Below are 69,536 nucleotides of genomic sequence, written 5' to 3' on the forward strand. Positions count from 1 at the left end.
TCTCTCTCTCTCTCTCTCTCTCTCTCCCCCCCCCTCTCTCTCTCTCTCTGTCCACTACCACTATAGAAACACTTCTATTCTACTTTGACTCTTTCTGACATCAGTAATGGAAAAAAATCTCAAAACTATGAGTTGTGAGTTGTTTTTCTCAGGCATCATTTTGTGTCAGCCCTGAAAAGTCTGGCAGAATGACTGAAAACAGTGAGAGGAGTTCACCATGGAAGGTTCTTGTGCAGCAAGTGAACATTATCACCTACAAGTATATTGTCTAAACTGGATGCTCTGAATCCTAAAGTAACCATCAAAATTATAATGTAGGCAGGTATAGTTTATGAGCCAACTAAGGAGATCCATTGGAATTATTTTGAAAAGAAATAAGAAAAGTTCCACCAAGCCAGAACAATAGAGTAAAAGTCACGGGGGATACATAAACATAGATGAAACAGAAGAGAGCCTAATAGAAAGCTGGATGATGCAAGACAGGCTACACTGATAATCACATTATGTGTCACTAAAAATCAGGCACTGGGCTGGACAAAGGCATCAGCAGTGAAGAGTTATGTGTGGGTCCTGCAAAGGTGCATAGTTTAGTTCCCATTCCATACACGGGCAATGCACCACCCGCTGAAACTCCAGTTCCAAGGGGTGTGATGCCCCTATGGGCCCTGGCACATGTACACACACACATAAATTTTTTAAAATCTTGTTTAAAAGTGAAGAATGTTATATTTGATTAAAAAAATAACATTGGTACAGAGTAAGCCTCCTGTCAAAAAACCATCATAAATATGAATAAATGAATATAATAAAATTAAGGGGCTATTTTTAAAAGATACATCATAAAGTACTACCAAAGAGTGGATGGCAAAACTAACATCAAATCATGTACATCCAAGAACAAAGAGTCTCAGCAACAGCTAGGAAGGCATTTCATGATGATGAAGGAGTCAGTTCTTTAAAGAAACTTATTCCTAAACAGTAAGGGGTCTAAAATCCAATATCTCAAATACAAGAAGAACAATTCTTGTGAAAAGGCATAATCCCCCCTCTGCCACCCGAGATTCCAGTCAGGGATGTTAATATCTCATTTCTCAATAACCCAACTGATAAAACAGAGGGAAAATTAGGGCCATATAAATGGCATTTGTTCCTTTCTATCTCTTCAAGATTGTTCTAGAGTTTTAAGTCAAAACAACACGGAAGGAAAAGACAGACAAAGCACCAATCAGAAAGAAGTGAAAGTGTTCACTTATTTACATGATCATCCATGTAGAAATCCTCAAGTGGGATCCTCACAAAGCTACAAGAACATGGTAGTAAAACTTCATGATCTCGGTACAAAGAGTGCCCCAAGGATATGTAGTGTGTTCTGTTTATTGTATGTTAAAAGTACCTCGATACTTCTGTTTTAAAAATATATAAAAATGATACAGAGTGGACAAGATAGACTGGTGGCTAAGAACATTGACTGGCCTTACAGAATACTCAGGTTTGATTCCCAGAACCCACCCTGCAGCTCACAACCAGAGCATCCAATGCCGTCTTCTGACTTTTGTGGGCACCAGACACATACATTATTCACGGACATATATGCATGCAAAGCAGCCATACACATAAAAATGAGAAGTAAATAAATGTTTAAAAAAAAACATCAAAGTGAGATAAAGAGTAAAAACCAAAATTATCGAAAGGGAAGGCAGATAGAATTGTCTAGTTTTTAGGGTTTTGTAACTATAAAAACAAAGTATGACAAGAACTCCATTGAAGTTTAATTAATGCAAAAGAGTTGGCAATAATTGAAGTTCAAGTATGCATACAGCACTTCTGAGTAATAAAATGAGACTCCTACTCAATGAGCATTACAAATGAAGAAAAAGCTCATGAATATCTAGTAAATAGTAATTGTCTCTGTTCTGTTGCTATGAGGAGACAACATGACCAAGGCAACTCTCAGGAAAGAAAGCATTTCACTGGAACTTGCTCACTGTTTGAGAGTTTAGTCCATTATCATCATGGTGGGGAGTATGGAGGCATAAGGCAGACACTGTAACACTAACTGAGAGCTATATCCTGTTCCACAGGCAAAGACAGCCTTGCCCTGGCATGGACTGTTGAAATCTCAAAGCCTACCCTTCAGTGACATACTTCCTCCAACAAGGCCACACCTACTCCAACAAGGCCACACCTCTTAATTCTTCTAATCCTTTTAAATAATGGTAACCTTTGGTAACTAAGCATTCAAATATATAAATCTAGGGAGATCATCTTATTCAAACCACCACAGTAATTAAAAGCAAAACCACAAATAATCATAGGAGAATAAGAAGGGTTTTGTTCCAAAAAGAAAGAATGTAAGGTCAAGATGAAAACAACCTACTTGATTATAAATACTTGACCAGTGCTTAGCACATTTCTAGAAATGATGCATGCCTATTACATTAGTGTCCAACTGTGATGGATCACTTTGAGTGTCAAGTGGATCTGGAATCCACTGAGACAAGAGTGAGATCTGTGAGGGTCCTTCTAGGAGGATAAACCAAGGGAGGCAGAACCCTCTCCCAGGACAGATGCACTTTCCAGAGATGGCCTAGACATAAAGACATCATAGAAAAGCAGTCCTGATGACTGCCTGCCATTCTTTCTAACTGTTGAGTGCATCCATCCAGTTACCATCACTCCTGCCATCCTTTGCTGCTATCACAACACAGTTTTTCCTGCTTTCAAAGCAAAGTGGAGATCATACACTCTCCAGGAATTCCACAGACCCCCAGTGCCAAACTGGAACTTCAGTGGCACCCAGCATAGTGGACTGAACAGCAATTGGGTTCCCAGGTTCTCCAGTGTGCAGATAGCCATTGTTAGAATGCCCAGTGAGTATAGTATAAGCCAACCTAATGCTTTACTTCTATATGTTCACTCTATCAGTTATCTTCCTCTTGAAAACCTTAATCTACTACCTATGGTTTCTGATCTATGTCTTGTGCTTTACCTGTCAGCATCATTTTCTATAAATAGAATCTAGCTGGAAATTTGGGGTGACTTTCTTCATGGTTTATGTGTCTGGGCTGATGGCCTGACAGACTGCCACTTCATGTGCTCTCCCCATGGTCCCTTATCCCACCCCACAGGAGTCACCATGAACAACTCAGCAAGCAACTTGTGTGAAATAAGGTTTTGAAATATCAAATGTCAGTTTTCTTTGAGATACTAGCATCTAACAACATCACTTAAGGAGATTTCAAGGTATGTTAGTTCTTAGCATACTGCAAACTGGACAGCTTTAGACAGCAGAATTTTCAGTCAAGTTGGTGACAGGTTGAGATCATCCCACTGATTCTCAGGGAGTATCCTTTCTGGAATCTTCTAGCTTCCTTTGCATAGCATGCAACAGTACCACCCTACCTCTTTTTTCTACCCTAAGGTTCGCTGTATACATCTATATTTCTCCCCTAATCTTCTAAGACTACTAATCTCATTGGTTAGGAGAGGCCATAATTAAGCACAACATTTTAACTTATTTCTATATATGGAGTCTCTCTTCCCCAATAAGGTCACATTTGAGTATATCATTTGAGAGACAGAGTTCAAAGCATAGTTCTAGATGTTGGGGTATGATGTGGGAAATTGTATCTCTGTTCTTCCTCACCTACCTAAAGCATTCTCTGATTGGCTTTAATAAAAAAATCTGATGGCCAATTAACTGACCAGGAAGTGGGAGGTGGGACTTCCTGGAAGGAAGAGAGCAACTCTGGGAAGAAGAAGGAAAGCCTTCTCACCAGGAGACATGGGAGGAGATAATCACAGGATTTGAAGGTATAGCTAGCCACATAACTGGATTGGACGAGGTGGTTGGTTTAACCTAGATGAGGTACCTGAGAGTCTGTCCAGCTAAGGCCTAAGCTTTGAAATAATAAAAGGTCTCTGTGTGGTTACTTGGGAAAAAAACTAGTTAAGGAATAATTGCCACCATATTAATTTCCAGCATTAATTAATATCTACAGAATTTTAATAATCATTTAATCCACAACTAGGAAACACTATGGCTTTTAAGCAAAAGAGAGTTATTGGTTCTTCCCTTTCTACCTGTCCACAGGCATGTAGCAACAACAGATCCAAGATAGATAAAGCAAGACTGAGATGATGCTTAAAGGCTCTATCAAGCCTCATCTGGTGCTGGGGTCCATCTGGAGGAAGGTGAGATGAACAACTTGCGTGGCTTAGCCTTGCAGGTCTTATTTTTTGTTTTTTTTGTTTTTATTTTTTGGTTTTGTTTTTTTTTTTTGAGAGAGAGAGAGAGAGATCTTACTTGGTCTCTCAAGTTTACCCCAGTACCTGGTTTCTTGGATGGAGAGCTATGGGGACAGGAGGTTCTTGAAGTAGAAGCTTAAGTTGTATGATCTTGTACCTTAAGTTGGGAAGCCAAGCCAGTCCCCCAGTGCTGCTGCACGTTCACCTCCAGACAACCTCTACTTTACTCTCTCCCTTGGATACAGCTTAGAATGTTCATTTCAGTTCCCCAAAGCAATAGTATGGCTGAGGGATCTGTTGATACAGAGACATTTGCCAGCGTTAACACAAAATAGTAAGTTATACAACGTGACTTAACTCAGCTTAGTTGCCTATTTCATGACACAAAACAGGCTCAACAACAAAGTATCTTATAGGACACACATATTGTCCTTGCATTGCAAACCACATTGTCTCTCTTAGGTCTGCCAAATTCTTTATCCACACAGTGATGTAATTTGGAGATATGACCTTGCGCACTAAGTGAAAGTGGAGCCTTCGTGTGTAGGGATGTCTTTTCCATTTGAGTAAGTAGTAAGAAGTCAAGTGTCTGAAAGTCAGAACGGGGCAGTTATCAGCAACCAAATCTGCACCCTGACTCTGGACTTCCCAGGCTTGAGACTTTGAGAAGGATGTTGTTCTATCTTCCAGAGGATGCTTATCATTAGGTTTTTTTTGGTTTTGTTTTGTTTTATTCTGTGGGATTTTAGCAGGGTACATGTCTCCCTGACCTGGGGGGGGGGGGTTATGATAATGAGTTGCCCATGACAGAAAAGAGGAGAAAAGTCTTGTGCAATGGTAATGTTCCCTTGGCTTATTGGCTTTGGGGGGGATTCCACAGAGATCCAAAACCCTAAGCCTTCCCTAAGACTTAAGAACTGGCAGCCACCCTGTGGCTTTTAAGTGGCTGATGCATTACCAGGTTATTTGCTTTTGTTTTATGGAGAAGTTAGAGAGTCTTTGCCAAGACCTGTTAAGGGCTGTTGGGTTTTAGACAGAGGCTAAAGGGACCTTCGACCAACACCAGAGAGTAGCTCTAGGCAGAAGACCTCAATTGTCCCTTTAGCTTGTCTAAATTCACAGGATGGCACTGACTGAAAGCACAGCAGGCAAAGGACAGATTGTCTCTAAAGTTAGGAGGGTAAGCGCTCACTTTCCAGTAATATCAGCTTGTAGTATGTCACTGCTATTGCCCCACTTTAGGCACCAGTTGCCAAACTGTATACCAGCAGCTATCTGTGGAGATCTGCAGGGACTCTGGCCAGTGGGAGCAGTCAAGCTAAGGGGAGAGGGGGAGGGAGGAGGGAGTCATTGCTCTCTTCTGAGGTGGGCTAGATGATTTGATGGGAGCAGGGAGGGCCGCCACTGCTCAAACTGGGAGGGGAAGCTCAGCCACCACTGTTGCTCCAGAGTCAGAGTCAGCAGAGATGCTGCACAGAGCATGCAGAAGCTCAGCTAGCAGGCAAGGGATGATGGCTAGGTCGGGGCCGCTGGGCAGGAGATGACCAAGGTGGGGTCTGTGCAGCTTCTAGTGGAGAAAGCTGAGGAAAAACTCTCTTCCCCAGGAAGTGTTACAGCTCTTATATGACAGAAGCTCTCAGATGATCCGTGATGGAGTAGTTCTATTGCCTTATTCCTACTGGATAGGGTCTTATACACATTTTGGGGTGCATTGGAGTCTGACAGCAGATGTTTTCTATGAGTTTGGTCTGAGGTGTTAGGGATGTCTCATCTGCACATGGAGGGGCTTGGGGTGCTGCCCCTACAGAACTGACTGTCACGATCCTCTCCATGGGGTGCTGTGTCACATGACAAGGACCTGGTCGGGGGCAGGTGAAGCACCTACCATCCTAATATATATTCAACCTCACCAACTTTCCTGGCACTGTCCACTGCCCCACACATGAGCCCGACTAGCTCAGCAAAATGCTTGATTTTTTACCTTTAGCAACAGTCTGGGTACAGAGACATTTATCTTTGGGGCGACAATGAGATTTTTGTGCTCAAAGACTCCTTCCCAGATCTGGTTGGATTATAATCAAGTTCAGGGAAAGGCGGAAGCTTCACTTGCTCTCTGTTCTAGTCCCCAGTCTCGAATCTTCGGAAAGCGTGCTCATAGTGCAGGTGAGTAGAGGAGGCTCCCCTGTCCTCTTAAATGTTTGTACCAAGGGGGAAGGATGGAATGGTTTTAAGAGTTCGGATCCCTAAAATCAAATATACATGTTGTCTTTTGATTTTCTACATGACTTCCTTCCATTCATTTAATTCCTTGAGTCTCACCACATTCGTTTGTGCAACTTGCCTTTAAATACACCTTTCAAGACTTTATATTTATGGTGAAGGTGCTGCCTTTGATGTTGATCTTCTCTCCATCTCTAGGTGGACATCACTCAGGGTTCAGTTCACCACTGCAACATCATATGCAGCTGGGAATTTAATTGTACAGATTAAAATTAAGTACACCTGGCAAGGGCTTTGTATGGCCTCCTTGTGTGCTTTCGCCTGGGAAGCTGACTGTCTTGGCCCTTCTTTACTGTTGAGACATGAGCAATGACCAGACTTGCATGCAGGAAAACAGTGGAAAGCCACAGATGATGAGTAAGGATACCTTAAGGCATGTATGAGTAACTTCTGTTCATAATTATTACAGATTAACACTTGACGTCCACTGAAGGTGGGCCACAAAGCTTGCCGCACACAGGGATGGACTGGCAGAGACGCCCATAGTAGAAAGGACCTTGTCCTGTGGAAAGAATTATGTTGGTGACAAGAAGAGCTGGTGTTGTGGAAAGCTCTCCACTTAAAGCACCTACATATTTGGAGCTCTAGTTCACCCTGTATCTTCACACTGGGCAACTCTTTCCTAGGCCTGGTCCTCTCTGAACCTTGGCTACTTTAAAGAAAAGGTTAAGGAATTGGACTTGTTTAGTAGTTTTCACACACATCTTAGCTTGTATAGCAAAGTACTTTACACTGTAATATATAAGTAAGAATAATTTCTAACAATTCCCAAGGCTGGAAAGACTGCCTTCAAGATATCAATAGATTCCATGTTTGGGGAATGTCTTTACTACTTTGAGGGCGGCTCTCCTTTCAGATCCTTACATAGAGCTCCCTTCAACCTCTTTCATAAAAGAACTAATTCATTTATGAGGGTAAAAATCATGCCTTAATCCCGCCCCTAAAGACCACACCCCTTAATATGACTTTTCAAAGAGCACAACACTCACTAAAGTAAAACATTCAGTTTTCAACTTCCTGAGTCTATATTAAAACTCGACACAGAACGTTGGTCCAAGAAGTCTTTTTTGATTGCAGCAAGGCAGACGTGTTCATGGTAACTCTCTGCCTTCTCCTAAGAGATACTCAATTCTAGCACCACTCCCGAGTCAAAAGAGCTCTGTTTCCTCTTGCTGATAGCAGGAAGGGTTCCTGTTCCATCCTGACATAGCACTAAGCCCTTGAAGCACCTTAACTCAGTCCTCTCTCAAGATACCTTTGGTCCTTATAAAATTAAAGTGACTTCCCAAGTCATAGCTAATATGAAAGCAGGGATGCAAAGCATGGGCTTGCCATCATCCATGCCTCCACCCTTAGTTCTTTGTATTGCAGGTGTTTTTTTTTTTTTTTTTTTCTGTCCAGTGGGGTGAATCATACATCCGTAGGTGTTATATATCCAAAGGTGTTAGAATAAAAGCTTTCTACTGGCCAAATCTTCAGATATGAGGTGTGTGTGGAAGAGGGAGGGCATCTTGCTGAGCCTAAGTTTCCATAGAGGTAGAAACTCATTTTAGAGGTAGAAACTCTGGCCCAGAGTGTGTGCCAGAGACACACTCAGCATCCCCAGCAGCTACATATGCAACAATTTGATGCAATACAATTCAAACCGGCATTCACTGGGCAAAAGGCCCATTTCTGCTTAATCACAGGCAGTGAGAGAGCAGCAAAATTGGATCAGCCTATGTGTAGCCCTGCAAGTGCCTCTAGGCTGTCTTCTAATGACAGGAATCTTAGCATCCTGAGATGGGGAGAAAACTTAGCAGCTAATGTCACGTGGCATAAGTTACATATCCAGAAGCAGTTATTTAGTGACTGCGTCCTTCTGGTGTTGTCAGACTTCGGGCCAGTGCTGGCCAGGCGCTGAGGATATAGGGGTGATGCTTTCCGATTAAGTTAGAAAAACTGGTCCTCTTGTCTTGACAGTCTCTGTTTTAGCCATGCCCTCCCATATCTTCTTATAAGTGCATCTTTGGTAGGACACTGGAGAGTCTGTTCTACAACCCGAAGACATTGTGGCAACTCAATTAAGTGTCTTAATACTTCACACAGGGTTACATCTGCATATTTCTGCTATTTCTCTTATCATCTCACCTAATATTTTCCTTCCAAGAATACTTTCCTTCCTTCCCTCCCAGATTACCTTGTGAAAGAACTGATCAAGTAGGATCCCAGCACAGAAAGTGTATGTCCATGAATCCCATATGCACCCCCTCCACTGACTCCTCCCCCCCATTTTCTCTCTTGTTCCATCTGTTGGCTCTCTATGATGTGAAGAAAAGACAGAGGTGTTTATGGGGTATCTTGGATTAGGTGTGATCCCTTCTGGGCTATCATTCTGTTCTGATCAAGGCAGTCAATAGATGATTACCTAGAAACCTTATCTAGCCTTGGAAATCCATGCATCTCAGAGAGAAGGGTATGGGCCGATATCAGTTGATGGGAATTGGGTCCTCTCAGATATTTGAAAAGGTGTGGTTTTCCCCAGACAATCACAAGGAAGAAGGTATTAAGTTGTAGAGTAACCCAGATAATTCTGGTGTGGCTGTTGCACTCTCTGATGGAGTGAATGTATCTCCCTCATCCTTAGGAGCTTCTGTCTTTGTCTCTTTTATACAGGACTCGTGTCAAGCTGGAGAATTTGGAAGATGCTTACATCACAGGCAGTCAAAAGGCTCAAGATTAAATAGATGTATGGCCCAGCAGTCATACAGCTAACACCTGTGGACTGTTTCATCATTGACAAGATCGTTACTTACTTGTCTGAGGAAACAAACAACTATAAGTAGAAAATTATTTATCCTTTCTAGGAGTGAGCTGCCACACCTAGATTGGCCAGTATGTGTCCCAGTTCAGAGAGGTTGCTAGATGGGATCAATGCTGGTTTGACTGGAAAGAGTTCATATTATGGATTTCTTACCTGGCAATGTGATGGTCACAAAGACACTGGCAGAAAAATCATTTTTGAGACCCCAAACTTTTAGTTAAATACGCACAATTTTATTGATTGAAGAGATTAGGACAAAAACATTAAACCAAATACAGGACAAAGCACCAGAGGCCATTAGTCCCCATCATGCATGTTTCCAATCTTTCCTCCCACCCAGGACTTTAAAAACAGGGGAGAGGGAAGATAAAAGGTCCTTCTTGCCACAGCACCATCTTCTGAGTGTAAAACCCTCTCTCTGTATCTTCCATTATCAAAATAGAATCAAGGGTAAATCCATGGCAGCTCGGTCTCCTGATTATCAATGGGGAAGCTGCCCTCCTGGGGACAGGGGCTCCAGTGGAGTAGGCGTGAAGCATCCAAGAGTCCGCACACACATGCCACATACTAGAGTGAAGCACAGATTCAAGTAACATTTACACACTAGAGTCCACGTGTCACCTACCCAAAAACAGGACCATTTCACAAAACAGATGCAGGCAGGAAAACCCAAACGACTGAGGTACTGGGAACACAAATATTTATGCCAAAAGAGTTCTGTATCATACAGCAATAGAAAAGCCAGAGTACAAAAGGAAAAACATTTTGCCACTCAAAATCAAATAAGGCTATCTAGAGAAAGCCAAATAAAAGGTTATTCCAGGGACAGAAATATTCAAAACAGGGGAACAAAATTATAAATGTTAAACTACAGCATGTAACATGTCATCCCGTTGACCCGTAATTGAAGTACTGGCTTAATACATCACAATGTGACATTTTCCTTAATAAATACAAGGTGCGTATTGGGACAGAGAGCTGTTTGTATGTATATCATCCTGGCTTTTGGCTTATTGCCCGTTCACTCTTTCTGTTCAAACCAGAGGGCCTTTCTAAGCCCAAAGGATCATTCTTAGCAAAGAAAAGGAAATAGCTGCCCTGTATTTTATACACATGGGACAACCTGTCTCGTTTTACTAGTTTCCCATAAAGCAAAAACAAAACGTTGAGATCAGCATCATCAAAAAGATCTGACTCCAGGAGGCGCCTGCCCTCTGGGAGCCCCTCACTGAATTTGGAGCAGAGAGCAATGTCTACAATGTGAACCCTCTTCCTTCAAAAGAACAAAAACCAGAAAGGAGTTGGATTTTTCTTCTTTTCCTTTCTTCTTCCCCTGAACTGTGATAATACATCTGGAAGTTTGACTTCTGATAGTTTCCTGCTACAAAAACCAGCTGATACAAAACAGAAATGTCTGTGAAGGAACAGACTCCCCCTCCCCCTTCAGGGAGCAAAGCGTTTAACATGTTACTTCCTAACCAGAATAGGAAATCGTTTATTTAGAAGAAATGAATTGGAAAGTGAGAATGAGAGACGACAACTGGAACTTTTGTTTTCTTTTAGTTTAGCACCCAGGTTTCAGGTCAGTCTGTGTGCACCGAATTATTATTATTTTTAGGTGAACCCTATTAATTATTACATAGGTGGTTGGTCTGTTCAAAAAAAAAAAAAATCTTCGATCAATTGTCCCTTCCCTGAATGGTAACAAGAAGTTAAATGCTAACAGTGCAATGCCAAGGTATGTGTTTGAGGCAGAAGAGTTTGGATTCTATCGAGATCTGCAACTATTTCTGAACAAAATGAAAAGTGGGGTAGAATAGCCCTACTGGTAAGGGGGACTCTCAGGCTACCCCAGGGAAGAGAAGCTTAGGGGAGGGGCTCCCGTCCATCTGAACCCAAACCCCATCCCACACGTCTTGTTCCCACGCTACGTGTTCTGTCAGCTCCTAGAACATATTCCTTCTCTGAACCAAGAAATGTGTAAATATGAATATCCGTCTTGCTTCTCAGCCAGGCCACCTGTGTCCCAGAACTCCTTTCTGGGGCTCTCTCTTACTCCTGGTACCTGCTATGTGTCCCTGGGCTTTGAGCTCAGTTAAAGAAAGGGTCCAAGTTCTCCTCCATGTTGACGTCTGGCACCAGCTGGTCACACGCCTCTTTAGCACCAAATCCCGAATTTGAGACACTAAAATCTGTAGAAAACCAAGGATGGTCCAGAATTTCCTGCGAGGTCAGCCGCTCTGACGGCTCCCGTCGCAGGATGCTTCGGATGAGGCACTTGGCCTTGGGAGACAGAGTTTCTGGAATGTTGAACTGGCCCCTGCGGATCTTACTGAAGAGAGAACTAGGCTCAATGTCATGGAAAGGGTAACGCCCCACCAACATGGTGTACAGCATTACCCCCAGGCTCCACACGTCCGCTGCCTTGCCCGAATAACTGCCGCTGGTGTTCAAGATCTCTGGGCTGACATACGCTGGGCAGCCATGCTTGTCAGAGAGTGAGTCATCATCACCCCGGAGAATGTAAGCATCTTCCAAACTCTCCAGTTTGACACGAGTCCTGTAGGAAAGAGACAAAGACAGAGGCTCCTAAGGATGAGGGAGATACATCCATTGACCCATCCATTCCATCGGTATATCGGGGTTGCTGATGTTTGTGCATCCATCCATCCATCCATCCATCCATCCATCCATCCATCCATCCCTGTAACAAGTTGGATGTTACACTCATAGTAGTCTATGCTATGAGTAGTCACTCATAGCATAGACTACTGAAGCTGGGGATTTGAGTATCTTCTTGAAGCCTTCTAGCTGGGAAGTGGACAAGAATTCCTTACTTTGCCTTCGGGTTCTTTAGCTGTACCCACCACTTTTCTTAGGACACAGGAAGAAAGGCAGGGAGAGTTTCAGCTCAAGTGGTCTCCACGACCTACTCATCTAAGCCTAGCATCCAAATATCAAGTCCATCTTCATTTCCAGATTTTCACCTGCCCTGGCCCGCCTGTCATATCCCCAAAGCCTTGGGTCCTTGACCTGGCACCTATCACTAATTACAGGTGCAAGATTCGCATGTGACTGTGTGTCTGGGTAGATGGGTGTGACAATAGCAGTGTGATGCCAAGAGTCTTCTCAAACTATTTATCCCACCTCCCAATCCACCGACTCTTCAAGAACTCAGCAACTTATCTATACAAATATGCAAGCCCTAGATGTGCTAGAAGGAGTGGAGAAATACATGTGAATTTCTGGCCCTAACACCTAGCTTACATCACCTATATGACACACAAACACACATACACACACACACACACCCCACGCTTCATCATTGAGTGTGAAATAAAGAGATACACTATGAAAATGGAAAAATCTAGAAACTAAGATGACTTCTTAGATCAATCATATTAGTGCAAAACAAACTGCTGCCAGGCGTGGTGGTACACACCTGTAATCACAGCACTTGGAAGGCAGAGGCAAAGATCAGCAGTTCAAGATTAACCTACACAGCAAATTGGAAGCCAGCCTGGGCTTCGTGAGACTGGTAAACATACTCCTTCCCAGTGTTTGAAATGAAAACCCTTTTCTCTTAGGCAGAGCAGAGCACAACCCTTTGAGTAGGTGGTTCTTACCACACTCCTGGAATCCTGCTAAGATGGTAGCTAAGGACAGTTGGAGCTGGAATTGGGCCTCTGGGGTACTTAAAAGACCCATAAATTCACATCACTTATCTTTGTCTCTCAGTGCATACATCCAGGCCTTCATCCTGCTTGAGTGCACAAGCTAAAGGGTTCAAATTAGCAACAGAAAGTGTCTGGACAAACAACAACGGGGTCACCTTGGTCATCACTCACAGCGTGTGGCCCAAGACCATCTTCCTCTCATCTTCTCCCTTTTTTACTCTCTGTACCTACAGATCTCAGTCTCTCAAGGTAGTCTGAAAAGTCACCGATGGCAACTAGTTAAGGAGAGCTGCTGGGAGCTCTATAGTAGAGGAGATGACAAAAGATGGGTTGCTTCTAGGACCTTCTATGAACATGTTCCAAAAATCAAGCACTGATTGCTTTCCTAGACAGTGTGGTCTTTAGGGGTGTAGACTCCCAGTCAGGTGTATCTCTCACCAACTGTGTAGCTTCAGCTAAGTCACTCAAGCTCCCTTTAAAGAGGAATACTGCAGAAGGCTGTGTTGTGTGTGTGTGTGTCTGTCTGTCTGTCTGTCTGTCTGTCTCTGTCTCTGTCCCTGTCTCTCTCTCTCTGTATGGTTTATTTTGGGGGTGCTGTTTTTTTCTTTTAATACAATAAATTTTACATTAAATGATTCACCATCATAACCATTTTTGAGCATCCATTCAGTTCACTCATGATATCCACTAATCACCATGCATCCACCCGCACAAGGCTGTCTCTGTGCCAGATCTAACATTCCACAATACACAGCAACATGTAATTTCCTCTGGCATTCCCTGAGCCATCTTCTACAACACCCCTACCCCATGCCTGTTTTCGAATGCTCCTGTAGCTAATGGCCTACGAAACTAAGGAGGCTCTAGCTGTGTTAATCTGGAATTGAACTGATTAAAAACAAATCTTTCTCCAGCTTATTTCTCTTAATAGGAGGTGGCAGGTGGCGATGACCCACCCACCAGCCTCACCAGATGTTCCAAACTGCCCAGAGAGGAGACTATGAAGCCACAGGGAGGGAGGGAAGGAGGGAAGGAGGGAGGGAAGAAGAGAGGGAGGGAGGGAGGGAAGAAGGGAGGGAAGGAAGGAGGGGATTCTGAGTCGCATATACCAGGGCTCCTCTCAACAGCTCCTTCCACCTCTAGCTTCCTTGATTCGGCAGCAGAGCAGTTGATGTAGCTATAAACTGTAACCTTGGAAGTAATTCCTACCTCTGTGTGAATGGCTACCAGTTCAGGAGGAAAAGTTGGAGACAGGGGGTTCAAGTTGGGGCAGGATTCTCATTACAAACCCCTAGTGTCCTAGGTCATCCACATAGAGGCCAGTGTCCTTGTCATGTCTGCTGATTGATTCCATGTCTGTGTCCCTACCCTCTAAGCCTAATCTGTCTGTGTTACACACTCTTCTGATTGCCTCAAAGGCAATGTCTCGCTCAGTCCCTCTAAGGACTCATAATGTCCCCTGCTTAGAATGTTCTTCTGCTGAGGTACAATTCACTGTGAGTTGGCCTCTGTTTAAATGAGTGACATGATGTAGGTCTCACCTGTGTGCCCTACACAAAGCTGCCCTGCCGCTCTGATCAGCCTTGGCAATGCTGCTCGTGTCTATCAACACAGTTTGTTATTCATAACTCCTAAATCACTAGGTGGTCATCTTGGATGAACCCTGGCTTCCTCGCCTCCAGGAGCTTGTGGAAGCAAAACAGAGTGACTTTGGATACAGAGGGAGAGACCTGCTATCTGTTGCTGCTGTGGCTTACAAGCCTGGGCCCACTGCTGGCACCAACTGGCTTATATGAATGGTACAGACAAGCAGATGCTGACTATGGGGGGTTTCAGCTCTGCTGTAAAGAAACAGTAGCAGTAGCCCCTGTTCTACTATCTAGCTAGAATTATGTAGAAATCAGGACAGGTCTATTAACCAGGCCTGTGATGGGGAAGGAGAGACAACAGAAATGAAATCCTCCTTCCACCTTCTCGGGAGGAACGCCACAGAATTTATGCTATGCCAAATCTTTAAACCTGTAGTGTGGTCCCTGTTTATCTCTTGCACATCATAACTGTACATTCTGATTATTTTTTACTCCTACCCCCATATTTAAAGTTCCCTGACCCCTCATCATGGAGACCCATGTGTGGCCCCATGATTAGGGCTTTGGACTGTAGCCAGGACCACCACCTTGTCCATTAACACTCCCCCAAGTGAAGTTCCCCTCTCTCTCCCGTACCGCAAGACAAGAACTCAGAAACTATGCAGATGCTTAACGCAACAGAATAAGGATACTAAAACCACTAGCCTACAACTGAGGCTGGGCTGCTCCTGGCCAATCTACAGGGGACTTCAACCTCCTTCCCTTTAGCCATTCTCAACCTGTGAATCGAAACCTCAGTGGCAAACCTTTATCCTTCCAAATAGTTACATTACAATTCGTAACAGTAGCAAAGTTACAGTTATGAAGTAGCAGTGAAGATAATTTTATGGTTGGGGGTCACCACAACAGGAGGAACTGCATTAAAGGTTGTAGCATTGGGAAGGTTGAGAACCACTGTTTTCAGAGTTCCATAAGGCAAGGTCTGAGGATGCAGTGAGGAGCAGCTGGATCGTTCTGACTCTGGATCATGTGCTGAAGCCAGTGAGCTGTCCTAGGAACCAGGGCAACTCAGATAACAAAGCACATACCGAAGTCAGCTTCAAGCTCAAGTTCACTCTTTAAAAAGTACTAAGTACAAAGGTCAAATGCCATCTACATGCCTAATGCAATCCATGTGTTTATGTATCTGTTTCCTTTACATTATGACATAAGTAGAGTATATGATGTATGTGTGTGTGTGTGTGTGTGTGTGTGTGTGTGTGTGTGTGTGTGTACCAGGAGCCCTAGGCACAGAGGCCAAGTCAGTCATATCCAGACTGGGTGCTCAGTTATCCCATGGAGCCCGTTCAGCCACTGATACTCAGAAGGCTCCATTCAGGTCGGTACAGCCAGCTTCTACTTCCTTCCACAGCATCAGCATCCAAGTCAGGACAGAGGAGAGGGGAAGAGCAGCCTGGAGACAGGGTGGAAAAGAAATGCAGCCCCAGAGGCTTTCCCTGACCTTGCTCCTCCCTAGAACATCCTCGGCTTGTTTATATCACTCCTAACAAGGGTCGAGGCAAGTGGTCTGGATTCTATCTTTAAACACTGATCTTCCGGGATGTTCTCCATGTGCTGGGACAGAGGGAAGTGCGACAGGAGACTTGGGCTTCAAGCCCCAGTGCCTGAGGTCCTATTGTGCAACTACAGGAGCTACCCAGCGCCTCCAAGCCTGACCCTTTATCTCCTCTCAGGAACGGAGCTGTCTCTGCTTCTTTTTCCAGAACTGAGTTCAGGGAAGGGACCTTTGCAAACAGATTTCAGAGTAGACATGAATGAATAGACTTCTCCTGAAGTCTCCTAAACAGTCTGGGGGGTGATGGATTTCCCAGGCAAAGGAGTTGATTTCCATAAAAACTAACAAGAGCATCTGTGAACCTGGTGATTCAAATAGCCCACTAATCATTCAGGCATTTAAAAGACATTCAGGAGCACTTACTCTGATAGAACTCCCAAACTAGGCACTAGGGATGTGTCCATGAGAAGTAAGGCCACAACCATCCTCTCTGTTTTGCTGAGGATTAAAGTAACTCAAGACAGGATATCCCAAAGAGCCCAGTGTAACAGAGCTGCCTATAGCATGGTGGTAACTACAGATCCAAATGTTAAACTGAGATTCCTGCTCTCAACCCCAGAGCTGAGTGGTGCAGGCAGAGGAGCAAGTATAAATGCAAGGCTGGGCAGATGGGACCAGAGAAGATGCTGTGCCCACATTTTTAATTGGGGCTTCTGTACTTGTTCACCCTTGCTTGAGATTTCGCTTGCCTAGTATGTGGGTTAGCTCAGCCTTTCTCTCAGATAATCAGGCTATCCATTATTGTGTTGGAGGAGATAGGGATGAGTTATGAAGAAAACATTTATGAAAGTGACATGGTGGTAGGAGGGGGAGACAAGAACAATGGCGACTGAATAACTATAAACTCCAAGGAAGGCAGAAGCCTAGAACAGACCACATTGGACCAGGGAAGCTAGATCTCCCTGGGCCCACTTCTGTCTGTCTCTGGCATGAGAAGGTAACAGGATGAGTTGCTTTAGACGTCACAGATAGACGAGGCTCACAAGAAGGTAACCTGTGTACTCAAAGATAGGCAACCGAGTGCCAGGCCTGGGCCGAGTCATAGCCCAGGGCCGAGTGGGGAAGCCAGGACTAGCAGAATTCCATTCCCCTCCCAGCACCTGTGGGGCAGCAAGATCCCCCCTCAAAAACCAGGTCCCCTCACCTATCTCCAGCACAGGCCCCAAAGATCCTCCAACTACCAAATCCATTTCGCAAAGTAACCCAGGCTCTTTCAATTGTTTCTCTCCCATGAAATATGATCTAATAAGTACTATGAAAAGGGCTCTTCCAGCTTCTATATTCCTAATCATTCTGCAGCTGTCAGGCTGCTATGCTTCCTATAGGACACCCTTACAATCACAATGCGATGGTCTGAAAAGCAGCAGTACCCATGTAGCACAGACAAGAATCGCCAAACGCTGGGATTCAACAGCCTGCCTTTTTGTGTCTCATAAAAAAAATGAAAGATGGGGCTTAGGCTATGCATGATTCCTATCAAATAAGGAAACAGAGGCGGGGAGAATTAAACACCCCAAGGCACAGCCAAGCTAACTGAATCAGAAGCTCACTCTGAATTCATGTCAGAAAGATTCGGGTGTCACTGTCCCCTCCCAGTACATCATGGTACCATGATCAAAAACTAAAGGTGCTGAAGATGTTTGCAAAGACATGGTGCTAAGTAGACGGAGACAGGGCTCTTTCAGTTCCAGATTTATCCAGTCCTGGATTTATTGACATGCAAAGCCATCCTATGAGTTAACTCAGTGCCATATATAGTACATGGTGTAGATAGAGATGTAGAGATGGAAAGACCCATATACTTTCTGGTTGAAAAAGGCTAAGCTATCAAAAGCTGAGGAGACTTGCTATCTGGCAAGTAAAAGCAGAGCTGGTATTCAAAAAAAATTTTTTTTACCCTCTAACATAGTGCCCTACCTATGACAATAAAAAGAAAGAACAAAAGGAGAGAGAGAGAGAGAAACCAACCCCCAACAACAAACCATGTTTTGCTTTCAAACCCTTAAGCCTCACCCTGAGCTCCTGGCAGGAAGAAGAGAGGACAGGGTGGAACAGGGTGGAGCTCAGCCAGGAGTTCAGCAAAGTGGGCCTGACAGGGACAGGAAATCCGGTCGCAGATCATTCAGAGCTGCAGACGAGGTCAGCCTCAGGGTCCAGGGCAGACTAAGAGCCAAGAAGAAAAGATGGGCTACTGCCAGGCTGGCCTTACTCTGTTCCTGAAAGTGTACCCTCCATAATCAGGCCAACTGTGCAAGAAAAATCCCCACTGTAGTGAATCACAGAAGGTGCCCAGGAAAGAACCATCCAGCACTGTGGGTAGCATGGCTCAGACTCTGCAGCCCTACCAGACCTGGCCAGGCTGCTACAGGGCACAAAAGAGTCCTTCATTTAATCTTGTTTTAGGTATGTACAGATTTTCCCAGTAATCAACTGTGAGCCATTTCTGCTCCAGGGCCAGTATCAGTGATTCTCCTGTCTGGAAGAGCTCACGATGGATGGCAGCTGGCACACAGTCAAGAAAACCCTCCATGGTGCAAGACAGATGTCAAAAGGAAGGCGAATGCCAGGGAAGCTAAGCCACAGTATCTTGTACCAGCACACAACCCAGGACTGGTTGTTTGCACATATTGGATGCTCAAGACAATTGGAAAGACCCCGGCAGCTGAGAAAGGTAAAGGACCTGTCAAGACATAGCTAGGATGAGGAAGCCACTTGAGTAACACACCCACTGCAATGGAGCCTCCGGCATTGTGGGCACACCTCTGACTCACTCACCGAGGCCACCGGATACACAAGGGAAGCCATTCCACCTGGAGTGTCATTCTACTGCTTGGAAGATTCCACAGAAACCACAGCTTGCAGCCCTCAGGGCTTCCTGACTCTTGTCACCATGGAAACAGACAGGGAAACCCGAGCTGGAACACAAAGCCACACTGATTTCCCCATTCACCACTTGCTTCCTGCACTTAGAAGTGGCTCCTGAAGGATCTGTCCTACCCCAGAGCAATCGATTGATTCACATCTCGGAAAAGCTTCTCCAGGATCAGTGCTTGTGAGCGAGTGTGCCCTTTGGTTTTGACATTGTACCGCTCAGGCTGGGTATCTACCTGAAAATTCCTCTCTAAGCCTTGGGCATTCCCTGGGCCAGAAGAAGATGCTTCACCTGGCAGGCAGCCTAAAAACTAGGGATCCCTACAGATGGCTTAAATAACAAGTTCAGGGAACCAAAAAGTCTGGCCATGTTTTAGTATTGACGTGTTTCAGATGTAGAGTATAGCTTCCAGTCTCACTTTCCCTGGTTGTCTTCCTTGTATTCTCCCCACCTTTCGAATATGGTTCCAGCAATTGGTCTAGAGAGTCTATCCGTGGGCTTCAGGTCAAGGACAAGATCAGGGAATGTATCCAAGGCCCTAGCCACCTGTCATTCTCATTACTGGTTCTCTAGATGAGCCCCACCCCACAACAGCTCTTCTGCCCCCTCTATCCCCAGGTGCCTCTTTGTTCCACACTCCAGCTGCTGAAATAGTGAACTACCTGTCCCATTGTCTTTCCCACTCTGGGCTTTCTTTTACTGATGCTTGCCCCACCAACATCTAGCACTGCAAGCAGACAAAATAAATACTTAATAAACATTTGCAAGGACAGATGATTTCAGGATCTAAGCCCCTCTTCCTCCAACCCTAATATTCATATCTAGGATTCTTAAAGGATAATTAAGAGCTATGTCTGGAGCCCAGAGAAACTTCAAACAGATTGGACTTTTCCATTGGCTAGAGAAAACCCCACAAGGACTGGAAAAAGCACATTTGGAAAATGTTTCTATCCACTGCCTTCTATATCTGTTCAACACAGATAGAGATTTTTCTTATAATATGCATCTTCTTGGGTGTGAGGGACTATTGATACATCTATTTCACCAACTGTCACTCATTATATAATTAAAATGCTAAGTCCATATCATACAGTGCTGTGAAAGAAACAGAAGCCACCCATGGAGTAACAAGACTGCCTGTGGTTTTGGTTAATTGGTGGTACCATCCATAAATGTCAAAACTGCTTGGAAATCTGAGCTTCAGGTAGACACTGGGTGCTGGCTCCACTAAGTGTTCACCTGTCTATGTCACAAGAGTCTTTCTAGGGAGTTGGGTTCAAGAGGCAGTATCTTACACATATGACTTAAAGGACAGAACCTGAAGCTGCCCTTATGTTTCACAGGGAAGACTTTACAGCTAGCTTCCCTGCCTTCAAAGCTTGTAGAAACCTGGCTGGAAAACAATGGGCCTCAACTTCCTTACCTGCAAAGATACAAAGTCTCTACTATAGATGGCTTTAAGTTTCATTAATTCACACATCGACAGTATGAGCCAACAAGATGGTTCAGTGGTTAAAGGCACTTTCTGCCAAGTCTAATGAATTGAGTTCAATCCCAAGAACCTGCATGGTGTTAGGAGAGCACTGACTCCTACAAACTGTCCTCTGACTTCCATGCATGTGCCTCATTATCCATGTGCCTGAATGCATACATGTGCACACCTGCATGCATGCACACACACACACACTCTCAGTAAATAAACAAACAAACAAACAAACAAATAAAAGAGTAACTAAATAGAAGTGAGTTGATTTAAGCATGGTAGTTAGGATAGAGTCAGTCTGATCCATGTGGATCCTATAAAAAACAAGACACCGGCTTCATTGGCATAATAGTCTCTAGCATCTAGAAGTGCCTAGCACATAACTGGTGCTTAACAAGTATTCCTTGAATGAACAAATGAGTCTGCAAGTTTCAGATTTATAAAATGCAATCCCATTAGACAGTGGCTGGAAGCAGGGATGGCATTGGCATCTTTCAGATCAGCCAGTGCAATAGGCTCAGTCCTGGGGGCTTTCCATACACCATCCCTAATTAATTACAGAGAAGACTAAGGAGACAGAGGCATAAAGATCATTGCAGATTGCAGGCAAGCCAAGGTTACATAGCAAAACCCTTTTGGGGATGGGGGATGTTCAAAGTGCAGGAAAGATGGTTCAAAACTTAAGAGCACTAACTATTTTTGCAGAGAACCCATTTCAGTTTCTAGAACTCACTTGGGTTGCTCACAACCACCTGTAACTCTAGCTCCACTGGATCCAGTGTCCTCTCCTGGTCTCGGTGGATACACAAACACGTGTGGCAAAAACACATACACACACACATATACACACAGAAACAGACACTGGCACAGATGACATAGGCACACACACACACACACACACACACACACACACACACACTGGCACAGACATAGGCATATACATACAAATAAAAATAAAAACAAGACTTACGAAAAATGAGAGAGGAAGCTGAGATCATAGGACAAAGTGGAAGAATTAAGTTTCTCACCACTGCACCAACTTCCTACTTTCCTAGGGCCTCAGACACTCCCATCAGTTGAAGGACTAAGTCTAACACAGCAATACATTCTACCAAGCATAGCTAGAAGCCAGGCTGCTTCTAGGGCAAGAGCCCTGGGAAGAAGGGCCAATTCTCACTGGGATGAATAAAGCCCTTCCTAAATGAAATTACAGTCTGCTGAAAACAAGGACTTAAATAAGCCTTCCTTAGGCATAAATCAATAAACCAAGACAGCAGCAATGGGTTAATTTCTCACTCAATGTGCAACTTTGAAAATAGCTCTCTTTGAAAGGTGTCTCCATGGGGATCCATAAGTTTTCTAGGCTCCCATTCTAGGCAACGACCTACATTTCACTGATTTCTATTTATCCCTGTCTCTCTCATCCTGCCATTTGAATTCAATCTGAGCTGTTCCTACCCAAAAAAGGAGATTCTCACTTATTCAACAAATAGCAATGCCTACCATGTTCTGGAAGCCATGAATGAGATCCCACTTCTGTCTCTAGGAAACTCACCAGTCCAGCAGGAGCGATGGCAGAGCAACAAGAGGAGAGCTTAGTAAGGGGTATTGAGGTCGGACCATGAAAATAGAGTAGGGAGGACCGGGAGATAGGTCAGTCCTTAAAGTGTTTGCTGAGCAAGCCTGAGAATCTGAGTTCTAAAAACCTCAGTGTGGAGTGTACTTCTAATTCCAATTCTGGGCAGGTAGAGGCAGTCGGAGATCCCTGGGATAACTGCCAATCAACCTAGCCTACTTAACAAGCCTGAGGTCTCAGTGAGAGACCCTCTCTCAGAAAACAAGGTGGACAGCTCCTGGCTTCTGGCTCCCGAAAAGCAGCAGCCAAAGTCCCTTTGTCCTTCACAGGCATCCTGGAGAGCTTGTTAAGAGTATAATAGAAAGACAACTTTGCCCAAGAGTTGCCATAGGCACAAGGACATATAATTGGTCTACGGAAATATGAACATTTCCTGAAAGCTTTGTCTCATCAAAGCTGAAAGAGAGGGGAAGAGAGAGACAGACAGACAGAGGCAGAGACAGAGACAGAGAGACAGACTGAGAGACAGAGAGGGAAAACGTCCCTAAACTATATATAGATATTAGTGAACGAAAAGCTGTGCCTGTCCTCTGGGGCTCTGATGCCTGCCCTGAATTCTTTATTAGATATAGCAACCTCAGTGAAGGAGGGAGCAACTTGAAGATCTAAAGAGCCAATAGACAGCAGCACCCCAGAAAGATGGCCTTGACTTCTGCTGTGGGGGGAGGCAGGAAGGCTTTCCCCAACAAAGGGGTGCAAGCTGCACTTCTTACACCAAACCCACCCACCCACCCACCCCCACCCCCAGCCACAGAGTGCCTACAGGAGGTCTCAGAGCCCAGAAAGAAGATCAGCTTCCTCACAGCAGCTGAAAAGAAAGCAACCACCTTAAGAGATAAAGATCTCTGGAGCAGAGCAGCAGCATGTAAAAAGGCAAGTTTCTGAGTTCACATGGGACATTTCAATGCTGAGAGATGTAAACACTGATCTGAGGCTAGGGGGTGGAGACTGGAGATGGCAAGAAGACGTGTCCCAGAAGAAGCATCCAGCAGGACAAAACGGAGCAAAGGTCACTGACAGAGCAATGTTGCACCACTTTCCTTAGCAGCCTGTGGGTGCAAAGAAACAAAAGGGCAGGGGAAAGCAGCTGTGGAAGAAGCCAAGGTCAACATTAATCACCTTCCTTCTGTAAAGGAGAGTATTCCCAGTCCATTTTATAGTGGAGGCTTTCTGAGTGTACAGGTTAGGTGTTCTGTCAAAGTGAAATTTCTTAATAAGTGCAACAGCAGGGGCTGGAATCTAGACAGCCACTCTGGCTCACTTCTGAGCTCAGGCCTTTCTTCAAGGCCCACTAGAAATATACAGGGTCTCTAGCAATATGGTCCTGTGATCAAGCAGGTCCCACAGGGAAAAAAAGGCCAGGAGGTATGGGAGAGAACCTGTGTCATTATGGGTAAATGTGCTGCCTTCTTTCAGATCTGGAGGAAGTCACACAGGCTTCTGCAGGGTTGAGTGTGCAAAAGGTTCATTGAAATTTGCCCCAGGTAAGTTCAATGAAGGCTTAGGATTCATCTCTTCAAAATAAGGTACAGTGATAGTGGGTTGTCACAGTGAACACAGAAGAGGGAGTCTGCCCTGAAGAACACCGCCCCCTCCCCAGTCTGGGTGGAATCAACTTTACACTAGAAGGAACTACTGTGACTGCTAAAGAGAATGACTTCGTCACTCACGAACCCACTAAGGCTTCTGGACTATGCATGCATAAAGACACTGTTTTGTTTTCTCCCAATGATTTCAAGTACAGCTCTGCATGCAGATCACACCATCAACTTGCAGAATGCTAATCACCTTCCAGGGAAGCAACCATTCTGTCAGTCTTAAGGAGGCTACAGCTTATAAACCTTTGGAGAAATTCAAGACCAGGACCTGAATCTAGAACCTAAATCAAAGCCAAAGGGAATCAGATGAAGCCAAGTCATTGATGGTCCCAATACGACCATCGTAGGTATCCTGGCCTTGAGTTTGCACATGACCTTGGGTGACATCTAAATGGCATAGTATGTGTAGAGCATGGACAGCTCCACTAAGAATCTTCATAGATAACTCTGGGTTCAGTCAACAGAACACAAGTAGGGCTCAGCCAATTCTGCCACAGGACGGCTTTACCTTCCATTACTTGCTAGATCAGGAAACAGAAGGTTGAGTCAGGGGTGGAGCCCATGCTTGCATACTTAGGTGGTTGAAGCAGGAGGATACTAAATTGCAAAGTAGCACATCAATATTGAAAAACTGTCTCAGAGGGAGAATGGGCTGGGGGGGGGAGTGAGAGAGAGAGTAAGAGAGAGAGAGAGAGAGAGAGAGAGAGAGAGAGAGAGAGAGAGAGAGAGAGAGAAAGAAAGACTGGTGTTTGAATAAGTAAACAAGGACTCCACCAAAGTAGTCTTTTGCAGTTAGTTGTTTCAGAGTTTTGTCCATCAGACCAAGGAGGAAAGTTAGAAATCAGACAAAAACTGCCTTCGGGTCATGCTCTAATGTTCTGTCACATGACGATATCTACATTCCTTTGGCTCACTTCAGAAATGTTTATTTGCCATGGGTCTGACCTTGGGATGTGCCACCCTGATACTCACTGATGCCTGACTAGGTCTCTAAAGTAACCTTTAATCCCACAGAGCCTGTGAGATACGGCTACAGCATTAGAGGAGCCATGTGCTCTGGCAGGAGAAAGGAGTCCTTGATAGTTGAGTTGACTTCCTAGAGAAGCTCATCTACCTACTGCATTTTCTCGGTGTTAATTCTGAGACCTTAACATTCCTGCTTTCAGAGGCACTGACTACAAAATGTACATGGGCTGGGAGATAGCTCAGTGGTGGAGTGCCAGCCACAAATGCACAAAGAGAGTTTGCTCTGCTGCAACACACACACACACACACATACACACAATTAAGCAGGTTGACCTATGACTGTATTGCAGGAGGTCAGTAAACACTGCCTCTTACTTTTGTAGGTATTTTTGTAGGTAAAGAAGGTAAAGCGAATATCTTTGACCAATCCATATTCATCTTCCAAATGAGAACATTCAAAGAGGAGATATATATGTGAAAACGAGTGAAGAGCGTTCATGGTAAAGTCATAAGGTTGAGAGATGGCGGCAGCCCAAGGTCATAACAATTATTAAGGACAAAAGCATAAGGACCACATCCCTGTGTCTAAGTTCTGAGGGCTGGAGTATCTGAGCTGGAGAAGGAAAAGATACAAATTGCCCACATTCTTATCTTCGAAGAGCCTGCTTCTTCACTTTGTTTTTAAAAATGAAGTCATCTAATCAAAGACCAGCACAGGAGCTGCCAGAGTAGCTAGTGACCCCACCCCCATGGGTATAATATGCAAAAGAAGCAACCTTTATAGGCACAGGAAGTCCAGAAGCTTTCTGCATGCTGTATACATAGCAGGATTATAAACACCCATGAAATTATTCCATTTGACTTAAGTAACAACAGGCCCTTTTCCTTTGCTAAGCCCCAAGTGCTTGCCAGACATTAAGTCTCCAATTAGTTCAAACCATGCAGGAAAAAAAAATATGTAGACAGATAGATGGAAACAAAGAAAGAGAGGTAGGAGGAGGAGAGAGAGATGAGAGAGAGAGAGAGAGAAGACAAAAGCATACAATCCACTAATGCCAGTTCATGGGGGAAGGGGACAATGGGTTTCTGTAAACAATAGTGTGAAAATATCACAGCCCACTGAGCTGGGTGTCAAAGGCAATAGAAAGCAGAAAGGTTTGCTCCGCAAGGTCTGTGTGATTTTCAGAAAGTGCCAAAGAAATGTCAGCAGGGTGAGGGATTGAAGGAAGTGGAGCAGACTGACATCAGATGGTCCTAGCTGACAGCCTTGAGGCTTTCCTGCCCTCTTTTCCAGTCCAGAATGACCAAGGACTCCATGGACTCAGGTGTGTGGAGTCTCTTAACCAATCCCTGGAGCACTAGTCTGGGGCTTTTGATTTGTGGGTCATTCCAATAGGGCACAAGGAACACGTAGGTGATACTGACTGAAGACATTGCCTGTGTCCCTCTAAGAAACTACATTCTTAAAAGGAAGCTTTACAAGTGAAGAGAAAGCTGGACTCTGGCCAGGTTGGCTAAATGGAACCTGATGAGTTAATGGTGTATCCATGAATGAAATCCAGATGCCTGTGTCTTCAACAGATGTTTCTTGAGATAACCAGGCATCCTTGGTGACTGGTCTCACACCATCAACTCCTCACCTGACAAGCCAGCCTCTCCCAGGCTACCATGTTTCTCTCTCCTTGAAGCCTTTCTTGGTTACTCAAGATCTAGTGAGAACCAGCAATCCCCATCCCCCTCTACATCACATGGGACCCAGGACTCACCTCTAGCTTTTGACAGGTCTGGGGTCTATCTATTTCTGAGGCTTACTTGCAAGCCTGTGGTTCACACCTACTATGTGCATAGGAAAGAGCTATTGAGGGCGTGAAAGGACTATAAACAAAGTCCTCCATTGGGGGCCCTGTATTCCTTCCTATAGATGACTGTGAGCATCCACTTCTGAATTTGCCAGGCACTGGCATAGCCTCACAGGAGACAGCTATATCAGGGTCCTTTCAGAAAAAAGCTTCCTGGCATATACAGACACATATGTGTCTGTGTTTGGTGGCTGATTATGGGATGGACCCCCGGGTGGGGCAGTCGCTGGATGGTCTATACTTTCGTCTTAGCTCCAAACTTTGTCTCTGCAACTTCTTCCATGGGTATTTTGTTCCTTATTCTAGGGAGCTAGAGAAAGTACCCAAGGAGCTGAAGGGGTCTGCAATCCTATAGGTGGGACAACAATATGAACTAANAGAAAGAGAGAGAGACTGGTGTTTGAATAAGTAAACAAGGACTCCACCAAAGTAGTCTTTTGCAGTTAGTTGTTTCAGAGTTTTGTCCATCAGACCAAGGAGGAAAGTTAGAAATCAGACAAAAACTGCCTTCGGGTCATGCTCTAATGTTCTGTCACATGACGATATCTACATTCCTTTGGCTCACTTCAGAAATGTTTATTTGCCATGGGTCTGACCTTGGGATGTGCCACCCTGATACTCACTGATGCCTGACTAGGTCTCTAAAGTAACCTTTAATCCCACAGAGCCTGTGAGATACGGCTACAGCATTAGAGGAGCCATGTGCTCTGGCAGGAGAAAGGAGTCCTTGATAGTTGAGTTGACTTCCTAGAGAAGCTCATCTACCTACTGCATTTTCTCGGTGTTAATTCTGAGACCTTAACATTCCTGCTTTCAGAGGCACTGACTACAAAATGTACATGGGCTGGGAGATAGCTCAGTGGTGGAGTGCCAGCCACAAATGCACAAAGAGAGTTTGCTCTGCTGCAACACACACACACACACACATACACACAATTAAGCAGGTTGACCTATGACTGTATTGCAGGAGGTCAGTAAACACTGCCTCTTACTTTTGTAGGTATTTTTGTAGGTAAAGAAGGTAAAGCGAATATCTTTGACCAATCCATATTCATCTTCCAAATGAGAACATTCAAAGAGGAGATATATATGTGAAAACGAGTGAAGAGCGTTCATGGTAAAGTCATAAGGTTGAGAGATGGCGGCAGCCCAAGGTCATAACAATTATTAAGGACAAAAGCATAAGGACCACATCCCTGTGTCTAAGTTCTGAGGGCTGGAGTATCTGAGCTGGAGAAGGAAAAGATACAAATTGCCCACATTCTTATCTTCGAAGAGCCTGCTTCTTCACTTTGTTTTTAAAAATGAAGTCATCTAATCAAAGACCAGCACAGGAGCTGCCAGAGTAGCTAGTGACCCCACCCCCATGGGTATAATATGCAAAAGAAGCAACCTTTATAGGCACAGGAAGTCCAGAAGCTTTCTGCATGCTGTATACATAGCAGGATTATAAACACCCATGAAATTATTCCATTTGACTTAAGTAACAACAGGCCCTTTTCCTTTGCTAAGCCCCAAGTGCTTGCCAGACATTAAGTCTCCAATTAGTTCAAACCATGCAGGAAAAAAAAATATGTAGACAGATAGATGGAAACAAAGAAAGAGAGGTAGGAGGAGGAGAGAGAGATGAGAGAGAGAGAGAGAGAAGACAAAAGCATACAATCCACTAATGCCAGTTCATGGGGGAAGGGGACAATGGGTTTCTGTAAACAATAGTGTGAAAATATCACAGCCCACTGAGCTGGGTGTCAAAGGCAATAGAAAGCAGAAAGGTTTGCTCCGCAAGGTCTGTGTGATTTTCAGAAAGTGCCAAAGAAATGTCAGCAGGGTGAGGGATTGAAGGAAGTGGAGCAGACTGACATCAGATGGTCCTAGCTGACAGCCTTGAGGCTTTCCTGCCCTCTTTTCCAGTCCAGAATGACCAAGGACTCCATGGACTCAGGTGTGTGGAGTCTCTTAACCAATCCCTGGAGCACTAGTCTGGGGCTTTTGATTTGTGGGTCATTCCAATAGGGCACAAGGAACACGTAGGTGATACTGACTGAAGACATTGCCTGTGTCCCTCTAAGAAACTACATTCTTAAAAGGAAGCTTTACAAGTGAAGAGAAAGCTGGACTCTGGCCAGGTTGGCTAAATGGAACCTGATGAGTTAATGGTGTATCCATGAATGAAATCCAGATGCCTGTGTCTTCAACAGATGTTTCTTGAGATAACCAGGCATCCTTGGTGACTGGTCTCACACCATCAACTCCTCACCTGACAAGCCAGCCTCTCCCAGGCTACCATGTTTCTCTCTCCTTGAAGCCTTTCTTGGTTACTCAAGATCTAGTGAGAACCAGCAATCCCCATCCCCCTCTACATCACATGGGACCCAGGACTCACCTCTAGCTTTTGACAGGTCTGGGGTCTATCTATTTCTGAGGCTTACTTGCAAGCCTGTGGTTCACACCTACTATGTGCATAGGAAAGAGCTATTGAGGGCGTGAAAGGACTATAAACAAAGTCCTCCATTGGGGGCCCTGTATTCCTTCCTATAGATGACTGTGAGCATCCACTTCTGAATTTGCCAGGCACTGGCATAGCCTCACAGGAGACAGCTATATCAGGGTCCTTTCAGAAAAAAGCTTCCTGGCATATACAGACACATATGTGTCTGTGTTTGGTGGCTGATTATGGGATGGACCCCCGGGTGGGGCAGTCGCTGGATGGTCTATACTTTCGTCTTAGCTCCAAACTTTGTCTCTGCAACTTCTTCCATGGGTATTTTGTTCCTTATTCTAGGGAGCTAGAGAAAGTACCCAAGGAGCTGAAGGGGTCTGCAATCCTATAGGTGGGACAACAATATGAACTAATCAGTACTCCCAGAGTTCGTATCTCTAGCTGCATATGTAGCAGAAGATGGCCTAGTCGGCCATCATTGGGAAGAGAGGCCCCTTGGTCTTGCAAACTTTATATGCCCCACTACAGGGGAACACCAGGGCCAAGAAGTGAAAGTGGGTAGGTAGAAGAGCAGGGTGGGAGAGGGTATAGGGGACTTTTGGGATAGCATTTGAAACGTAAATGAAGAAAATATCTAATAAAAAATAAACAAAGTCCTCTAGGTACTCAGTGTTCTGACAACATGAAGCCTTCATAAACCTGTCTTTGTTGACTTTGAAACTGCCACACTAGTTTGCAGCCTTCTTCAGAATTCTTCATAAAAACCACAGGCATTCAGCAGGTCACAGACTATTCTATCTGCCTCCTGGCCTTTGAATGTTTCATGACCGGGAGTAATGGCTCCTTGTTTGGCAAGGGCATTGGGACACCACAAAGCAATCTCTTTGTTCTTCTTGCCTTAACCCTCACCTGGGCAACAGGCATCAGCACAAGCTCCCTGCCGATGCAGATAGCCTATCACAGATAGCCTATCGCGCGCAGGTGCGCGCGCGCACACACACACACACACACACACACCTGCATGGGCTGAGCCCCACTTACCTCTCTTCATCCTTGAAGATAAATTTCCGCAGCTTGAGGTCACGCAGCACCAGGCCTCCATCGTGGCAGTGGGCCACAGCTGAGGCAATCTGGTAGAACAGTCGGGCTGCCTCCTCCTCCCTCAGCTTCTTACAAGTGCGGACAAAGGAATGCATGTCTCCATAGCTTCGCTCAAAGAACACATAGGCTTTGGTCTCTCCCAGGAGGATTTCCGTGATTTGGTTGATGTTGCTATGGGCAGACAGGCAGAAGCAGGGGGCCAGGGACTCCTGGTAGCAGCTGATCTCAAACACCTAGGACAGAATTGACAAGACCCCAGTCAGAGGTACCTCCTATGACCCAAACTGCAGAAAGCTGAATCCTCCCACAGGCTCCTGCTTTGACGTGGCATAAAGAGTATGAAACTTACAACCCACACACCAGTTCTGTCTGCTACCAGCTGTGTAATGTAGTTCAGGGAAAAAAAAACAAAAACAAACAAACAAACAAACAAACCATGTCTTGTCTCCTCTGAACCTCCAAATCTTAAATGGCATAACATGGATAAATGAAACTTGATTACATGTTGAGAGAAGTCTAGGAAAAATAGTAAAATGCTAAGTTTTACTATTCAGTGTGTGTGTGTGTGTGTGTGTGTGTGTTTGTGTGTGTGTATCCATGTGTATATCTCTGTATCTATGTAGAGGTCCGAGGTCAATCTCAGGTACAGCTCTTCAGGAAACTATCCACCTTGTTTTTTGAGACAGGGTCTCTCATTGGCCTTGAACCTACCAACTTGGTGAGCCTAGCTGACTAGGGAGCCCTGGAATCCTCCTGTCCTTGTCTTGACAGAGCAGATATCACACGCATCACACACAGCTTTTTAAATGTGGGTGTTGGGTATCCAATTCAGATCTTTACGGTTGTATGGCAAGCATTTTACTGTCTGGGCTATCATCTAAGCCCAAATACTATTATTCTTCCCTATAGTTTCTATAGTTACATATTTATAGAAGAAATGGATGGAGAAAAATACTAATAGAAGGAAAAAACTAAGTGACCCCAGGAAAAATACAAACAACTCTTTACTTTTTAAAAATGCATGGAAGACATACATGAATGAACAATTAAATTCATTTACTCTCACGGCTTTCTTTCATGGCTTTCTATGTGTGATAAATTAATTTTACAGCTGTGCAAACTGAGGCACAGAAAACAAGCCTAAACTCTCATCGCTGTTGTCCTCACTCCCACTCGCCATGGTGGCTCTAGGATTAGCACAGGGGCCTTCTCTGTAGAGAGCCAGGCTGGCTTCCCTCTTCCCTCCACAGATATCTAAGTCAATGAATCAATTATGCAATGATTTTCTATGAATCAGAGCTAGCCTGTGAAATGCCACCTCACTGTTGCTTAAGAAGAAAATGCACCATCACTACCTTCTGAACAGACCGAAGAAACGAACGCAGCAAAACAAAGACCTTAAGGGTGGAAAGGGAGCGTCTCATTCACTTCAAAGCCTGTAGTTACTCAGCTAGAGCAGCACCTAGGGCTGGAATGGGGTTTCCCTTGCTCAGGGGGAGAATGTGCAGGGAGGGGAGGGGCTGTTGGAAAATGGTATGGGGTGAATAAGGGGGTGGGGGAGGTTCATTTAAAAGAAGGCCTAGCAGAAATGGTCTAGCCACCCTCTGTGGCAGTGAGCTCTTCGTCATCAGTATTAGCAGTGCAGTAGGAGAGAAGCAGGAAAAAACCCTACCTGGGGGTGCTTACCGCTCTCACTAGGCTACCATTCACACGAACAGGATAGATAAAGTGCACAAAAGAACTTCCCTTTTGTATAATGAATACCCTGACTTAGGCATCACAACCTTTTGTGGGGTCTGATCCCACCCAGGAACCTCTGTCTCCCTTCGCTTTCTTAACAAGGCCCAGTCCGGAATGCACGTGTTACCCTAAAATCCTTCTGAGGGAATTCCTGGGCCTTCTGTAGCCCATTCAAGGAACACAGGCTGCAATATAAAATTCCAAGAGTTAAGTAACTGAGCATTTAAAAAAAAAAAAAAAACCTGTGAGTCAAACAGGGACAATAAGCACCTCACTGAGGCTGGTGCTAACTGGGGCTGAGGAAGCAAAGTCAACAGTCAGCTGTGAATGAGGCATAATGAGGTACCTCAGGAAAGTGGCACAGCTGTTGCCACTACACCCTTGAATTTAAGAATGAATGCTTCAGCCTCCCCGGAGACCACAAATCACACCCTGATACTGTCAAATGATGACCTCAGAGCAGTGACCTCAGTGGCCCACTCAATTAGGAATCTGAAATGCTCGAGTCAACCTTAGCTTACAGGCTGCAGGCCACAGAACCGGGGAAGCCTCAGCAATTTCATCAAGGAACACACTCATACACATACACACACACACACTCACACACTCACACACACACACACACACACACACACTCACACACACACTCACACAATACACTCACACACACTCACTCACACACACTCACACACACACACTCACACACCATAGTGGCTAATGTCAACAAGCTGCATTATGTAAGTGGAATGATTTGTTCTGAAGCACCAGGCTGTGGCTTCTGTCACCGGGGCCTACCGGTCTGATTATTTATAATATACTTCCTGTTTCCAGTTGCCTTTCAAAAACTAAAATAAAATAGCCTTTTGCTCAGCATGGTCAGCCTGTGCTCTCTCCCACAGCACCGCTGAAAAGCTGAATGAACAGAGAATTAAATGAAAGGAGCAAACAAATTCGTGGCAGCCTCCCAATGTGGCCGTACCCTTTGTAGGAGAATGCAAAATGGTGGACAGAAAAGGAAAAACTAAAAGAATTGCTTACATTTTCCTAAACAGGAAGGAGTCAAACTTTTATTAGTGGCTATAACAGGCATTTATAGGCTTGGGCTGCTATTTAAACCATCACCCTCAAGTGCAAAAATCAAGCCCTGAGCCTGGGTGCCAGCTCCTTTTAAATGTTTAATTGGGAGTCTTGGTTATATAATGTGACAGTTCAGATAAGGCCCTAAGATCAGGCCACATTCATCATGTCTGAAAAGAAAAAAAAAAAAAAGAAAAAGTGCCCATTCTGCCAAGATAGTAATTATGTTATTCTGCACAGTAGCTACAAGGATTTGTGTAAAAACAGCTAAAGGCCCCCTAAAGATCCTTTCCTACTTTGGCTAACTAAAGTAGGCTTGTGGAGGTGATAATCAGGCTAGGGAATTTTGCTTATGCCCCTGGAAGCCCTTCCCCCCTGCCCGCCTCCTCCCCACCACAAAGAGTGTCCTACAGAATACTCTAATGAATCCCCACAATAAATAAAACCTCTCTGGTTTTGTACTTTTTTTTTTTTTTTTTGCATGAGCATGATGCTAGGAAACAGGAACCCCATGTTAAGACACCAAAAGGAGATAGGTTCAAATGTGGAGGTTTTTTGAATCCAAGCTAAAGAGCCCACAGTGTGTATATTGGGGCAGTTCATAGCATCACCTTAATAAAACTCTCCTGGAGAGGGTTGCACACAGCTGTGCTTGTAGAAGTCACCCACATCACCCCAGGGGAAAAAGACAGGAGAACAGAAGCTGTGGAGTCGTAAAGGGATGACCTCTGTCAAACAGAACAATGATACCACACTTAAATCCACTTGCAGCCACACTGTAATTGGTGAGGAGCTGATTCAATCTTTGAAATAACTAAACCAACAGATTAAGTACAGTTTGGGGCCAGGGAGCAAGTCGGCAAATGACACTGTAAGGTCAGCCTAGAGTGAAATATGTCTCGAAGGATCAGAAAGGAGAAACGAACAGAGACCAGAGATAGCCCTAGTTTTAAACAAAGAAAGAATAGCAAGATGCTCTTGCAGAATTTGGCCACAGACAGTTCTTACGTAAAATCGTCTCTAGCCTTTGGAAGAGAAATGTATTAAAGTGCTGGACTGAGGTTGAGCCAAAGGAGGGGGAGGTGCTCCCTGCCGATGATGGTGCATATTTCATAGGAGAATGACAGCTCAGTGGAATTCATTCATTTCAAAGGATGACTGTCCTATTGTGCAGTGTGCAGGGCTCCAATCAGGCTCTGAGTTGCCTACTAAATTTAATGCTTTAGCTGGGCATAGTTGCTCTTGATTACAGTAACTTGGAGAAGATGCAAAATCCCCAACACTTAGTACATGCAAACAGCAGTATTTAAAGAGTCTCTGGTTTCCTCTAAAAATCGGAAATAAATAATCTCAGAACTGCCTTCTGAGATCTTCACCCACCCGGTTTTTGCAAGGAAGCGCTCCAAGTCAGCATGAAATAAGGTGATTTCACAAAGCAGCCAGTGATTAATTGAGGAAAAGTGTAATACAGTATTTGTAGCACAGCTGTGCACAGTACCCATTTTAAAGACAGCACGGTCGCACTTCCGCCTCGATAGATAGATAGATAGATAAATAAATAAATAAATAAATAAATAAATAAATAAGTAAAATGAGAAGAACCTAAATTTAAGTGGTAATGCTTGATCTACATCTGGGGAAGTCCTGTTCTCCACTGCAGTAGGAAACTGACTGTAGTCAAATACTTTGTTATTATCCTTCCTTGGTCCTCTTGTCTGGACTCGGTGAGCACACACAAAGACACACAGACACATAGAGACACAAACCAGTTACTGTTCAGGGTCAAAGACAAAAAGGAAATTGAAGTGTCCTTCTTAGTACTAGCCCAGGGGGCTCCAAAGGGCAGTCTCTAAACAGGCAAAGGTGGCCTTGTGGGTGCAGGGGAGTAGCAATGGGGGTGTGCAGTCAGGGAGTCTGAAGACGCGAAGAAACCTAGACAAAAAGACCCAAAGGATTCGTTGTTCACCCAAAGGTGCGCAAGGGGCGAATTTCCACCCCAACCTTCCTTTCCAGGCTTCAAGCAGAAGAAAGAGCTTTAAAACTCCTCTTTTTCCCCCGCTAGAGCCTTGGGCTCAGCCAGAGGGGACACTTTTTGTGTCTCTTTTAAAAGGCAACCTTTGGAACAAAGGTTTAACACCTGCAGGCTGCTAAGAACAATGGCTACAAAAGAAACCGGAGGAGCAGCGTTTGAAAACCAACCGGGGATTCCCTAGTCCTTGCAGAGAGGGGAGGGGAATCAACTCAGAGAGAGAAATGCCCGGCAAGGGGAATCAGCCCGGTGCACCGGAGCTCTACGAACCTCCTAAGGGGCACGCGTGTCCGTGCCCCGGTTCAGATTCGCCGCCCTCCCTTCCCGGATCTCCCCAAAACGCCCCCGCTGCAGCCCGCCTCATTGTCTGAAACGGTCTGAAAACTTCGCAACTTGTCGAACGTGGACAGACACACAAATAAACCCTTTTAACGAGGCCATGCATAATGATCCCAGGAGTCTTTCGCCCCTGGACTAGAGAGCTTTGCGACCTCCCGCACCGTCCCCGGCCCCTGGCAAAAGACCCAGGATGATTTTTTTTTTTAATTTTTTTAATTTTTTTTTTTAAAGCAAAAGACAAAACGCAAAAGCAAAGCTGGGCTGGTTACCTTGCAAACCAGCTCCTCTCCGCTGTGCAGATGCACAGCGCGGAAAACGTGGTCTCCCTCCAGAGGCTCCAACAGTAAGTATTTCCCGATGCAGGAAACGCAATGCGACAAGTTCGGAGTCTCGGGCGGGCTCGGAGAGCCAAGGTTCGGGCTGAAACTCTGGCTGGGCTCAGCGGGCCTTATAGACGACAGCTCTTCGAAATCCTGGGTTTTGTTCCGCGATCTCCCATATCTCGCTATTGTGATAGGGGTAGACCTGTGTATGTTCATGAGTGTGAGGATCGCACACGACAAAACAAACAAACAAACCAAAAAAACCCCTCTGGAGAGATGGATGAGCCGCGCGGGTGCAGGCGCCTCGGTGCTACCGACTTAAAAGGATCAAGAAGGGAGGGGACCCGTCTGGGGCTCCGTGGAGGAAGAGTTAAGAACTAGTCCCCAGATGGGCGCTGCAGAGCTGGTCCCCGGCTGCGAGTCCCGCTCCCGGGGGTGCTCGCTCTGCGGACAACTCGGGTCCTTTTGTTACCCAGAAGCCGCCAGCGCGGTGCAGAACCGCACGCTGGAGTCAGTGGGTCTCTGTTCGCAGCGTGGATCTGGACGAGTGAGCGTGCCTCTGGGGTGAGGAGCTGCAGCGCCGGGCTCCTCAGCGATCCCCAGCTGAGGATCCGCAGACCGGGCAGAGAAGCCCTGCGTGGAGTTTGTGCAGTCTTCAGGGAGCGCGCGGCGCCGGCTCGCCCTCCACGCGTTAGAAACCAAACAAAAAGAAAAAGGAAATAAGCACGGGTCTACCGGCTCACGCCGCGCGGCAGCCAGAATACGCGCTGCACCCCCCTTTTTTGGTGGAAAGGGTGGGGGGCGTGTAAGGGGGGTGCTAGAGAGGGCAGTTACCTAAGTCTTAACTGTAGATGGCGTCTGAGGCTTTTCCAAAAAATCGCAGTGCTCTCTGTCTCTCTCTCAAGAAAAAAAAAAAAAGACAGAAAAAAAAAAAAAAAATAGCAAAGGCGCTTTTAACTTGGGGCGGTCAGCAGTGGCAACAAAAGATTGCAAAAGCTTAGTAGGGAGTGCGCGGAGTAAGGCAGGCACAGGTACCGCGACAAAGCCCAAGACAGAGCCCGCGCGGTCAGCACTAGCTCTTGCTGTCGCTGCTCACGTCCCAGATCCTCCTCCGATGAAGCAAGAAGTGCGGGCGGTGACCTGGAGGGGACCAGCAGCAGGAGCTTTCCTGGGGTCCTGCAGGAGCTGCCAGCAGATGCTCCCCGGACTCCGTCAACCCGCGGCGTTCCTTTTCCGCTGCACAACTGGGTCTTGAGCCTTGAAACAATTTGCAAACCACTCTTGTCTCCCGATGCCTTGCGACCAAATAGCACGGCGGGGTTTGTTCTGCAGGAAAAATAAAAATCGACGGCTTGTCTTCTTTTCTTATAATTTTTTTTTCTTGCCACCCAGAAGTAGGAGAGGACCGTGTATTTAAAAATTAAAGGGGATGGCCACGGCGCCCTAGGCCAATCCCGGCGCTCAAGCACGCCCGCATCCCCGGGCGAGGCGGTATTAATAGTTACTTACGTGGCCGGGGATCTCGGAGCGAGCCCGGCTGTGTGTGCGCGTATGTGTGCGCGCGCGCCTCGCTTGCTCGCGCTCGGTCTCCCCATTCAATGTCACCGACACATTTCCACAGAGCCCCCGCCCTCTTCGCCGGCCCCGCCCTACCCACGCCCCGGCCCCTGTCATTGAGCCCGGAGCCCATCAATCAGCGGCGCCGCTGCCAGTGCGCGCGCGGCTCCCCTGCGCCCGCCGGCGGCTAGGGCTGCTGCCGCCACTCCTGCAGTGCCCCCACTGGGGGCGCCAGCCTCGCCCCCGATGGCTCGGCCAGGCGCGAGGTAAACAGTGCTGTATATCCTTCCGCAGTCCAAGGGCTCTGGGCTCTCCTGGCCTGCTGTTCGCGCTGCAGAGACAGGGATGCTGGACTGTGTATCTGCCACCGTCGCCACGCAACACCAGCAGGCTCAGGTCAACTTTGAGACTTAGATCCTCTTCCCCGGGATTTTCCGCAGAAAGCCTCGCATCTTCTGGGTACATGGCACCCCTCTGCTGCGATGTTATCTTGAACAAGCAGTTCCCCGCGGTTTTTAAAAAATGAAGGATTCTTGCAGCCCACAGTCTCTAGAATTAGTTTTATTCTTTCTCTCCGGTTGCTTATCATTTCAACAGAAGTCCATTGTGAGCTTGTAGTTAGTGTCACCACCCCTCCCCCACTTCTCAGTTATAGGATTGGGGATACTTTCAGAGTCTTGACTTCAGGACAAGGTCTTTGGGGAGAGCTCAGGTGCACCCACACCTCCAGCAAAGGATGTTGGCTCCTAGCCAAGGAGTCAGGCTTCTCCAGTCCCATCATCTCAGTATTTAGGCCAAGAACACATTCAATACCAGGTTCAACAAAAGGCTACACTTTGACCCTTGCTTATTCTTAACTTCCTGGGAAGGTTCTGGACCATTGGCTTGAACAGACCTGGGGAAAGTTCAGACCACAGCTTAAGCCTCTTGACTTTACCTAATGCATCCTGGTAAGAGTAGCAATGTAGCAGGGGAAAACAGAAAGAGAATCAACCAAGTTCTGGGGCAAGGCTGCTGGGCTTACTCTTAAGTTTTTACCCACATAAGGCACCTCTTTCCATGAGGGAGGTCACTCTGTAACAATCTTCTGCACTACCACTTTTGAACAAAAATAGAGAACTATTTATAATTATACTTAACGGGGACAATAGTGGCTCTAATGATCAGGAGTTCCCTGAGGGTTGTTTCAGAATAATGAATGGACCTTGCTTGTCCAGCTGGCCACCCTAGAGGACAGATTTTGAGAAGAAACTAAAATGCCCCATGTCTTCTCATAGAACTCCCATCCTTCTCCCCACTCATCTGCCTTGAACTCAGTCTCCGATCCCTAAACTGTCCCTTAAGGGGATAACAGCTTGAGGATGTCACCATGACTACAGAGTAGTGTGCCATGCAGTCACTGCCCAGTTAAAGAACAGGTCCTAGACAAACAATCTCTACAGAGGATCCATTGAGAAAGCTTCCCTGGGGCCTCTGTTGGGTGACTGTCACCAAGCTTTCTTGTAAAAGAAGTTTGAGAAACTTGTGTTCAGCATCAGTTTTCAGATTCAGAAGGAAACTGAATTCGTATGGGCGTTTTTGGTTTGGTTTGGTTTTTGTTTTTGCTTCTTTTTCTTCCCAGGATCTCTAGTTTTCATCTGTTAAATAACAGCCCTGCTTACCTCATGTGATCCCTAGAACTGCAGTTGCAGTTCTGGGAAATAATATATGAAGAATTATGATAGTGTTTCTCAGCCTGTGAGTTGTGACCCCTTTGGGGTGAACAACCCTTTCACAGGGGTCACATATCACATATTTACATTCTATTCATAACAAAAGCAAAATTACTGTCATGAAGTAGCAGCGAAATAATTTTATGTTTGGAGATCGCCACAACAAGAGGAAGTGTATTAAAGGACAGTAGCTTCCTGGAGTCCTGGAAAAGTACGTGTTTCCTTGGGCCATCATATTGTAATGACTACATTGCTTCTCTCTCTCTCTCTCTCTCTCTCTCTCTCTCGTGTGTGTGTGTGTGTGTGTGTGTGTGTTTCTTAGTCCTTCTCTGGGGCTAGATTGAGCTCTAGGTTTAGAGACCAAATCTTCCTGATACTTGGATATCATCACAGGGGTAAGCCTGTCATAAGCCAGTGGTTCTTTGTGGACATTGAGACAGTCCGGTGAGTCATAAAATAATACACATAAGAGATCATTGTTGGCCATTTAGGCAGAGAAAAAAGAATGTATGAGAGAGAAGGAGTAGGAAGACCTAGCTTTCTCCTAACTTGAATGCTCAGTGCCATCAACTGGGCTGCCCAGCCAGGTAAGTGGTGAAGCAGGTTATATAATTCACTGGGAATGGCTGGCCATGGTGCAGCTGAAGACCACTGTATTCTTGTAGAGAAATAGACTCGACTCCAAGTTGACTTTCAATCAGGAAGTGTATTGAGGTATCAATAAGACCACACTGGTGCTCATTATGGAGTTCCTGTCAGTGTGCGTCAGAGAGAAGAGAAAGCATTGAAGCCTTAACATGGTGGTTCTCAAACGTGGGTCATAATCCCTTGGAGTTCTCATATCAGATATCTTGCATATCAGATATTTACATACAATTCAGAACAGTAATACAGTTACAGCTGTGAAGTAGCAACAAAGATAATTTTATGGCTGGAGGTCACCATATATATATATATATATATATATACATATATATATATATATATACAATATAAACCAGTTCCTGTTATTATTAACAACATTTGTTAGAATGGCTGAATACAGCCATGGAAAACAACTAAACATACAACATTTAATATAAATAATAAGTAAAAGGTTTACAGTATCAATAAGACATGAGCGTTATTAAGTGTAATTATAGAAATAGGTAGATAAGGATTATATATGTAGAATGATATAACTTTTTCCTCTGTCCATGTTGAAGTAAGTCTGTCAAATGCTGTCGCCATTCCAGGTTGTAGGCTCCATGTTATCAGGAATATTCTCTTATCCTGAAATTCATTTACTTCTTCCTTCTCTTCATAGCTCATTAGTTTTATTTATTCAGCAAATGAGTAGTGGCTGCCAACAGAGTGTGTGACACTCTCTCTAAGCAAGTTCTGTGTTTATTAAATGAATAAGTATATTTTGAAAAGTACTTATTTGAATGATACATCAATTTGACCATAGGTGTTCTATAGAGGAACTGTGTATGTGTGTATGTGTGCATTATGCTGCCACCAAAGGCATGGCCCATATTTAAGGTGGATCTCCTTACCTTAAAAGATCTGGATTTAGTGTTGGTCTCCTCACTTCCAATGATTTAGTTAAGAAATGGCCCTCACTTGACTTGACTTTTAGTTAATTCTACTGTAGTCAAGTTGACAACCAAGAGCCATCATGATAAGTGACAACAGTTCTCTCTTAATTCTTACATGACAAGCCTAAGCCTAAGAAGAAGCCTTTCTCTGTAACTACAGGCACGGGAGAGACATTCAGCAAGGTTCACAGAGGAGCTATGTTTACACACAGTGGGGAGGTTGGGGTGGATTTGGAGCAGTGATGAGGCCTAGGACATACTTCTAGGCTTTGGCACATATCAATTCTATTAGCCCTGCATAAAATGCTCCATTACATAGAAAGTCTTCTTTAGCACTCACGTCAGTGCTTGTAAGTCTTTTATTGCACTCTTAGAGCTCTAACCCAGCCCTGTCTTTCTCCTTGGCTCTTAGAGAAAACTCCAAATTATTGCCCCACTTTATAGATCGAAGCACTAAGACTCAGAAAGACTAATTTATTCTATGATAGCCCACTACTCAGTGGCCTTAGAGGTTTCTCTCTCTCTCTCTCTCTCTCTCTCTCTCTCTCTCTCTCTCTCTCTCTCTGTGTTCTGTGCTAGGAGGAGTAAGGCAAGGAAATAAATTTGTTCTGAAACTATGTTTTTTTCACTACACCATATTGCATGTCATCATACTTTCTAGAGTTGAGTAAGCCTTAGTTTAAACGGGCCACTTAAAATCTTCCCACAAGTGAGAAAGGTGATTTCCTTTCTCACTGTATTTTTTTTAAATATGGTTCATATTCTGGGAAGCCACTTCTTATTTACAAGGTGATTCCTAGTATGACTGTTAAAAGGTGACTTTCTGATTAAATATTTGTTGTACCAAGGCTAACTGGGAGACGTTTTCTTTTCCCATTTTCTCATTGGATAAATGATCTACTAGGAAAGTACAATGTATAAATACAGAAAAGAAAAGAAAAAATAAATAAAAAGGACTTACAAGGACTGTTTTCCTGACCTGCCTCCTCCCCACCCAACCCCACCTTGCTTTTGTAGCTTCTTCTCTTATGGGAATAATAATTGTTGTGTGTCCTGTACAGAAATGAGATACAGTTAGAGGGTGGGAAACTCAGTATGTGATAGGTTTCTACATATTGCAAAGTGCCTACTATCCATTTGAAAATCATTGAGCAGACAATAGGGAAAAGCAAAACCATGCAGAAAGGACCTCTTGAAGAACTACTGAAAGTTACAGACTAGCTGCAGAGTTAGGTTCCCGGCCAAGGAGTCAATTTGCAGGGTGTTCTGGTAAACCTACCATGTACTTCCAAGCTTGGCTCCAAAACAGACCTTGCTGGGTGGGGCAGCAGCTCCAGGGCCAGGACATCTATATTTCAAAAGCCACTTGGAATTGCTCGACCTTCCTCTTAGATGGAACAGAATAATAATGCCACACTAACAAAGACGAGAGGAGAAATGAAATGGTCATTAAGGATTCCTTTCAGATTTTATACTGTAGTCTTCAATACGGTCAAACTGGCCATAGCACATGTAGACCAGTGTGAACAAGGATGAATTGAGTTTTCCTGTAATTCCTGCTCCAGGCAATTAGCATGTTGGCTTTATCTTGGCTTCGGTTAAGATTTTAGACTAAGGTAAATAGGAATTGATGTATCAAGCTTGCCAATCCATAAGAGTATTGTGTGTTTTATCTTATTTAATCCTCACAACAATATCCCAAAAGGAGTATTATTACCAGCTTCATGTTAGACACTGAGTGTGAAGGGAAGATCCAGTCAACCGACTGGCACATCCTATAATGATGTGCCTTTGTGCAAATGTCCTAGCTGCCATTCCTTCTTCCATATTCTTCCTCCTCCTCCTCATCTTCATCTTCTCTCCCCAACTCTCCCCACTTTCTTCCTATGTCCAAACACAGCCCCAACTTTTTGATAACTTTTACATCATGCATTGGATGCTCTGCATAGTATTTCATCTGAATAGTGTTTAATGGTTGTAAACCCAAGAAAGCACCCGAAGACGAGCCTTTATCTGTAATACTTTTCAACGTCTGAGTGAGCCCAAGCCTTGGGTCCCCAGATATCTGGCCATGAGTTTAGCAAAAGTAGTATGGAACCTCACTTCGCTATGTAGCAGCCTATCTAGGAATCCATGTGGGGATAAGGATATATTCATATATTTAAATGTTTAGTCACCAGGGAGTGGAAGTGTTTAATAGAATTAGAAAGATAAGGAGTTGTGGCCTTGCTGGAGAAAGGTGTTTCACTGAGTGTGGGCTTGAGGTTTTCAAAAGCCCACCCCTGCCCAGTGTTTCTCTTTTTCAATCTCTTGGCCCGTGAGTCTGCATGTGGCTCTCAGCCACTGTTCCATGATCCCAGCCATGATGATAATGGACTAAACCTCTGAAACTCTAAGCAAGCCCGCAGTTTAATGCTTTCTTTTTTAAGAGTTGCCTTGGTCATGGTGTCTGTTCACAGCAATGGAATAGTGACTAAGACACTTGAAAGGAATCGTTAATACAGTTGACCCTTGCTTGCACTCAAATATGTAAATTTGAACTCACGCTTTGTGGCTAATAAAATGTAAATAAAAACCCGATTTCATAATGCTGGCTTTTGTCCAGTGAGGCAATTAAAACATATATCTAAGTATCATTGTTATGCTTGGGACAGCATGTAATTTTATATCATTCAATAAAAGAATGTGCTAACAAATATGAATTCTAAGTAAGTTCAACTGCAGGAAGTAAAGAACCCTCTGAATGGTACAGTCACTCAGCAATTCTAGGGCGTAATCCATGGCAGGGTTGGGGAAAACAATGCTAAAAAGAAGTTGGATTCAGAAAGTCAACCAGTCCTCATTCAAGAAGCATCACTGGGTTGACTGGTTAGAAACTCAGCAACCTTAGTGAAATAATGAAATACCTTCAAACTTTAGTTTGAGCTACTTCTGTTCATGGGAGCACTGTGAGCAATAGAAAACATAGAGAAAGCCCTCCCTGGGTCTAGTGACTGGGCGGAAGAGGAGCCTTAGCTACTACTATCATTGCAACCAGGACTGGTAATATTGGGATGAATTTTGCTTGGTCTTTCCCCAGGCCCCATTGCTCTCTCAACTGCTTCTGCATTTTTCTCCACTCTAGGTAAAGAAATTCAAAGTTACAAGAGGCTCTAAATGTCTCTCACTGCTCTTAGGTCTGTGTGGAGAAACAGGAGTCTCAAAATATGGCTGAAGAGACAGAGAGGGTTCCTGGAATTCCTTTCCAAAGAGTGGGGCTTGTCTTCCCTTGTGTTCCAATATCTCACTGAGGTCCAATTCTGGAGCTGCTGGCAGGGTTCTTTTCACAAAGTGCCTCAAAAATGCCTCAGGGAAATGGGCAGAACACAGGTTAAACTGGCAAATTAAACAATACAATAAGCCCACTGTAGAAATCTTTTATTTTGATCATCTGCCCACCTTTCAAGCTTCCTGACAAGTTTTTTTCCCCTGAGAAAATAAAAAGTGTCACCATGATACTGTATGAGACCCAAGTCTTCAGTGACTACACATCTGGAAGATGCTCTTCCACATAGCCTACTAGCACACAGAGGAGGGGTATTTTAGAGTCAGGGATATTCAATTCTGGCTAAATGAAGTAAGGGAACCAGGACCCAGTGTGGGTGTGGGAAACCATCCATCCTTGAGAACAAACACTTAAAGCAATCACTCCAAAAACAATTAATCAAGAACTCTAAGATTTTAATACAAGTTTTGAAGTTGGTATTATCAATACAATTTTCAAATAAAAATCAATGCAAAAAGATCTATGGTAATAGATATTTAGATTTTAGAGGAGGTTAACTCTGCATTAGGCTTTCCATGGGTAGCCTAGCTTCATTCTTTTTTCTTTCTCTAGGAACAGGAGAAAACGTGAAAGAATGAACTCAGTTCTGCATATGACTATTGATAAGAGCTTTGCAAACACTAGCTCACATCTCATACTAATTGGGATGTATAGAGAGGAGGAAGAACATTTTATTCAGAAGAAAAATGACACCAATAAGAACTAGTTGTTTTGGTAGACTAGTCAAGAGGAGATGGAGTTTGTGGTGGTTAGTTTTAATTGCCAACTTCACACAATATTAAATCATATGATAAGGGATTCAGTGGGGAATTGTCTATATCAGGCTGGCCTTCAGGACTATCTGTTGGGATTGTCATGGTCTTAATATTGTGGCCAATGTGCTGGGGACCTAGGTAAAAGGATAAAAGAACATGGAACAAGGACTGTTTTTGTTTTGTTTTGTTCTGTTTTGTTTTGTTAGATATTTTCTTTATTTACATTTCAAATTTTATCACCTTTCCTAGTTTCCCCTCTGAAAATCCCCTATTCCCTCCCCCTCTCCCTGCTCCCCAATCCACCCACTCCCATTCCTGGTCCTGGCATTCCCCTATACTGGGGAATAACTAGGACCTTCACAGGACCTAGGGCCATCCTCTGCTACATGTACAGCTAGAGCCACAAGTTCCACCATATGTGTTTTCTTTGATTGGTGGTTTAGTTCCAAGGAGCGCTGGGGTTACTGGTTAGTTCATATTGATGTTCCTCTTATGGGGCTTTAAACCATCAAGGACTGTTTTATTTGTACCTCTGCCTTTAGATCATCAACCCTGTCACTCTTGATTCCTTCACTGATACTGGAAGGAGCTTCTTTGAGGTTTCAATATTGATGTAAGGATGGAATCCTCAGGTCTTTCATTATCAGATGAGGACTGCTGAGAGATCCATGAGACAAACAACTACCAGATTCTCAGCCTCTCCAGTGTGAGATAGCCATTGTTGGACTGGACCATGGCCTGTAACCTAAACATTAAATTCTCTTTATATATGTATACATACATACATATACACACACAAACACAAATACACACACATAATTATTATCTACTATATATTATGTTCCTCTAGAAAACACAAGAGTCCAATGTCACATCAATCAACATCTTGTCAGCACTGATTAAGAGTCTGGTCAGTCAACATCTGGTCAGTCATCTCAAGTACTCAAGATGCCAAAACAAACTATACAGACTGGGTAGCTTAAATATGGAATTGTTCACTATTGTGAAGAAATAGACAGATGTGATTAATGGTCAACCTTACTTGTCACCAAGAATTTAGAATCACCTGGGTTTGGGTGGGGAACTTCTAAATGTGTCTGTAAGGACATTCCTCGGAGGTGTCAATGAGAAGGGAAGACCCAGCCTGACTAGGACCATCCCTGAGGGCTGTGGTGTCAGACTGAATTAACAGAAGAAAGCAAGATGAGCATCTCTGTTCTTAATTTCCTACTTGATGGCCTTAGCTCCCTGACTCCCAGATATACTCTTGTTTTGGCTATTTTTAGTTGTCAACCTGACTACACCCAGAATTAACTAAAGCTCAAGGGGCTGGGTACACCCATGAGGGATTTTCTTTTTCATATGAAATCATTTGAAGTGAGAAGACCCACTTCTAATTGAGGTGAGAGGAGTCGCCTTTAATCTGGACCATAATTTCTGCTGGCAGACTAAATAAAGGACATGAGGGAAAGAAGCTCTCTCTTTCTCTTTGCCTGCTCACAGTCACTCTCTTGCTAGAAGTCATATTAAAACCTACTTCAGGATTCTGGCATAAACCGAAGACTACCTGAACAACTACTGGATTTTTGGACCTTGCATTGGTAGACAGCCATTGATGGACTAGCTGGACCATAGCCAGTAAGTCATTCTAATAAATCTCCTCTGTATATATTCATTCTATAAGCTCTGTTCTTCTAGAGAACCCTAACTAATCAAATTCATAATGGAGATTAGAGTTTCAGACTGTGATTTTGTGGAGGAGAAAATCACCCTGCATTGCTATACTTTGTGACCCTTTTTATAAAGGACATCATGGAGAATGGCTATGCTTTTGTGCATAAGATTTATCATAGAGGCAAACTAATTTATATAAAGAAACCCTACCACAAACAGTAGAAACTACAATTATTAAACAGTAAAGGAAGGAGGTTTGCCAAATTACCTAGTAAAGTCCCTCACACTATAATATGATAATATGATATGATATGATATGATATGATACACTCTCTTCTATGAGAGCCAACAAGAAAGAATTTTTTTAGAAGGAAAAGAATCTAAGTTAGTGGAGTTGAGGCAGGGAAATCATTCGATCTAGCCTTGAAATTCTAGCAGAATATCAGCAGGCCAAGAAAAGATATTTCTAGCTAAGGATTGCCCCATGCCTGTGATATCAACACTCCAGAGACTGAAATGGAAACCTTGCAAGTTCAAGGCCAGCCTGAGCTGCACTGTGAATTTAAGGAAGGCCAAGTTTAACTAAAGAATGGAGACTCTGCCTCAAGGCAAAGGGGTTTAAAAGAAGGTGGAGCTGATCAGTAGAGTGCCTACTTAGCATATGTGAGGCCCTGGATTTTATTCCCAACACCTCCTTTGGGGATTTTCTAGGAGAAGTCTGCCTGTCCATTCTAGAAGGTAAACAGGCACAGGCCTTCTAGAGTGAGAAGCAACAGCCAGGTTTGCTGAAGGTCAAGGCAGGAACTTCAGGGAATAGCAAGACAATGGCCTTGCTCATAAGGATAAGTGATGTTGAGCTAAGCACTTGTTCTTTCAGCCAGTTTCCTCCCTGGTCTCTGGTGAGGTCAGAAATCACACAATGTAGTAAGTACTGACTGAATTATAGAATTGTATTTGTCTTTTACATGGCTGCATTAGTGATCTCATTGATAGATGACAAAAGTCCTCGCCAAACCTAGTGACAGGATGTAACAGATTTGTTACGTTTGTGGGTTGGGAATCAAGGTGTGGCTTAGCTTCTCTGTGCGATATTCTCAGGGCCACTCACCAGGGATATAAGCAAGGAGTAGAGCTGGCCTATGGTCTCATCTGAAGGCTCAAAGGGAAAGGATTCTACATTTTCTCCCTTAACTGTATAAGGTTGCCAATCTCATGTAACTTAAAGGTTGAACTGAGGGTCTCATTTCTTCCCTGGATGGTGGAGGCCACCCTCTGTTTCTAGACACATGGCCATAGGGTAGCCCTCATGACAATTGGCTTTTGTATAGTATGTTAGAACAGCTAGAGAGGATGTACCTGAAGATAGTCACAACTTCTACTCTCAGAATCAGCATGCCAGGTCATTATGGGCAAGCTGCCAGAGCCATACTTTAGCTGGATTTTATCTACTTCGTAGGTTCTTCTTTCTTCTATCCTTCTCCATCCTTTCTAATTCCTAACACTAGATAAAAGAAAAAAAAGGATAGAGAGTAGAGGAAAGAGATGCCTGAATGAAGTCAGGGACCTGAAAGCAGACAATATTATTACCAAAGTTATTACAGTTAATTTCTGCTAGTTATGGGCATTGAGCTCCTGGGATCAAGTTTGATCTTTGCTATCAGAATATCTAATTTACTCTTCTTCCTCCTTTCCTCCTCCTCCTTCTCCTCCTCCTCCTTCCTTCCTTCTCTTCCTTCCTCTTCCTCCTCTTCCTTCATCTTTTTTCTTTGCACAACTACTTAACAAACCACAACTAACAACAACCAACCAACAACCAGCCCCACCTCTCAGAGTTCTGGCACTTACATAACCTCTGAAAAGTCCTAAGAATTTCAAATGTCACACCATTACAGAAACTATCAGCAGTTGGCAAAATCACACCACCAGAGCATGTGGCAAATCATAGTCAGCTGCTATGGACAAGCCAAAGCAGCCACATATCCCACACCAGGGATTAAAACAAAAACATAATTTTATAATATTTCTGTGTTTTTCAAAGAAACCAAAACTCCAATCCCAGCAATAATTCATAGAGCCATTAGTACCAGAAGGCAGGGCTCATCAAAATCCATTTCAGAAGTCAGTGACGTTGGTGTTCTCTAGAGCCACATTTCGGAATTACAGAATATGAAAGGACTAAAAGCTCTTGACCTGCCCTACCTCAGGAGTGTTGGTATCCTCTGAGGGCTCTATTTGTCTGACATCGTGGCTCCATGACTGGGTGCAAGCTATCTATGCCTTGTCATCTTGATCTACTGCTGCACGTTGGCCAGTGCCCTGGGATCTAAGACTAGAGGGGTTGAGCTAATCTAGAGATAAGGAGGGTCTGGGGACCTAGGTCTTGTCTTTCCCTCTGTATTTTCTGTGCTTAGGGGGAACACATAGTAGACAGCATCCTTGTTTCTTAGCTTTGTGAGTGGTGTGCTTCTAGAAGGCTGGTGCTCAGGCATTGTATGCTCTGTGCAGCAAGCACTTGGACTGGAGCAGAAAGTACTGGGTCACTGAATCTGCAGGTGTGTTGACCCATCTGTGACCACAAAACATTTCAGTCTGTGCCAGAGCCAAAAGAGGCTGCCTTTGTCAGACAGTCTTCAAATGCCTGTAGAATATTTCTAAATGATTATTTTTATTTAAGTCCACATTTTGTAACTGAAATGACTCCATTGTGTTCTGAAACTCTTTAATTGAATGTTCTCTTTGTCAACCCAATAAACTGCTGGTTTTGCAATAAGATTCCCCTGGCACCATTCCTGGGAGGTTCAGTGTGAGAAATCCATCCTTAGGACAACAAATAAACTAGCAAGCTCTTGTCACTTAGGTGACTTCTCTCTGTTGGTCACCTTCTACGTACCAGGTACCATAGCAAGGGCTAGTTACAAGAGAGTGGAGCCTACAAAACTCAAGGTAATGTAACAGAGCTGGTGTGTGTGTGCGTGTGTGTGTGTGTGTGTGTGTGTGTGTGTGTGTGTGTGTGTGTGTGTGGAGAGAGAGAGAGAGAGAGACAGAGGTCTCTTCATCTGAGATACTTAGCTCTTTTTTCTTTCTAGCATATTCTTTCTTGAAGAAAGAAGAAAAATAACAATAATTCTTACATGCAGGAAGTGACAGAACACAGAGACAGAGCTTTGACAAGTTAAAGGTGGATAGGGGGCCACACACTTGAAGACACTGTAGCCAAAAGGTTTAGAATTAAGTCTTAGATCTTAGAAAGGTCTGACCCCTCTGGAATCTGGCTTGTGTGAAACTTCTTAGACTAGTTGAAAACACAGTGCAGAAGAAATGTGACTGACTCTAGGTTTTACTTCGGAGGTCTGGATGGAGCTATTGAATACTCAACCAATGATCCTAATAAAGGAATCAGATACAGGGAAGGGTCAGAGTGCTCCAGGATAGCTCAGTTTTCTAGCCAATCGTGACAAGACTCGAGGTGTGTGAATGAAGGCATCTCACTCCTTCCAGACAAGGTTTCAATCCACAAAATATCTCTGTGATGTTATCTGCCCCATGACATCAGGAGATGAAGGAATGGACAAAGTTCCTGCTCAGCAAAGATAACTGAGGTATCAATAATGCAATATCGATAATCAAGGTTCTCTAGAACAGAAGTGCTAGAATGAGCATGTATCTTTTTTTGTTTGGTTGGTTTTTTTTTTTTTTTTTTTTTTTTTTTTTTGAGACAGGGTTTCTCTGTATAGCCCTGGCTGTCCTGGAACTCACTCTGTAGACCAGGCTGGCCTCGAGCTCAGAGATCCACCTGCCTCTGCCTCCCGAGTGCTGGGATTAAAGGCGTGGGCCACCACGCCTGGCTAATGAGCACGTATCTTAACGGGGGATTTATTAGGTCACTGGCATATATGAAATGGTCAGGATAGTTCAACAATAGCTGACTGATGCTGGAGAGGCTAAGCAACGTGTCATTGTTTGGGTCAATGAATCTGTGTATCTCAGCGATCCTAGTCTGGCACTGGAGGCTTGGAAGATTCCAAGAGAACTGCTAGTCGTCAGCCTACAGTGGAAGCCAGAAGCTAGGACCTAAAATGGGTGGAGGAAAGCAGCCTCAGCAGCTGGATAGATGATGCTGCTCAGGATGTGAGCATACCAGGGCAAAAAGCTGCATTCCCTTTTCCCATATCCTCATACGGGCCTCCCACCACTAGGCACTGCTGCATTTAAGGTAAGTCTCTGGACTTCAAATCCTCTGATCCAGAAGGCTTCCATTGTAGCAGCAAGCAGCTGGTGCTTTAGCTGACCCTTAAGACTAACATCACATCTTCTTATACAGAGTTCCTCCAAGAAGGATTATGCAGAAGAGATTTTAAGTCTTACAGGAGTCTAGGATAAGATCATGTTTGTCAAAAACGGGCTAACATTTCCAGTACCTTTAGATGATGACTCTCTCATTGTAGGAGGTGAGACTGTCTTTTTCACAGATCAGGGTCTTCCTGGGAATGAAGGCCATGTTCTATTCTTCTCTGCTCTGTGTGGCAGTGGCCTCCAGTGTTGGACTAGCCATGTGCACACTGAGACTGCCAACTTTAATGCCTCATCAGGTTAAAATTCACCCAGTCCTCAGGAGCACTGTGAGCCACTCCCAGTGAGTCCTTCTCACTGACATCAGTCTTCATGGTCACTGGGAGAGTGTTCACTGAGCTCACTGCACTCCGTCACCCGGAAAGACGTGGGTTTCGTGATACTTAAGTCCCTTCCATCTCAGCCACTTAGGTTTCTGAGGAAGAGTCTGGCCAGTTCTTCACTTAATGAGTATTATAGTGTAGCTATCCCCTTTTCCCCACAAGAATGAAGACAGTGGCTTCTTTTTCCTAGGTATGAATGCTGAAAAATCCAGATGAAGCACAGTGGTTTTCTTGCCTGCAAGTTCTAATCAGCTCAGTTTTGCCCAGCTAACAATTTTCCCACCGAGATGGGTACAGTGGTTTTCAAAAGAGTGGGGTGAGATGAATTGCTGCTGCTGTAGAATAGAATTCCTTAAAACCTTCCTTGATATTCATAAAATAATGCTTTAGCTTAGTAATGCTATCCCATATTCCTTGATTGCTATAAACATAGCCTATTTCCTGCAACTCTATGTCACTACATTCTATTCTCCAATAAGAAAGGGTCAAGTTCTTGACTGGAATAAAAAACATTTTTTCCTCCCTAAATATGTTTGATCATTCACACTTCATTTTGGGCATCTTCAGGGACTCTCCTGTAGAGCTGCTATTCTATGTGAGATAGTCTACTCAGCATATGGCTCTACCAGAGTCACATCACACTTTATTGTAACAATCTCAGCATCTTTCAGTTGTCAACTTGTACATTTACTGAATGGGATGATAACATTGTGTGTGTGTGTGTGTGTGTGTGTGTGAATGTGTCCCAGACAGTCCCTACATCTTCTACAAGAAGGATTTAGCCTGCAACATTATGTTTTAACAATTTTTTCATTATCTTTGTTGAATGACAAACCTGAAGCTCCAGGAGGAAAGTGGTCACCCAGTCCCCACAGGACACCTTCTCCCAACAGAGACTGGATAAGGCTTTTGTCCAGATCCTAGGATTATAAGGTATTCTCTCTAGTAGGAAGGAGAGAGCAGGACTTCTCTCCTTGTAGCTACAAGTTCTTTGTTTTTCAGAATCAGGGAAATGCCCCAGGATTCCTTGCTCTGTTACCCTGGGAGACTATTGCTCAATCCTAGCAGCTGCTCTGGAGGAAAAGAAAAAGCAGACATTCTGAATGTATCATATGTACAGTGCAATGTTGAACTGAAGATTGCTAATGAGTATCGTATGTACAGTGCAGTATTGAATTGAAGATTGCTAATGAGCAAGAACTCTTTTATTGTGCAGTCTACTTCCAGTGAGGTCTAGTTCTTAATTTTCAGTGGGCGTAGCAGGAAGTACTACTGGTTTTTTTTTTTTTTTGGTTTTTTTTTTAGTAAAACATATATATTACTAATACTGTTGCTATATAAAACAATATTTGGCCAAGATGGTTAAGATATGATTCATTCCTTGTTCACCAAGTTGCTAAATATTGTGTAGTGAGTGGAGTCACCATATGGCATAACTGAGCTTCCTTGAGAGGCTGGGTACAATATTATGTTGGGTATAGAATCGAGAATTTCACATGTGTGTGGTGGAATGAATGTGAATGAGACAACTGACTGCTAATTTCATTAAACCCTCCTGCAGGCTAAGATGCACATGGCAAATGGATATTGTGTCACCCTGCATGCATCTCTGAGGTTGATTTCTCTCAGAAACTGATGGAGAGTGGGCAGTGCCACACATCTAGCCACAGATGCAATCTTTGAAGAGAAATGTGTGTGGGCAAGCACAGTGCCAGCTGGGAAAGTCTAAATGACTGAAGCCTGTGACTCAGATATCTTAAACTGCCTTAAAATTAATGAAGCTCTGTGGAATGACTCAGTTCATTCATGTCCTCAGCCTGCAGGCTCCAAAGCTTGCAGAAATGGCTGTGGTTCAAAGCTCAGGAGAGCAGACTCCATAGAGGAAAGCGGGCCCACAATGGGAGAAGAGGCGCTTTCTGCGGTGCATGTCTAGCCTCCTGGCTGGAGACATAGGTGAGCTGGTCCCCAGTCTTCTCAGGAGAGGCATGCAGAACCCCTACCCCACCCCCAGTCTGACTTTTGATCCTTGTAAATGTCAAAAGAGACCTTGAGTATTGAGGTTGTGTCAGTGTTCATATTCTGATTAGCCAGAATCTTAATAAGGACCAGCTTTCCTTCTGAGACTGATTCTCAGTCTGGAACCTAGGCTGGCCTGGATCTCATGTTCAGGCAAGGCTGACTGCAAATTTGCAGCAAGCCACCATTCCCAGCTTCAGATAAAGTTTAAGTATGAGATGCATACCTCCTAGTCACAGAAAATGAATAAGGGAAATTAAGATACTTGTAAGCTTTGGTTTTCCTCTTGTTTAAGGATCTTAGGCCCAGCTGGGCATGGTGGCGCACACCTTTAATCCCAGCACTTTGGAGGCAGAGGCAGGTGGATTTCTGAGTTGGAGGCCAGCCTGGTCTACAAAGTGAGTTCCAGGACATCCAGGGCTATACAGAGAAACCCTGTCTCGAAAAACCAAAAAAAAAAAAAGGATCTTAGGCCCAGTTAGAGAACTGCTGCATCTTTAGGGTTATTTTACCATGCTGAGCATGGCTGTGGTTCATAGTCAACACGTCTGGGTAGGACTGTTAGCTGTTTCTTTCCCTTGGCAGCTTGCATGGCGTTGTCTGGTACCATGAAAACTAGTTTGTAGGGAAAGGCATTATTCAGCTTAGTTCCAGCTCAGGTAATCCTGGGTCCTACATCTAAAGTGCATGATACCTTCAGCAATAGGGACTTACCTTACACCTCTGAGAGGCAACCAAGGCCAATAACAATAAGCTCTATGTTTTGGGCATCTCTTAGATGTTCTGACCAACGATGCAAAAGAGGGCTTCACATACCTGATGTTGAGGTAAAAACTTCATTACATGATCTTTGGGTCTCAGAGGGGTCATTGTCAATCCAGATAAGGAAATTCCATTTAAACTGTATATGCATATCTATGCACAGAATTCTCAAAAAACATAAAGGAAGTAATAAAAAATAAGACAAACAAAAAAGACACCTGAAGGTCAATAAAAGCAGCAGGCCTTAACCTCACAGTCTAAATGTCAAAAAGAAAACAGGGTCACTGGAGCCCACTGAGGACCAAAATATGAGAGAAATACCCCATGATTAACCAAAGTCTCAGGGGGGAAAGAGATAGCAGAGTTCAAAAGAAGACAACAGAAAGAAATCACCAGAATATCATCTTACCTCATGGTGTCTGTCACTCCTTGATTGAGCCCAGTGGAATGATCTCCACAGAGGGAGTGAGTCCAGGTCAGCCACCCAGAGGGGTTAGCCTCACATGAAATAGAGGAGAGGAGAAAACAGAAATGTGGAGGAAGAGTCTGAAAAGGGTTGAGACAGAAATGACCCGGCATGTGGCTTATCCGTTTCTGGGTTAGGGGGAAGAGGGGCTATACCCTAGATTTATTCTGATGCAACTGATCAGTGATTCTCCACCGCAGAGGCCCTGTGGGTAAGACGCAGATTTTCTTAGTTCTTCAGTGCAAGGGAATCTAAAGAGAGACAAATATTTGCTTCATTGGCATCCTCTTGGTGTTTATAAACATCTAGGAATACATAGGGCAGGATTCAGGGAGATGCTCAGGAACTATATGTTAGATAAGTGACGCCTTTGAGAAAGAACCTGCCGGTGATAAGCTCTACAAATCTTAGGCAAATGCTTGGGCTTAAGTTCTCTGAGTCATCTTGAGTCTGGCTGTCACTGTACACTCTCATTTCCTTGCACTAGGAAAAATGAGAGGCACAACACGAAGTGGTAAATTAATAAACAAGGAAGGGCTCAATATGAGGTTCTCTGCCTGTTGTTGATGCTCAGTAGTTTTATAAGCAGCAGCAGTCAGCAAAGTGAGATGCTTTTTAACATATTCAAACACTCAGGCAACCATTACCTTCTAACGGACAGAGAGAAGAGCCTAGGAATTCTCTTTACAGTCACGCCAAGGATGCCCAGCTCCAATCTCGGCTCTTACTTGACACAAATACTTAACCCAGTCAGCCTCAGATTCCATTTCCTGCCTGTCACAGGATCAGCATAAGGGCCTAATGAGGTAATATATGTCACGTTGCTAGGAAGAGCCTAATATGAACTAATATTCCCCTCCTCTCAGCTCTTTCAGAAAGGGTCATTACACTTCTCAGAATTGATTTAAACTGCAAGACTAAGGAAGAAAAGAGACATCTCTATTTTTTGAGCATACTATACTGTTTTTAAAGGCACTTCTTTTATTATGGAGAGACCTCTATACATAATAGAAAGCTCAAGAGATAGTGGTATTTATAGGATACATCAAAATTGTCAATTTTTTAAAATTTGGGAATGGATGCTCCCTGTGTCACTTAAACATGCAAGGAACACATAGTTTCACACTGCCAATTATCCTTTTCAGCTTTTGTAGCAGATTCTGCTATTGGCATAGCCAGCAGCTGTCCTTCTACCCCTTCCATGATGGTCAAATGCAGTTCTCTCTAAAGAGGTTGAAATGCCAATATTTATTTCTCAGAGTCCTATGCAAAAACAAAAACAAACAAACAAAACCAGGATTATATCTATGTTATAATAAGCTGATCTTTGGATTATGGGCAGTGTCTTTGAAGGGTTTTGAAATAAGACTTCTCTCCCCAACACAAGAAAGATACTCTGGGAAGCAATTGCATTCCTACTTTGAGTGTCTGTTGGGATACTGGTTGTTTGGGTAGAAGAGAGACAAGAAGAATACCAAGAGAACCAGAGAGATGCTTCACTGAGGCCAGGTACAATTGAAATGAAACCACCGAACCCCTAAGTCAGTAGGACTACATGCAACTCTCAGGTCACATGTTCTGTCCCTAGCCAGCATGCTAACCGAAAGCTCTCTTTTCCAATTTCTTTTAGAACAATTGACTTCCTATATTTCTATCTCTTCTGGACAACAGGCCAGCAAAGCCTAGGACCCACATAACACCATCTGGTTACTTATTTATCCAACCACTGAGTCAGTCTTTGTTTACCCAATCAACTTTGTCTGAATGACCCCGGATGAACCAACTCTTTCTCCTGAACATTGTCATCTGCTGGCCTGCAGAACCCTGAAGCGTCTTGGCCTTAGACAGTTTTCCTAAGTTCTCACACTCAGCTGAACACCTCTGTGTTCATTCCATGCAAACATGGCACTTTGTCACTATGCGATATCCTGCACCTGCTATATTATATTGAGGGAATTTATAAGTATATCTTCCCAGCTATCATACTCTATAGTTGAATTTACATCTGTGGATTCTGCCAACCACTGATCAAAAACAGTTCTAAAAAATCAGGTCTAAACATGCTATATCCTGTCATTATTCAGTAAACAACGCAGCACAACTATTTTGCCTAGAATTTATACTGCCTAAAATATGCTACATAATTCAGAGGAGAATTAAATATAGGGGAGGATGTGTGGAGTTTATGCAAATATTGCATTATTTCATTTAAGGGACTTGAACACCTATGGGTTTGGGTGTCCATGGGGGTCCCTAGAACTAATTTCTGATGGAGATGAATACTGAGAATTGACACCGAGAGACTTTTCAGAAGTTAGTCCCCTCCTTCCCTCTTTGCTCCTTCCTTCCCCCACACCCCCTGATTTTCCTCTTCTTTGTACACATATACAGTGTCTATGAAAGTTCATGGCTATGGCTGTGTGATCGAAACTCTCTGTATGCTACAACTGAACAGAATAACATAAGGGAGAAGGGAAGACACTGAATTGGTAACACCAGCAGATGTGCCCTTAGCTTCATATTCCCAGGGCACGAGCCAGAGAAGGTGCTCAGAAAATATTTGCTGAATGAAAAAAAATCTACTAAAGGAGTTTATATATTATTGAGATGACAAAATTGGCCTAAGAACAATTTTAAATGTGAGTCAGTGCTGCTTTGTGTAACATTAGGTAATGGGGATGTTTCATAAATATGCATTGGATCAATAATTTATAGTGCATTCAGAATTTAAAACCTAAAGTTCTGTATGTTGTGAAGCCTTAGTTCTATTTTCATTCTTTTCTAAATCAAATACTTGATATTTCTGTCTCAATTTCTTCTTTACATAATAATATCAACTCATCTGATTTAAAATGGGTCATTTTCTATAATCTTTTCTTTATCTGATCCTGAAACAGTGATGAGCTGTTTTAGGCTGTGTGTGTGTGTGTGTGTGTGTGTGTGTGTGTGTAATATATATATATATATATATATATATATATATATATATATATATATAATCTTTCTTTTATAGTCTCCAAGATTGAGGTTAAATGTTAACCTACATAAGTATTCCAAATTTATTTTTTCAAATGTAGACAGTATGTATAGTATGTATCTTCATAGATCATTTAAGGCACATTATGGCAGAATAAGATCTCTACTGAGTGTTGAACACACATAACAGGCTGAGGAAACTTCCAGCCTGCGATTATGACTTTCTAGAAGGTTGCCTTCAAAATCTAATAACAGTATATGCAACTTGGGAATGAGAAGCATGGCTCCTTTTCTTCCGTCCAAATGCTGCTCAGAGGAGGAGCTATCAAATCCAATCAAATGATTACATAGCCATGTTCTCTAAGCTGCAAAGGCTGAAGGCAGTTGTGTAGCTCAATGACTGAAGTTCTTGCTGCTCAGTCTGGGGGATCTGAATTTGATGACTCAGCAACCACATAGGAAGCTAGCTGTGGCTGGCACTGGGGTTTGAGTAGACAGAAACAGGAGGATCTCTTGAGTTTACTTGCCAGAGAGTTTATATAGCCAAACAGAAGAGTACCAGTTTTAGTGCGAGATGGTATGTCAAAAACCAAGGAAGAGAGCAGTTAAGAACTCTGGATAGCAACTCTTGGCCTCAACACGCACCTGCATGGGCACACACACACACACACACACACACACACACACGCACACACACCTGTAAACACAAATGCATACACCATACAGGCACATATTCACACCCTCAAAAACATACCAAGAAGAGTAAAGACACAAATGAACTGTAGTGTATTGCAGCCACATGGAAAGTATGGTCACTGAGCTCACAGGCTGACACTGAGGCCCAGCGGGTCTTAAGGACTGTGTGAATAAGTTAAATCCTTACTTTCCAGTTGCCTTCACTTTAGCTATAATCCTATTGGGAAATGGATCACAGAGCCACTTTGGGACAAGTGTGTTCTACGGTTAGGAAGCATATTCAGGGACTCTAATATACACACATGACTCATGTAGGTTATACTCAATCAACCTCGACATCCTTGGCTGAACTATTTTTAAAAAAAGTTTAACCTTGAAGCATTGATGGCTTTGCCTCCAAAAAGACAGAAATGACTAATAGAGGTATCTGGTAGGCAGCACACTATTTTTTTTAAAACCATGCATGATTCACCGTTTATGAAAAACACTTCACTGCACATTTATTTGCTGGTGACTTTTCAAACTCACCGGAATGGCAAGGAAATAGATCTTTCAGCCACTGAACTAGAGATTCATCACAAAATTTTCTCAAAATACCCATAACCATTTGACTGTTGTTGATTGATAGTTGCACGCTGTAGCATAGACCCTCAAATATGAGGTATTTTCCTGCATCATTGTAATGTCACTTGTGTGGTGGCTTTAGCAGCTCTGATGGGTAACCAAGAGCAATGGCAACAGTCTGAGTTTGGGAGAGGGGACCCCTTCTGACCAACAACTCAGGGGCAGGTATCTCACACCTGGCACCAATGGCTTCTGAGGGAAGTATCACCCCCTGCATACCCCCAACATAGGGTATCTACACATACACACACACACACACACACACACACACACAGAGAGAGCTCCAGAGGATCTGATACCTCTTGCCTCTATGAGCACCTACACTCATGTGCACACACAAACATGCACTTATATATGCATATGTATTATATATACACTCGTGTGTACACATTCACAATTAAAAATAAAATAAATCTTAAATAGATGAGCTTATAAAGAAGTCAATTGTATCAGATTTCAAATTTCTTAATTTTACAATAACACTTTGAAAAGAATTGGAAAGATTTTATTAAAGGAAATAGGACTATGTTAAAAATATTATCATAAAAAAATTCTGTGACATAGCTCTGAGGACAGAAATGACTAAGAAATTCTTTAAAGTACATGATTATATTCCAAGACTGGTTTTGAATCTTGAATTGCTGTATGTTTCAGATAGTCAGTTTTTCTATTCAGTTTTCTACTAAGATACATGCTGTTTAATCATTTTTCAAGTTTTGTAAAGAATTTTAGTTTTGAAAAGAAGTTTTAGTAGAATTATTAATCTCATGTAATTAGTTGACAAAAATTGAATTCAAACAAATTATATTTAAATTCAATTTTTTAGTATAACCTTTCTGTCCTTAAATATATCTTTGCTTGAAGAGAAAATTTGAAAGCTTCTTAATGGGGAAGATTAAGTGGGGAGGGAAAGGAAAGGAGAAAGGAGAAAGGAGAAAGGAGAAAAGGGGATAGTGGAAGAAGTAACTCACACTAAGGGCGTTTGAGAAAGCTGACTTAGAAACCTACTATATAAATTTTCATGTGTGTGTGTGTGTGTGTGTGTGTGTGTGTGTTTGTGTGTGTGTTTGAATTTGTGTTTTATGTGTGTGTGTATTATGTGTTTGTGTGAGTGTGAGTTTGTGTTGTGTGTGTGTGTATTGTGTGTTTGTGTGTGTTTGTGTTTTGTATGTTTGTATATGTGTGTTTGTGTGTATATTTTGTGTATATGTGTGTGGTGTGTGTGTGTGTGTGTGTGTGTGCGTGCTGTGGAAGGTGGGATGGGAATCTGATCTGGTTGTTTGGTTGAGCTGACATAATATCAAAACATAGTAGTAAATCCCCCAAAGAGCTATTATGTCCATCGATATATCCTAAAACAGAGAAGTCTCTCCCTATAGGAAATGGATATAGAAGCAAATACCTATGACTGCATAGGTGTTGAGAATGAAGGATGACTGTGAGCTCAGTCGTAGACAAAACACTTATCCCAGCCTCTTTTTTTTTTTTGGTTTTTTTCGAGACAGGGTTTCTCTGTGTAGCCCTGGCTGTCCTGGCACTCACTTTGTAGACCAGGGTGGCCTCGAACTCAGAAATCCGCCTGCCTCTGCCTCCAAAGTGCTGGGATTAAAGGCATGCGCCACCACTCCCGGCTTTATCCCAGCCTCTTAAAGCTCAGGGAACATTATAGAAGAGGAGGTAAACATAACGTAAGAGTTACAGGCTGTCTCCTAAGCAGGACACTGACATGGGGACCCAAACTCACAGAAGCTGTACAAACTGATACCGGCTCCTCAGGAGTCAGATCTTCCTATAAGCCAGCTGTGCAGCACTAAGAGACTCACAAAGTCCTGCCATATATTGTTGACCTGTTCATACCTAACAGATTCTTGAAAGAGAAGAAACATGGTATGCAGTGTGTACTCACAAGTGAGCCCACCGGGCTTTGATGGGAGGAGGGCCTTTTTAAACTCTTCAGGACAGAATTGAATAAAGCAAAAACTAATAAACAGGGGAAAGAGATTTATGGGGGCTGGCTGGTAAGGCTAGGAGGGAAATGGGAGTGGGAAACACTGAGATACAGTATAATATATAAAATGGTAAAATACCAAGATTTGTTAGTAAAAAACTTTTTAAAAACAGGATGCCTGGAATATTAGGTAGAATCAGAGCAAATTCTGCAAATGAGACTATTTTTTGATTAGTTTCCTCCAATCACAAGTGTATCACAAGTCAAATATTGTCCCAGTCCTCAGGTTTGGCTGCATTCTGCGTCCCTCTAGCCCTTCAATGCTTCACTAGCCCTGGTTCATCATTTACCCTCCACCGTTACTCAAGCCATCCCCTGCCTTCGAAGGGACAAAGTCTAACGTCTCCTTGTTTTCCAGCCTTGTGTTAAGGATTGTAATGTACGACTCAAAAGCATCAGGATTTTTTCATTGCTTATTCTTTTGGAGACAGTGCATTACATTTATTAGTAGTTTGGTTAGAAATACCCAACTCTGAAGGCTGAGAAGCTAGCTCAGGTGTTCAGGTGCTCACTGCACAAGCATGAGGTTCTGGGTTCTGTCCCAAAATTCACACAAAAAGACAAGCATGGTGTAATTTCAGTACCGGGCAGGGAAAGAAGCGTAGACCTCTGGTGTTCACTAGCCAACCACCCGAGGCAAATCTGGTTCGGTGAACAACCTCATCTCAAAACAACAAAATGGAGGGCTCCAGGAGAATGATTAAGGGCAACCTCCAGTCTCCACATACATGTGCACATACAGATACCGCACACGCGCACGCACACACGCACACACACACACACACACACACACACACACACACACACACACGAAATTTAATGGCCTGTTTTAAAAGTGTCTGATGACATCAGGGGCACATATCCTGACTCGTGGAGTATGTTTGGATAAAGAAAATATTTCTAAAATCTGAGCAAAGAATAATGGATAACATACTTGTACTTGTATGTATACATATATATGAATATGTATAATATATATGTACTGAGTTCTTAAATGATTATCATCAACTTTGTCAAAAGGGCTGATTATGATGTGTGTGTGTGTGTGTTTATCTATATATTTTGGTAACAGCTTTGATTGGCAGGTTACTTCAGCCTTAATGGCATTATTAATTTTATTTGCCTAACAACCAGTTCCGAAGACTGTTCTGTTCCTTAGATTGATTAAAGGCAGTATTTACCACATTGCATAAATAATGCAATCTTTAATGTTGAACTTTTCAGTTCCATTTCTAGTTCATTTTAACACATACACGCCTTAGTTTAAAATTAAATAACAACAACAAAAGACTCATGAAACTGTTCTGTCTGCTTCAGTGACCTCAGCTTTTTTCCTTTATAAAACTGTAATTCTTTAACTCTACAAATCCTTGTTGCTAACAGAACCAGCACATTAGAATTCTAGTTTCCTATTTGGTATAGGCACATGAAATGGAAATGGAAATGAGGAAGATTAACTGATGTGGAAGGCTGAAATATGGGTACTGCCTCGGGTTCAAGGCCAACCTATCATACACAGTGAATACCAGGCCAGTTTATGTTGCAGAGTGAGGTTTTATCTTAAGTAAGTAAATAAATCAGAACTAATTTGAACATCAATTTGCTTTAACTACACAGTGATGATTTACATTGTGACTGTGGCCACCCCAACTGCCACTGTGTGAGCTAAATCATAGTAGACAGGCATTTTCCTTTTCTCATAATAATTTTGAAGCACATGTTGATGTTTCTTCAGAATAATTGGTCTTTTAGTGTTTCTGTGGTTAGTAGCATCATGATAGCCTCCATCCTAGAGTGTGTGTTGATAATAAACTGTGTCATATCATAGTCAACTCTCTTGAGAAACAGAAGTATGTAGGTTTGTTTATACAATATATCTACCTATCATCTGACTGTCTGTCTGTCTGTCTCTCTCTCTCTGTATATATGTGGTATGTGTGTGTGTTTCTGTGTGTGTATGTGTGTGTGTTAGGATTTCCATTGCTATGAAGAGACACCAGGACCAAGGCAACTCTTTCTTCTTTTAAAACAGTCTAAGCAGAATTTCTTGGATTATGCCTCAAGATCTATTCTACATCCATCTTGACCTACATTCCTCTTGTTTCCCAGACACCTCTCTTGATTGGTGGCATATACCGTTGGTTCTTAATTTCTTCTCCTGTTGCTGTGAAAAAGAAATAACCTGACAAAAGTGCCTTAAAAGAGTTTCTTGCAGCTTGAATTTCCACGGTACAGTCCATCACAGCAGGGAAGTCACGGCAGCAGCTGAAGCTGCCTGTCAAGGCAGCAGGAGCCTGAAGCGGCAAGCCAAATGTTCACATTCAGGAAGCAGAGAAAAGTGGATGGCTCTTCTCAGCTCATGGTGCATTTCACAGAGTTCAGGATCTCAGTGGAAGGGGTGACACCATCCACAGTGGTTGGCTCTTCCCCCCTTAATAAACCTCATCAAGATAACTACCACAAAGCATGCCCAGAGGCCCATCTCCCAGGGCATTCTAGATCTCACCAAGTTGACAGTTGAGATGAACTCTCACTCTTGGAAACCTCACTGTGACATAAGGACTGAAAAGAGCAAGTTCAAGGTCAGACTCACAAACAGAACAAATTGGAGTTCCATGTATCCCAGTGTTGATGAATATTTGAGTCTTTTACATTCTGTCTTTTGGGGTGAGTTGTGAGCTGCAATCCATCTGGAAAGAGTCAATAAAAGATACACATGTCATGCTTGCTCATCGTTCAGGTTTAATCATGTTAAAATGTAGTCTCCAGTGAATATATCCAGGTTAACACCACTATATAGACTTTGAAAGAAATTTCAGTGAAAGATGAAGGTCCACCTATCTCCACTGAGCTTAGTAAGTATAATTCTAGTACTTTTTAGAAGAGAAAGGAGAATGAAAATGTGGAGCAAAAGGACATGTGCTGAGTCAACGGCTTACACCCTACTCAAAACAAATGAGTTAGTGGGAGTCACAAATTACTGCTCACTTGACCACTGTGGAACATATTGGCTTGGTTGGAAATGTAGCTCAGTTGGAAGAGTGCTTGTCTAGCATGCAGAAGGCCCATTTCATTCAGAACACCACATGATCATGGTATGGTGGTGCACACTTGTAATCCTGGCAGCAGGAGGTAGAGACAGGAGAAGGAGGTGTTCAAGGTCACATCAATTTGTTGCAAATTTGATCCAGTTTGGATGCAGGAGACACAAACAAACAAAAACTTCAGTAGTTTAGCTCAATAATTCTTTTTCCTGAGGACATTGTAAGAAGGTCCTGTGGGAGGTAAGACTGCTGTGGTGTTTAATCTTGTTTCTTGGAATCTCTTAAGACCAACTCGGTCTCTTGTTTTCTCTAAAGACCAGGCTACCCAGACCTTTACTCAAGGCAATAACCGGAAACACCTTCACCCTGTAACTGCCTTTCAAGCCTTCTTCACAATCTTTATCATAACTACCAATTCCAAGCAGGGCACAGGGCTAATTCTAGGTTAGAGAGAGGGGGAGTCTTTTCATAAGAGCATTGAGAAAAGAATTAATATTATGGAACCAAATTCTCATTTAAGTGATTTCTAAGGAGCCTCAACAAGAGGCTTGAAATTGTGTGGCATTCTTTACAACACATGAAACACCTGTCATTCAATCAGCTTAAGTCTATGAGGTGGCCATACTGTTATTTCTAATTTACAAAGATACTGAGGCCTCAACTCTTTGCCACAAAATAACTGTTGAAAGAGATGAAATCCCTCAGGTCTCAGTGACCTCTCTCTCCCACACATCTCTCCTCTGACTCTTACTAGAATGTTCCACATATAATTACTCCACACAGAGAAATTGCTTTCCCACTGTTATGAGAGGTCCTGCTAGCATCTTGGAACACACAATCCTTCTTGTCTGAGCAGAGTATAATTATTGATGTAATTTTAAGCCACTGTAATTTCATTTCACTAAAAAGTCACAGCATGAATCTGAAATATCAGGAAGACATTAGGACTAAAGCAAACAAAATGTTTGGGAGGAAAAAGAAAAGCTGCCATCTGTGGAGTATGCAAGTGGCATCTGTGTGCTCATTACATCCCCTCATTCTGTTGGTGTTCAATTTGTTCCTCAGGTAACTCAATTGACTCATGGGGTTGGAACTCTCATGTTCCCGAGGCCTTCTGTTTGCTACCAGCTCATGTCTGATCGATTTATTATCTATTTTAGCTTATATCCTATATGCAGACATTTCTCTTTCCAGTCTTCTCGGTAGGTAGCTTCCTGAGATTTCTTCTCTCGAATTCAGAGTGACTTGTTTATTAGGATGTGATAGAGGCTCCTCCCCCTGCACAGCCTGCTCAGACCAATGATCTGAGAACATTGCTCAAAAAGATGAGCAGAGCCCAGAGACAGGAATCTGGACTGATGGGTGGGGAAACACTGGAGGAAATGAAGCAAGTCAGGGCAACCTAGATGTAGACACTGGCACTTGTCTTCTGTTCCAAGCATCTCTCTTCCTGGCTGAGGAAATAATGGACAGTATGGAGCCTTTGCTATTCCAGGTGAGGGAAGTTACAGGTGAAACCTCACCCCCACTCTTAGGTGATGCTTAACCACAGGTGTCAGGTTGCCTGGACTACAGATCCAAGTGTTTGGACAATTACTAGTTGAGAAGTTCTTGTGAAGATATTTTATGGCTGTGACCATTGTCTGCAGTTGCTTGGCCTAAAGTTGTCTTGACAAGGTGCCTCATCCAATAAGCAGGAGGCCTGAAAAGTAAAATATTGATACTCCCCAAAGAAGGAGCTGTGCCCTGAGACTGTGAAATTGAAACTACCTGCTTTCCAACATGGCTGGCCTTGGTTATAGGTTTTAGATGGGCTGATCTTCATAATACTATCAACACACAGTTAAAGTGTGTTTTGCTTTTTCTGTCTTTTTCACACAGAGAGAGAGAGGAAGAGAGAGATAGAGAGGAAGAGGGAAAGAGATAGGGAGGGAGAAGGACAGAAAAGGAAGTGGGGAGAGGGAGAGAGAGCGCAAAGTGTGCATGGTGTCTTAGTTACTTTCCTATTACTGCAATAAGATACCAAAACCAATGCAGCTTATCAGAGAAACCATTTATTTTGTCTTGGGGTCCAGAGGGTTAGACTCCATGATGGAAGGATGGAAGCAGCAGCCACAGGGGCTGGAGCAAGATGTTAAGCACTCGCACTGAACACAAGCACAAACCAGAGGGAGCAAAATGAATTAGAGTAAGGCCCTAAGGTCTCCAAAGCTTTCCATGGCTCCATGCATCACCCATCAATGCCTCCAACCCTCTCCAAACAGTTCCACCAACTGGGGACCAAGTGTTCAAATATGAGCCCTTAGAGCCATTCTCATTCAAACCACTACACTGGGACACAAACATTGCTACCAGTTCTGTTTCTTTTTGTGCTGAAGTTTGAATAAGAACTATCCCGATAGCCCCGGTCAGTGGAATTGTCTGAGGGAGGTTATGGGACCTTTAGGAGTGGGGGCTTGCTAGAAACAGTATGCTCTGAAAGCAGACTGACACCTCATAGACTAACCTCCACTTCCTGTTCTCTCTCTCTCTCTCTCTCTCTCTCTCTCTCTCTCTCTCTCTCTCTCTTTCTGTTTTCTGTGTGCAGATGAACATGTGCTGAGCCAGCTTACTGTTTCTACTGCTATGCTGTTGCCATGCCTTCCCCACCATGATGGGCTTTAGGTCTCTGGAACTGTAACAAATGCCTTCCTTCTTAAGCCACTTTCAGTCCTGATGTGTTGTCATGGATCCCAGAAAATACCTAATGCCTTGGACAATTCTAGCTGTGATAGGTTCTGAGACAGAGACTGGGGTTCTCAGCAACAAGCTCAGAGGCAGCTTTGCAGTTGAGCAGTGGAATGGTAGAGGATGGAAGAATCCCGAGGCACATAACAGAAAGAAAAGCTTACATTGCCTGGAAGGGACTGTTGAGACAAACAATTGCAATAGGCCAGTGGTTCTTAACCTTCCTAATGCTGTGACTCTTTAATTCAGTTCCTCATGCTGTGGTGACCCCAACCATAAAATTATTAACATTGCTACTTTATAGCTAATTTTGATACTCCTATGAATCATAATGTAAATAACTAATATGTAGGATATTGGATATGTGACACCCAAAGGGGTTTCTACCCACAGGTTGAGAACCACTTTGTAGGGTATCCTGGTAAGGCTTCAAATAGAGACAGAGGGGAGATTGGAATGGTGTTGCCCAAGCCCACAGGTCCAGCAGAAGCTGACCAAGGCCAGAAAGACATGCTATGAGAGACTCTGGAAAGAGCCATGCCATGCCGATATCTTATCCTTGAACTTCTAGCTCACAGAACTGCAAAGAGAATAAATTTCACATAATAAAAATTTGGTAACAGCAAAGCGTTTCTAATGTGTATCCACCAAAAATTAATTTAAAATCAAACACAGAATGTACCTAGATACTTTAGGCAGTGTTAGCCTGGGTTCCTTTGCATAACTTGGCTATAGACTCATCTGTGACTGCACCCTGCACATTTTTTCACTGTGAATGCTATCACATTGATTGTGAACATTTGATCAGGCTTCCAATGCTGTGTGATCACTGTGCTTATGAACTAACACCTAAATATATGTATATGAGCCATCTACTCATGGTACTGAGAATGTGAAATCACACACAAGTAGAGGTGACAAAGTGGAGCTCTGCTATGGGAAATGTTCTGTACGATATCTGAGGTAGATGCAGCCATGCACTACATAACAACATTTTGGTAGGGATGGACACATGTGGAAAGCCACATGTGCCGTTGCAGGGTGGCGCTGGCTTCCACTGGCCACCACACATACATAGGCAGTAAAGTTCTTTTGCCAAGATGAGGTTTTTGAGAATTAACTAAAATTAACCAATCAGATGAGAAACAAGTTAACCAATCAGATGAGAGACAAGTTAACTAATCAGATGAGAGAGAAGTTAACCAATCAGATGTAGGCATGCAAATGAGGTGGTAAGCATAACCCAAGCACAACCAATCTGGGTATGAGACACGCCTCTCCTAGGCCTATATAAGCAGCACCAGTTCTGGGCTTGGGGTCTCTTCGCCTCTGCAATCAAGCTCTCCCAATAAACGCGTGCAGAAGGATCCTGTTGCAGCATCATTCTTGCTGGCAAGTCGGACGCACGCAAGAGACGCATGCATGCATGCATGGCAAACCCACAGATAATGTTACCTAGAGACACTGCACCTACTTTAGCTTGTGTAAATAGACTCCTGTGTGCTCTCATAATTACAAATATCACCTACTGGTGCACTTTTCAAAATATTTGACACATGACTGTAGTGCTAGACACATTTTCTGGGCAAATGGAGCCTAACACAAAATTATCTGCAGTGATTTAGTAAAACATGACAGAAATAGCCCTTGAACCCTGGACTGTTTTCATCCAAAGTCCATTTCCATAGTCACTTTGCTACTCTGTCCTTTTGTGAATGTTGTAGGTACCTCATAAATGAATTCCTTATTGAGTGAAAGATGTTGTCCTTGGCACATTCTCATGCATAACTCACGCTTGAGTTTTAACACTGGATTTTATACGCCTATCGTTCACGTGTAAATATTAGAATAGGAAACCTTCTAGTATGTTCTCATTCTGCCTCTGTATTCCTAGCATGTGTTTAAATAGTCCAGTTCCATGAACCGATCATTGGAAGAATATGAAATCATTTACATTATTTCCTCTCTCAGAGTGCTCACACGGAACACAGAATGTGCTTCACTGGTGCAGACAAGCTCTGCCTCAAAGATCAAGGCTTTCACTCATTTTAGTTACACTTTCCCATCCTTCCTACCTAAGGATTGAAAACTTTAAAAATAGGGCTAAACAGAAATAAACAGAAAAAGAAAAAAACACAGGAAGGAATGTGAGGGTAAAATCAACCATCCTGGCACAAGAGACCTGCACACAGCTGAAAAAGGCTGGTTATAACATCTCTGACCATGGCATCCAGTTCCAGGGTTCCCACTTTTAACCCCAGTACTGGGGAGGCAGAGGCAGAAGGATATCTGAATTAGAAGCCATCGTGGCCTATAGAACAGGATTTAGGCCAACTAGGTCTACAGAGTGAGACCCTGTCTCCACCACCACTACCACCATTACCACCATTACCACCATCACCACTACCACCACCGCCACCACCGCCACCACCACTACCTGCCACTACCTGGTCAAAGAAATGGAATTCCTGGCTTGGCTAGAGCTCTAACATTCCAGCTGGGCCACATCAATCACTCTGGCTAAGGGACTACTTCTGGATGAATTCACCTTAAGCCAAGCTAAAGAGACTGGTGGAATCATTTGTTCTTTAATGACTTACAGTATTTTTTCATTCTGAGATTCATTCCTCCCTCCCCCAGTGCAGAAACTTATGGACTGTTCAGGGATGGAGGGTCTTGAGTCTGTTCACTTTTCAGAAAAGTGAGACTTTTCACTTTTCTTTTTTGCCCTTCTATGTCCATTCTAAGCATGCTTCCCTTACCAGTTGGAGTTCCCTGATCCATCAACAGTTTGGCTTCCTTGCTTTTCCGTAAAACTTCTCCCTCTATCCTGTGGCTATATGCCTACCATCTGCTGACCTCTATGCCAGCCTACCAGTAGGACTACTTACCTCCTCTCCTCTATTATCCTCCTCTGGCCAGCAGCTGAAGCTTACATCTTGTATCTCTTAGGGCTTTTAGACTATAATAAAATTGTTCTTGAATTTGAGTCCATTCTAACATTCTTTTACTAATTTATTAATAATAAAGTATTTATTTAAATAATTTAAATTCAAAGATATAATAAAATAATATTTTAATAATTTAATGTTTTATTAACAATAAATAATAAAAATAATAAAATAAGATGTCTTAAGTAAAATAAGTTATTAATTAACAATAAATATACAATTATTTATTTATTTATTTATTTATTTATTTATTTATTTATTTATTTACAAGACTGAGAACTTAGGGAAACCTAATTTTTTTTTGCACCAGTGTCT

General features: G+C 43.5%; 1 protein-coding gene across 2 annotated transcripts; it reads right to left on the minus strand.

Annotated features, from left to right (window-relative positions):
- Positions 1-9,542: 9,542 nt before the first annotated feature.
- Positions 9,543-50,777, minus strand: Trib2 (tribbles pseudokinase 2). 2 transcript variants are annotated; one of them, XM_029484775.1, is made up of 4 exons: positions 37,185-37,247; positions 35,622-37,001; positions 30,108-30,400; positions 9,543-11,891 (listed from the first exon to the last, which is right to left on the minus strand). In XM_029484775.1, the coding sequence occupies exons 2-4, from the start codon at positions 35,889-35,891 to the stop codon at positions 11,423-11,425; spliced, it is 1,032 nt and encodes a 343-aa protein (XP_029340635.1). In that variant the 5' UTR covers positions 35,892-37,001; positions 37,185-37,247; the 3' UTR covers positions 9,543-11,422. The 2 variants fall into 2 exon arrangements, with proteins under 2 accessions (XP_029340635.1, XP_029340636.1); XM_029484776.1 differs by lacking the exons at positions 35,622-37,001; positions 37,185-37,247 and adding an exon at positions 50,697-50,777 and having other exon boundaries at positions 9,560-11,891.
- Between the last annotated feature and the right edge of the window lie 18,759 nt (positions 50,778-69,536).

The sequence above is a fragment of the Mus caroli genome, chromosome 12 (genome assembly GCF_900094665.2).
Source record: "Mus caroli chromosome 12, CAROLI_EIJ_v1.1, whole genome shotgun sequence".
NCBI lineage: Eukaryota > Metazoa > Chordata > Mammalia > Rodentia > Muridae > Mus > Mus caroli.

What these genes read in the sequence shown, in the direction of transcription:
- Trib2 (XM_029484775.1), bottom strand. Translation starts at nt 35,891, where the DNA reads ATGAACATACACAGGTCTACCCCTATCACAATAGCGAGATATGGGAGA. An exon ending in GAGAGGAGCTGGTTTGCAAG is followed by an intron (nt 30,401 to 35,621) that starts GTAACCAGCCCA and finishes ATTCTGTCCTAG; the next exon opens with GTGTTTGAGATCAGCTGCTA. An exon ending in ATCTTCAAGGATGAAGAGAG is followed by an intron (nt 11,892 to 30,107) that starts GTAAGTGGGGCT and finishes TCTTTCCTACAG; the next exon opens with GACTCGTGTCAAACTGGAGA.